This window comes from Nannobrachium achirus (assembly GCF_963921795.1).
Source record: "Nannobrachium achirus genome assembly, chromosome: 17".
In the NCBI taxonomy this organism is placed as follows: domain Eukaryota; kingdom Metazoa; phylum Chordata; class Actinopteri; order Myctophiformes; family Myctophidae; genus Nannobrachium; species Nannobrachium achirus.
In genome coordinates, this window is record NC_137824.1 from 59,887,179 (window position 1) to 59,959,267 (window position 72,089).

At 42.6% G+C, this 72,089-nt stretch overlaps 2 protein-coding genes across 2 annotated transcripts in view; both read right to left on the bottom strand.

Annotated features, from left to right (window-relative positions):
- Window positions 1-12,049, bottom strand: part of LOC308302580 (NACHT, LRR and PYD domains-containing protein 3-like) — a gene marked incomplete at its 3' end in the record, with an annotated part of 35,603 nt that extends 23,554 nt beyond the window's left edge. The window contains exon 1 of the mRNA XM_080746836.1: window positions 11,865-12,049. Within this exon, the coding sequence (XP_080602962.1) occupies window positions 11,865-12,045 (181 nt within the window). The 5' untranslated portion in view covers window positions 12,046-12,049. The remainder of the gene's footprint in view (window positions 1-11,864) is intronic.
- Window positions 12,050-16,134: 4,085 nt separating this feature from the next.
- LOC308302581 (butyrophilin subfamily 3 member A2-like) lies at window positions 16,135-41,859 on the bottom strand (the record flags this gene model as incomplete). Its single annotated transcript, XM_080746837.1, has 9 exons — window positions 41,736-41,859; window positions 34,257-34,601; window positions 20,958-21,233; window positions 19,865-19,984; window positions 19,681-19,707; window positions 19,434-19,481; window positions 17,805-17,911; window positions 17,282-17,378; window positions 16,135-16,193 (listed from the first exon to the last, which is right to left on the bottom strand). Exons 1-9 carry the CDS (start codon window positions 41,851-41,853, stop codon window positions 16,135-16,137), a joined length of 1,197 nt encoding a protein of 398 aa, XP_080602963.1. The 5' UTR covers window positions 41,854-41,859.
- Between the last annotated feature and the right edge of the window lie 30,230 nt (window positions 41,860-72,089).

Consider the following 72,089-nt stretch of genomic DNA (forward strand, 5'->3'; position numbering starts at 1 on the left):
AGTAGTTATAAATATATATTTTATATTATTGGTCCATAATACAGTTTAATACAGGTTTTAGCCTAAACAACCAGGATATTGAAATTTCATGTTCTGTCCATCTCTAATTCCAAGCCTTTTCAGGTGCAATACCAAAATGCCCTTTGTTGGCAATGGGCCGCTGTCTTTGGGCTAAATTGGAATTGGAGCACCACTTTACGCCCACCCCATAGTCTAAATAGAATCAACCCCAAAAGTACCGCGCCCTTCTCTTCAGTTGCCAGGAAACTGAAGTGGAGGGGCGGTACTATGGAAATGGGCCCTGGTGTGACATCACACCAGTCCCCTTTTCAGGAGAGAACCATTCGGACACAGAAAATCACAGAAAAGAAAACCAAGGCTTAGAGTTAATGAATTGTATTTTTTGGGTGGAAAAATACACTGGGAATAATAAAATACATGAAAAAATAGACATTTTGAATTCTATGGTGTGGCCCCTCTAAGTGCTGCACGGTAACACCAAATGGATGTGGCGCATCCATTTCCGTGGTAAAAAAACGCCTAGAAATAGTACAGCAGCGTATCGGAGCGGCGGGTGAGGCGGCAAAGCCTCACCTGCGCGCGTCTGACGCCGCCGCTGTGGGTCAGTTCATTGAAAATAAACTAATTATTAATAATAATTATTATTAGGATGCCTAAGGATGACAAGCCATGTCTTGGCCATCTGGCCAGTGATGTATATCGAACCAATTAACCATATATGGAGACCCCTGGTACCGGAGATCCATGAACTGTATATGGAGATATGCTGTGCGACCCCTAACATGCTTACTCAGTTACTGGTATTCGTTATGTGAAAGTCCTATGATGTCTATGACATCATACATCCCTTTTATGCACATACATGGCACATACATTTCTCATACTAAACTAGACCTTCGTGATCCTGAAGGTGAGTGTGTTCTCAAACACACTCACATTCAGGATCACGCTCACGCTTGGATGTAAACATCTTCCTTATGGGATCTGAGAAGAAATTCAAACACAGTGACAACATGACATGACGGTTCTTACAAAGACATTTCTTAGACCCACTTAGGACGTTTTTAAGAAGATTTTGGCACACACCAATGTTTTCGTATTTGTTCTCAAGTAAGAACACAATCTACGCACACTGAAGAGCACTCTTGGGATGCCCTTTTAATTCTTAAAGGCCCGCTGACACGCCCCGGAATTATAATAGTACAGTATATGATCAGACCCATTGATAGAGAGTTCTGACACTTACGTCGACTCCCATTGTAAGCGTGGAAAGCAGACGTGACGTCACCATTTAGCGTACTGGAGTCTGGTGATATTCCTGCTGCTCTTCAGCCCCGTCCACCTCCATTGTAACCGAGGCATTTTCACTCGCTGGTAAGCAGACTAAATCACGTATTTTCCCCCTTTTAACAAATTCATAGGCCTCTCCAAGTTAATTTAAGTCCATTTTAAAGTCAATAAAGTAAATAATTTAAAAGTAAATTTTCTTACATTAAACATTAATACATGAAATAATAATGTTGCCTAAGTTGGAGAGGCCTGTGAATGCGTTAAAAGGGTGGCAAAGACGTGATTTGGTGGAGTGAAAATGTCTTGGTTACAATGGAGGTGGACGGGTCTGAAGAGCTGTAGGAATGTCACCAGGCTCCATTTAAGTTACAATAATGTATTTGTGTGTGAATGTAAGTGTGAGTGTGCCTGGCCTGAACAACAGCGCCCCTCCCTTTACATGTGTGGTCAGAAAAGGTATTGCAGACTCAGGCTACATACAGACAGACACGCACACATGCATGCACGCATACCCACACACACGGCCACGTATAGGAGACGGTGTGACCACCGCTCAAAAACGGCTTTATCTCGAAATAAGGTGCAAATAACGCAGAGGAGGTCGAGATCCACTTGTTTTCACGGCGACACTATGCCGTGATGATCGGCCCCGGTTAGGATTTTAGTTTTCGCGACCGTTTGTAAACAAACTGATCTCCTTCCTGTATCGTCAGTGTACACCCACGTTCACACGCACGGAGCTTCCGGGGCTCTTCGAAATAAAGCATAAGTGAATGGCAGCAGCCATTGTGTTAAGGTGAAGGACTCTTAATCAAGTCAATTGACACCACCCACAAGTTTTTACGACAAACGGTTGATGAGTAAGCCAAATAAAGTTTTGGCCAATGAGGGGAGGGGGCGGGGCAAAGTTAAACCAATGAAGGTGAAGGACTGTTGGAGCAGCAGGAGTCGGTGGTCCCCGGGAATTCCCCGTGAGCAGCCCAGTTGGGGTGTTGATTTGGTCATTTTTGCACTATTTGGCGGCGGTGGCAGGGGGTCTGTGGAGGTCCGGGGGTCCTGAAGGTTGTGGTTTGGCAGGCAAGGAGTGTGTGTGGAAAACTTCACATGGATAGGGGCAACGATGGCGGAGATATGAGTTGGGCAAAAGTGTGACGTGACGTGACGTGACATGACATGACAGACAGACTGACTGACGGACAGACAGCCGGTGGAGGTTTTGATAGTAACTGCGACCTGACGGTCGCAATGACTTATTTAAACATTTTATTGACTGGTATTCATTTTTCCGAACATCATCCCTTTAACTCACTTAGCGCCGATCGACTCCTAGATCGACATTGTTATTATGGACGTCCCTGCCGATCGACTCTCAGATCGACTTTTATATAAAAGCAATTTTTTAGCATTTTTTTCGATGTATTAGCGGCCCAAACGGTTTCCCCTACCTTGTACTGGCTGTGACGATAGACCGTGGAAAAAAAAGGATAGGCTGATGACGTCACTGGTATTCAGTCCTTGTCTGTGTAAGATGGCAGCTCCCAGCCGTTAGCCTGCTAACATACTAACAACATCCATAACGCCGCTTCAGTAGGTCGGATTTTCATTCCGATTTTTTTGTGTGGCGTCTGCATCCGACCATTTGCCCGGACGATAGGTCAGTGTGAACGATCTGCCACGAATCGTTTAGATCCACGTGTTGTGTGTACTCATGTGCGCCGCCATTTTAAAACCCATAGAGGGGCTCTTTACACAGCTTCAAACAGAGACCTGTACAGTGTTACGATGGCGCACTCTAGTGGTGTTTTTGGGGATAGTTTATCATCTCTCTGTTCAAACTCATACAATTGATCACATTAAAATATTAATATTTCCTGGCGTTATTAGCGCACATCCATATTTTAAGTTGGCTGGGAATGGGTTTAATTAATTTAAAAGAAAAAACACAAGTAGAAAGGTGGACTAAACCCATAGTACAGTACTGTAGCACTCGCCTACCCTCGATGACCATACATGAAAGCTAGATAGCATTTTTAGGTTTTACAAAAAGTTTGTACTGATTAGGTGTGTGGTCTATATAGATATTGTTTTCTAGATTGATATTCCTATCCATTTGTTGTATTGTTGTTGATGTACTGACATATTATCTTGCTTATTATATTTATGTATTACCAGTCGCTCTGGATTAAGAGCGTCTGCTAAATGCCTAAATTGTAAATTATAATTATGGGGAATTGCAAGTGTGGTTGCCCTGACGCGAGTCACAAGGAATCCGCTGGGAAATAAATGTATTTTGTCTTACCATTTGTTCCTTTCATGCCCATATACGGATATCTTTGTATCTGTCAGTCCTTGTCCCTATTTGAGCGGTGCTTGACCCTTTTATGCCCATATATGGAGATCCCTGATGTGTTGAGTCCATATCTTAGAATGCCCTTATATGGACATACTGTATCAGTCTATGACGTGATGTCAGTCATCTCCATATTTGGGGAAAGTGAAATGTTTGCAATTTCCCATTCAAGTCAAAGGAGAAAATTAATGAATGAATAAATTAATACTAGTAAGATACCTCAGGGTGACATGCGACGCGCCAATTCTTGGCCATCTGGCCAGTGAAGCACAGTATATGGAACCAGTTACTCACGATATGGAGACCCCTGCATAATAGTCAACAATGTTATGTCAAAACATGCCCATATAAGGGCATTACCAAATATGGGCATTCCCAGATATGTCCTTAATATTGATAACATAAATCTTACAATAAATGCGAGAAGTCTCTGTGTGTGTGTGTGTTAGAGCGTAGCATGGGTCCTCCAGGACCCGATAACCCGAGACCCGAGCCTTGTCCCTCGGGTTAGGGTAGGGTAGGGTCTAATTCCCTCGGGTCCGTTCGGGGCTGTCCAAAATGCAGGATCCGAAAAGGATCCGAGAGGACCCGAGATTTAAACATATATATCCTTCAACTTTAAAATATATATTGTTTTTAATGAGACATGCATTGTAATTACGCTCCCAAATCCATATTATCGTCTGTTCTGGCTTATTGAGTGAGTCCCGTTCAGCGCATCCAATCTCAAGCGTTGCGCTGCTGCTGCAGTGAAAATCACGGAGGGCTTTCTTTTGCGAGGTGAAATACAAACAAAGGCCACCTGGCTGGAAGATGCAGGTTGGAACGTCATTTAGCCTATATGGAACATGTTTCTGGACATCATCTGCGGGGACGGGCGACATTAAGTCGGCGAAAATCTGTCTATCTGCAACACAAACGCACCGACGCACGCAAGCCGGCTGAGTCTCGTCTCTGTGATCAGCCACTTGCACACATAGACATAAAAGGGGGCATGATCCCCTGCCCTTTATCCGTCTGTAAAAAGTGCCCTCTTCAGACCATGAATGATTTTTTTTTTTACATTGGTAAAATAAATTCAAATGTCCCCGGGCACTTTCCATATCATAACTGAAGGCTGCATTCAAGAGAATGCAGCATTCAGTTATATTTCTAAAAGGCCCTTTTAGAAATGTCTGCCCCTGCCTCTCTAATATTCTCTGCACGTCCCTGTCTGTGATTATTCTGACGGGCAGCCGAGAGCGCAGGAGGAGGAAACCTTTGTGATGTGAGCTGTGGTGTCGTGCATGGACACTACTGGACAGTAACATACTCACTGCCTGGACAGGTTTGTGTTTGTTGTGTGATGTCATGTCACGGTGATTGTTGAGCTAGGGACTGAGTTCAAGATTTTCTGCATAATGCACAGCTTTGCACGCACGGCATGCGTCGCAACTCTCCGCTGATGGCTCGCTCGCCTATTCTGAGAGGCGGGCGAGGTGCGCTCAGCGCCGCTCACTGCGCTGTCAAGCGTCTGCTACTCTCAAAGTAGCCTAATATTGAAAAATAAGCATAATATAGCATCGGACAAAGACGCTGCAAGATCGGGTCCGTTTTCCCCGGGTCCATTTTAGGGTCGGGGCCAATTTAATTCGGCCTGGGTCCAATTTAATTTACCTCCGGTTCAGATCGGATCCAACCACTATCGGATCCATTTCGGGCCGGGGCTAGAAAATCTGTAGTTGTCTCGGGGCCGGTTCGGCTCGGTCCAAATTTCCTCGGTTCCATTTCGGCTCGGATTAAATTTTTTGGACCCGTGCTACCCTCTAGTGTGTGTGTGTGTGTGTGTGTGTGTGTGTGTGTGTGTGTGTGTATGTAATCCGCGTATCTCGAGAACCGTTCGCCACCACCGGCTTCAGATTCGGCACACATGTTCCCCACCGCGGCGCGGAGTGCAGTGTCGGGCCTCAACCCGACCTGATTTTTGCGGTTTTCCCGAACTAGCGCGAAACGTTCGGAATCTCCTTATGCAGAGATGATTGTTGACATCAGGCTGTTTCTGAGGAAATCGGCGCAATCGCTGACTCATTGTGACATCACATCATAAAAGGCTCTGACATCACGTATGCCACGAGTCAACAAAAAATGCCATGGTTACGTATTGAATGTCATCAGTATGACGTGTTTTGATGTTCATATGGGCATAAATGGACACAGGCAACAGGTTTAATGGGGTTTGCATTAAAGGGTAGGGAATTCACAGAGATCTCCATATACTGTATGGGCATAAAATGGACGCCCGTATGCGGAGCTGATGTCTGACATCAGAGTTTTCCGGAACCGGCACTGTATCTGCAGAGATCTCCATATATGGGCATAAGTGTACAAGGGCAAAGAGATGGTCAAAACGGGTCCTATGACAACAGGTATAATGGGGTTTGCATTAATTGGTTTCACTTAGCCACGCCCCCTCCTCTGATTGGCCCAAACTTTATTTGGCTTTACTCATCAACCGTTTGTCGTACACACTTGTGGGTGGTGTCAATTGGCTTGATTAAGAGTACTTCACCTTAATTGGTTTCACTTAGCCACGCCCCCTCCTCTGATTGGCCCAAACTTTATTTAGCTTTACTCATCAACCGTTTGTCGTACACACTTGTGGGTGGTGTCAATTAACTTCATTAACTGGTTTAATGCCAGGGGCCACTAGAGTGCCAGACATTTCTACATAGGCCTTCGCTTTAACTTCCGTCTACACAGGCAGCAGCGGCTTGGGATTTCACTGCAAACACTGTTATGAAGGAAGACCGGAGGAAGTTAGCTAACAGTTAGCTATTAGCCTCTTTATTTTTTAGAAGCCCGATCTGAAGCTATTTTTGCTGCAAAAAAACATTGTTGCTGCCCTGGGAACACAGTTCAGAGAAAAAGGTCTCTAAAGATGTGAGTTTGTATTGGAGTCGGCGGCGCGGGGCGGCGGCGTTGCCCGATTACGGGCCGATGTAAACAGAATCGCGGCCCGGGGCATGGATGGAAAATTAGACCGGGGCTTCGTTGAGGCCTCCGATTAATTAATTCATTTTATTAAATATCCCGGACTAGATCGGGATAGGCACCCCGGAATATGTTGCGCCGCCGACAGTATAGATTGAGGTTTTTTTTTTTTGGGGGGGGGGGGTTCTAAACTTTATTCTAAACCATTTTCAATGGAATAAATCGTCGGACCATCTAGAATCACTCGTTGGAAAGCGTAGGACGAACCAGGACCACCCACATCTCTACAAGCAGCTCAGGGTAAGTAAAATAGCAAAAAAAACATTGTATTGGATTGAAAAAATCCCGAACTTGTTCGGGATAGGCACAAAAAGGGTTAAGAGTCCTTCACCTTAATTGGTTTAACTTTGCCCCGCCCCCTCCTCTGATTGGCCGACACTTTATTTGGCTTTACTCATCAACCATTTGTCGTACAAACTTGTGGGTGGAACCAATGCCACTTACAGGCCTCTTTGTGTATACTGTGACCTGACGGTCGCTTATCTCCCGATTAGGGAGTCTTACTGGTATTTTTAAGTATTCTTTTGTTCTGTTGTTGGCCTATTGAGGGTAAGTCCAATGTGTCAAGAAATGATTTAATGTCTTCTTCACTGGAGGTGGATGTACGAGTATACAGTTCCTTGTAATATTCACTAAATATATTTTCAATCTATCCAGGTTTATACTTTAATTGATTCGTATTGGCATCAATTAGTTTATGAACTGCTCTGTCTGCCTGTTGTTTACGTAAGCGTCTCGCCAATAGCCTTGCAGCTCTTGCTGTAGAAGATCACCAATTTGCTTTCTTACTTAAGTCATATGTTGTTGGGTTTTATTATTAGCTTTGACTCATGTTTTTGTTCCAGAAGTTTTAATTCATTAGTTAACTGTTTATTAAGTGTGCCTGCCATGCAATGGCAAAACACTTATTGTAATCCGCCATACTTAATTCAGTCATCTTCTTGCAAATATCTGCACATAATAACTGCCGCACAATTCATGCAACCCCCGCAATATATACATCAAAACGTGCGGCTCGGCCGGGAATAGGTTGCTATTACTTTTCTTTCCGATCCGCGTTACCATGGCGACGTAATTTGCAAAAAACGACGCCCAAAAACCCCATTGACTTTGAATGGGGGACTCCATAAAAACACCAGAAAATTTGGCACCACATTACTCTGGCATACTTTTGCCTAGCAACGTGATTTAAACTTTAAAACACTCACATGACTTTGGACTTTTTCCGGCCAATAGGGACGAGCTGTAATTGATTAAGCCTCGCCCCCTCTGTAGCCATAACTCCAGTTCACAGCATGGTACCGTCTTGAAACTTGGTGTCTGGACTTAAACGGCCAATAGGTACTTATTACTTAAGCCCCGCCCTATCTTCCTATTGGCTGAGCTTTAAACAGCTCTAACTCCAGTTGGCAGCATGGTACCGCCTCGAAACTCGCTGTGTGTACTTAACTCATTGAGTGCCTATCCCGAATTAGTTCGGGATATATGATCGTATCACAGGGTGCCTATCCCGAACAAGTTCGGGATATAAAAAAAAAAAAAAAAAAAAAAAAAAAAAAAAAATTTTTTTTTTTTGAAAAAAATTTTTTTGAATTTTTTTTTTTTTTTTTGGGACCCCATCAAATCTGGTGAACATGATTTCAATCGCGATTTTGCATGTTCCACCCCCATACAACCCCATCTAACATACAGGGCAGCCATTTTTGTTTACATTACATGTAAAACATAAGGGCGATTATCTCAAGAATGCCTGAACGGATTTCCAATCGGATTTTTTTGTTTGAAAGCTGTGAACAAACTGCACAAATCCACTCTGGATTGCATTGGATTTTTCAGAGCTCATTCTTCTCTGTTTTTTCCCCATGCATGAGGTGTGCAAGGTTTAATCATGGCTAAGTTGACGAAAATAAGGCTTCTAAAATGCTTGGTAGCCAATAGCTAACTTCAAGCTAACTTCATCCTCTTCCTGTACATGCAGTCATGCACAAAGGAAAGTGTTCAGGCAAGTCATGGCTGCAGGGCTTCTGCATATACCAGCATATCTCTATGGGATTTTCTCTGGCCACTGGGCGCCCTCTAGTGGTGAAAGGGGTGGCACTAAATGAGTTAAACAGCCAATAGGAATGAGCTGTAATTATTTAAGCCCGCCCCCTCTCTTCCTATTGGCTGAGCTTTAAACAACCATAACTCCAGTTTGCAGCATTGTACTGTCTCGGAATTTGGTGTGTGTACTGTACTTACACGGCCAATAGGAATGATCTGTAATTGCTTGAAGGGGCAGTTCAGGGAATTAAGCTATTTGTTTATAGACGTATTGAACATGTAGAATAGTCATTTCTGAACCCGTTAAAAAAATTGGAACTGTATCTTACAGCATTGTAGAATAAGACCACTTTACGTTTTTTTATCATGTCTGGGGTGGCATATTTTCAACCTCGTACGTATCACGGTAATACTGTAATATGTAATGAGCCTACTGTACTTTTAATTAACAGCTGCGCCAACCTTCATAGTAGCCCGGTCGCTAAAGCTAACGTGTGCTGTACAGCCTGTGTTCTGTGACTGTTCTTCCCTGTCATTTTACACACACACACACACACACACACACACACACACACACACACACACACACACACACACACACACACACACACACACACACACACACACACACACACACACACACACACACACACACACACACACACACACACACACACACACACACACACACTGTGCGTGCGTGTGCGTGCGTGCATTAATCCACGGACTGGGAGCTTGGTTGAATGGTTGCTAGCAGTTAGCATAGCCTAGCTAGTAGCTATCCGTCTCGTCTCCCTCTCTCTCTTTTTCTCTCCGTTTCTGTGTGTGTGTGTGTGTGTGTGTGTGTGTGTGTGTGTGTGTGTGTGTGTGTGTGTGTGTGTGTGTGTGTGTGTGTGTGTGTGTGTGTGTGTGCGCGCGCGTGCGTGCGCGTGTGCAAGCAACTGCTGCGTGACGAGAGCACTCAGCCAATCACAACGTGTGTGTGTGTGTGTGTGTGTGTGTGTGTGTGTGTGTGTGGTGGAAAAAGTACTCAAATGTTTACTTGAGTAAAAGTGTCACTACTGCAATGTAGAAGTACTCTGTTACAAGTAAAAATCTGGTATTCAATTCAATTTAATTGAGGGAAAGTAAAGAAGTATTGGTATCATGAAACATTTTGGAATAAAATTACTCATTATGCTATGCAGTATGTCCCATTTCAAGTTTTCAAATGCATACAAATATTTTGAAAATATCAGATCTACAAGTTCGACACATTGTGATCTTTTTTCTTTTCTTTTTAATTTGAAAAAAATAAATAAAAAACAAATAAATAATAATAATAATTATTATTATAATGATAAAAATACTCAAATAAAGTCAAAGTACTTGAGAACAAAGTACTTGAATAAATGTACTTAGTTAATTTATTTTTTGAGTAAATGTACTTCAATGCCTTTTTTTTCGTTTCTTTTTTTACATCACTGAAAACCAAAGCAGACACCTCTATGAGTGGGCGTGGCTTCATAAGGTGCATAGGCCACACCCCTACAGCCCTTACTTAGTAGAGGCCAGAAAAATATGTATTGGATTTGACACATTTTGAAACATAATTTTTCAAACTTTTCGATTTTTTTCATCATTCAAATTGTGTCTGTTGGTTAATAATACATTACTCTGTTGTGTGACACCCCCTCTGCCTTCCTATTGGCTGGGCTTTAAACATGATAACTCCACTTCCCAACCTGTTACTGGTCAAAAACTTGTGGGTGGTCCCACAGTCCCAATGGCTAACCACTAATTCTGCTAATGCTATAAATGCTAATGGTAACAAATGCTAATGCAAAAAAATGCTAATGTTAATGCTAACAAATGTTAATGCTAATGTTAAAAAATGCTAATGCTAAAAATGGTAATGTTAGAAATGCTAATGTTAATGCTAGCTAATGTTAATGCTAATACTAAAAAATGCTAATGCTAAAACATTCTTTTCTAGTTAGTGGGCTCGCCTGAAAGGCGAGCACACTTTAGATATTGTCATTATTTCTTTCTATACTATACTAGTCATATCAAGTTCTCCTCAAAACTTCGGTATCTTACTACTCCTACATACTTAGACAGAAAATGAAAATAAAAACATCAATGTGTTCAGCTTACTGTGGTGACGTGTGCTATTACTTTTTACAGCAATCGGCCAAATGGTGGCGCTGTAGGAAGCCTTCGAAAGTGCGAACTTTGAACAGATAGAGCTCATGCTGTGTTTGAGGTACAGCCATGAAACCTGTATACACGTATGCGTCTCCTCATGCCGCACAACTTTTACCCTCTGAACATGGGCTAAAAGGGTCAAGCACCACTGAAATAGGGACAAGGACTGACAGATACAGAGATATCCATATATGGGCATGAAAAAGACAGATGATATGACGGAATACATTTCCCAGCGGATTCCTTGTGACTCAACCACACTTGCTATTTCCCAGGATTACAGTTTAGGCATTTAGCAGATACTCTTAATCCAGAGCGATTTACAATAAGCACGTAATAAAAAAAATCAGGTCCCGCTCACGCACGCGCACTCAGCAAATTTCTCAGCAACTTCCTGGTGCTTATGTCAGCTTTGAAGGGTAAAATAACACAGAAATTGCTGGACTTAAAGCCAACAAATCATTATTTCGAACGGTAAAGTAAATTATAATGCTTTGTGCCTTTTACTATCTTGTGTTCTTGATCATGCTAGCAGTATTTTATACTTTACTATTCGGAAATTGCATTAAATTTGCGTGTTAGCTTTTAGTAGGTTTTCCCCTTCAACCGTGACGTCCGCACCAGGAAGTTGCGTAACGTGAATTCGGTCAATACATCAATACAATAAGCAAGATAATATGTCAATACATCAACAACAATATAACAAATGGATAGGAATATCAATCTAGAAAATAATATCGTAGGTAGACCACTACCTAATCAGTAGCTTTCATGTATGGTCATCGAGGGTAGGCGAGTGCTACAGTAAAAGTGCTATGGGTTTAGGTTAGAATTGCACCTTTCTAGTTGTGTTTTTTCTTTTAAATTAAAGTGATGATTTTTGGAAAAATAAATACCAGTCAATAAAATGTTTTAATAAGTCCTTTAGTAATGTGGATCTTACCAGGCGTCTCAGAGAGGAGGTGTTTCAGAGCATGGTAAAAGGCTGCTCTAACAGATGTTCCTCCTGGTTCTAGCAGGGATGTGTACAGGGTCTTCATTTGGTCCTCGCTCCTCTCTGCAGCTTGGATCTCATCATGGAGCTCAGGAGAGACTTGGTCTCCTAGACGGTCTACTAGAGACATGACTGTGGAAGGTGGAACCTGTTGAATCAACTGGTCCTTGTGCTGCATCACAGCATGTGCTGAGAAAAAGAAGAGTGGTTGAGATAAATAGTAAATACATCACAGAACATAAAGCTCCTGCATCTCTACATCCACACATTAATACTAGTGTAACAACTGGTACATTTATGGGTTTGAACAAGATATAGAGGATGTACATCCTGGTAAACTAAAGGTAGCACTGGTTACCTCTAGGGATTCATTCATGTACTTTAATGCATTAAATGTTACCTCTAGTATTGAACTATACTCAGGACAGAAAAGCTCACCTTTTTCTTCATCTGTTTCAGGAAAGATGTTGTTGGGTCATCATGTGATGATATGAAATATATAACAAAACACAAATGCATATAAGAATTATTAAATGTGCTGACACGTCCCAGACTCCCTAAAACACTCTGGACGACGCTCCACACGTCCCAGACTCTTCTCCCTTCCCTAAAACGCCCTGGACGACGCTCCACGCGTCCCAGACTCTTCTCCCTTCCCTAAAACGCCCTGGACGACGCTCCACGCGTCCCAGACTCTTCTCCCTTCCCTAAAACGCCCTGGACGACGCTCCACGCGTCCCAGACTCTTCTCCCTTCCCTAAAACGCCCTGGACGACGCTCCACGCGTCCCAGACTCTTCTCCCTTCCCTAAAACACCCTGGACGACGCTCCACGCGTCCCAGACTATTCTCCCTCCCCTAAAACACCCTGGACGACGCTCCACGCGTCCCAGACTCTTCTCCCTTTCTCTAAAAAACCCTGGACAACTCTACACAACTACACACATCAACAGACCAACACAAATACACAATCCCATCCCATCAACACAACAGCAACAAAACTACACAATACCATCACAATATCAATGTGGGTTGGGGTTGGGCCTGCACTAGCTCTGGTCCATCGCTTTCACCTCCCGCATTGCTCCCGGTGAAGCTCTGACAGACCCGTCGGGAAAGGCATGGACTCGAGATTGTCGGCCCCGCCGAGCGCTCAATACTAGTGAAAATAAACAAAACTGTTTCACTACTCACCAAACCAAAGGTCGTTTTGCGCTGTTGAAAGTCTATTCTCCGCGGTGGTGAACCCCTCAGCACCCCACCTACTCTGTAAAATACATTATTTTTGGCATGAAATAAAGTGCATCCAACTCGACCGCCGCTTATTTCCGGGTTGTTAACCATTGTATCTGCGGTGGCCGCTAGGTGGCCTGAGGTGTGTGCGTTTTATTTTATGACAAAAATAATGTATTTTACAGAGTAGGTGGGGTGCTGAGAGGTTTACCACCGCGGAGAATAGACTTTCAACAGCGCAAAACGACCTTTGGTTTGGTGAGTAGTGAAACGGTTTTGTTTATTTTCACTAGTATTGAGCGCTCGGCGGGCCGACAATCTCGAGTCCATGTGTTTCCCGACGGGTCTGTCAGAGCTTCACCGGGAGCAATGCGGGAGGTGAAAGCGATGGACCAGAGCTAGGCCTGCACTAGTAAACAGTAAAGTTTATTTTAAGTCTATCTGAATATCAATTAATTCAATAAACTAAGGACTCACATGAAGATGCTGCAGTCAGGTTCAATGAATCCATCAATGTCTTCAGCTCTGAAACATGAGAGACAACAGAAGATTTTTATATGGTATATTATATGATATATTTATTATCATTGCTTTAAGCACTTTGTACGACAAATAACAAAAAGATCTGCTTTATAAGCTCACAACATGTCACGTTTGAGCTTGTCATCAGCTATTTTCACTCATTTAAAGAATGTTGCACAGTTTGAAATAATTAGATTTGTGTATATTGTGACGGCCCTGTCCCTCTCTGCCTCACTGTAGGCTAGGCGCCTGGCTCGGTGTCATAGCAGGGAGGAGCAGGCCGTCAGCTCATTTGCGCACACCTTGGAGGGGGTGTGGTCTGGGGAGTATAAAAGGAAGGCCTCCTGCCCAGCTCACACTCTCTCTCTCTCTCTCTCTTCCCAGGAGCAGGTCATGCTCAGGGAGCCACATGGCCTGTTTGTGGCCTAAGCCTTTTGTTTAGTTCTCTTTTACACACCTTACTACAACACACACCCGGCACACTACACACATGCATACACTGCAGACACCACTGACTACTGACTTGCTCACACCTCACTTGCCTTTATGTTTGACCATTGCTTTAGTTCATTTAATTTAAGTAATAAATAATAATTTAAACGTTTTTGACTTGTGTGGACTCCCTCTTTTGTGGTGCATTGTTCCTGGTGCATGACAAAATGGGGGCTCGTCAAAAAGTCTAACCTGGTTAATTGAAAATGTAAAGTTAGTTTTCAGTTTGACATTTGTTGATTGTTGGGAGTTTCACACAAGTTTGTTTTGTTGTTAGGAGCCGGAGAGAGGGAGCATTTGGCCCCACAGCATTTTGTGCAGTTACAGTTTCAGGTAAGTGTTGGGATTGTTAATACAGGGGGGTAGTAGTTTTTTTTTTTTTTTGTGGAACAAGTCCCTCAGTCGCCAGTGCCAGTAGGGTACTGGTTGTTTTGTTAAGTTTTTATTTCCCCTTAGTGGTGATTTTGTTAGCGACAGATCTTGGGTTTCACAATATGTGATGTAGGGGACCATTCCTCATACCCGGGTGTCGGCCGTAGGAAAAGGTAGGTAGATAAGGTTATAAGTTAGTTAGGGTGGGATTTGTTTCAGTGTTGTTAAGTTAAACTACACCCTTGTATGCAGCCCCAACACTTCCTTATTTTTTGGTCAGTTTTTTTCTGCACAATGTCTTCAGTGGTAGAAGACTTTGTTAAAGCTCCATCAGTGGAATTGCTTAATAAATGCACTGTTGATCAACTGTTGATAATTGGGGAAAAATTTGGGATCACAGTGACTGGAACGCTTAAGGATGCAAAAAGGGCTTGTTTACTGGGAAAGTTGGTGGAGAATGGTATTCTGCAGCCTGAGGAAGTTCAGGGGCAACTTGAGGAAGATGATGATGAGGAAGAAGAGGCTCAGGCAAGCTTGATTGGTTTTCAACAGAAAAAAGAACTCTTATTGTTAAAACAACAGCATTTGTTGGAATTGGAGAAAATTAAACCGCAGGTTGAGATGGCAAAATTGGATGTTGAATACAAAAAGCTAGAGATGATACAGCAGGGGGTTTTAACACCAGACGCACTGTTCCCTGGTAATGCTGAAAGGGGTGGCACAAAATCTTCTGACATTGGCATTAACATGAGGCTTCTGCCCAAGTTCAATGAACAAGATCCTGATACATTCTTTTTGCTGTTTGAGAGAGTAGCCGATGCAAGGAAATGGCCAGACGCAGATCGCACTTTGATGTTGCAATCGGTGCTTACAGGCAAAGCACAGGAGGCTTTTGCAGCTTTAAGTCCTGCAGATGGCAGGAGTTATGCAAAGGTTAAAGCAGCAGTGTTAAAAATCTACGAGTTGGTGCCAGAGGCATACAGGCAGCGGTTTCGGAGCTGGAGGAAACGGGACAATCAGTCTCATGTGGAGTTTGTGCGAGAGCTGACAACACAGTGTTCTCGCTGGTGTTCATCCTCAGAGGTTGAGACAGTTGAACAAATGTTTAACCTAGTGGTCATGGAACAATTCAAAAATACTGTACCTTGTAGTGTTGCCACGTACATCACAGAGAGTAAGGTAAAAACTCCAGCAGAGGCAGCAGTTTTGGCTGATGAGTACGTCTTGATTCACAAAAATAACTTCAGCAGTCAAGGTACAGAGAAGGTTTACAGGGACGCAGTTTCCCATGTTGCACGTGGTTCAGAGTTCCATAGACAGAAGGTCGGCCATGGGGTGACACCAAGTACACATGACAACTCAATGGGAGTATGTCATTACTGTAAGGGTGACGGACACTGGAAAAGGGAGTGTCCAGTCCGTAAATCCAAAGAAGAGTTCACCAGCTCACAAGTTAGACCAGCTGCACTGGCCAACACACTCAGATCAGTTGCTTTGCGACCGTTGCCTCAGCAGGATTCGTTCTTGCGGCCGTGGGTGGATGGGTATGTGACGGCCCTGTCCCTCTCTGCCTCACTGTAGGCTAGGCGCCTGGCTCGGTGTCATAGCAGGGAGGAGCAGGCCGTCAGCTCATTTGCGCACACCTTGGAGGGGGTGTGGTCTGGGGAGTATAAAAGGAAGGCCTCCTGCCCAGCTCACACTCTCTCTCTCTCTCTCTCTTCCCAGGAACAGGTCATGCTCAGGGAGCCACATGGCCTGTTTGTGGCCTAAGCCTTTTGTTTAGTTCTCTTTTACACACCTTACTACAACACACACCCGGCACACTACACACATGCATACACTGCAGACACCACTGACTACTGACTTGCTCACACCTCACTTGCCTTTATGTTTGACCATTGCTTTAGTTCATTTAATTTAAGTAATAAATAATAATTTAAACGTTTTTGACTTGTGTGGACTCCCTCTTTTGTGGTGCATTGTTCCTGGTGCATGACAATATTGTTTTGTTTTTGTTTGAGGGTGGTGGGTACAATTCTGGTAAAAATAAATAAAAACACATGAGAGCGATCAGGGTGCTAATGATTTTCCGTCTCTCTCCGCACGCACGCGCGCACGTACACACACACACACACACACACACACACACACACACACACACACACACACACACACACACACACACACACACACAGAGAGAGAGAGAGCACACGTTTTCAATGTTTTCACAATAACACCTGCATCGCTGCTGCATGGTTTTATCAACATATTGAATGAGATGTTTTATATTACTATGAAACAGCATTTATATTATGGAACAGACTATCATTTAACAGCAATATTACTACCAATAAGACACCTGAATTTACCCTCAGAATAAAGGTCTGTATCTATGTATCTATCCATACAGACAGACAGACAGACAGACAGACATTCTGTCTGTGAGCACAGCTGTCTTGTGCTCTCATTGGCTGTAACACGGATCCTCTCGGGCTGCACTGTGACAGAGCCATCAAATACTGTATCAAACCTGCTAGATATCTAGAAACGCTCGGGAAGACATCGCCGAGTGCTATTATCACGGCCAGATCTTCTCGCAGTCCCTTTCACACACAACGAGCAAAACCTCGGTGAGCAAAGCCCGATCTTGCGGCAGATCGGCGGTTTTGTCGGCGAACGCCAAAAATGGTCAGCGACAGTCATGCAGTGTGTACGAGCCCTTAAAGAGGAATGACTTGTTTCTCTCACCTTGTCTCCTTGCTTCTTCTTGGAACATCTGGTTGGTGTAGTGGCTTCCACCGTTCTCCTTCACCATCTGGTTGATTTTCTCTATCAGCTCAGTGACCTGAGAGGGATCCTTGCATTTGTTGTTAAAGACATGATAACCACTATATTTGCTGATTAATTCTAGTAGTTCTGGAGAATCATTCAAAAATTCCTCAATTGTTTGACCTTTAAGTTTGTCACCATGAGTGAAGAGAATCATGGTGTATTTGTCTGAACTTTTTCCAAATGCTTTCTGGATCTTTGCCACAACGTTCCTCTCCTCGTCTGTGAATCTCCCCAGATGGATCACAGCCAGGAACACATGAGGACCAGGAGCAGCACAAGTAATACACTTGCTGACCTCTTTAATGGTTTTAGTATTACTGAACCCAGTGTCAAACAGGCCTGGAGTGTCAATAACAGAAACCTTTCTACCAGCCACTACAGCACTGGCCGTATTACAGCTCAACGTCACAGAATCAGGTGAAAAGTTTGATTCAAATACTTCAGGAGCCATTGGGTCGAACAGGATGGTGTTTCCACTGGCACTCTTCCCAGCTCCAGTCTTCCCCACCATCACAATACGAATTTCTTCATCATTTGTTACGAGATCTGGTAAAAGAAGAAAGAAAGACAGACACAGACAGACAGACAGACAGACAGACAGACAGACAGACAAAAAGAATGGTCAAGGATTACAGTGGTTACTGTTTTACAGTAAAAAAGAGGTTCTCAAACTATGGTTCAGGAGTCAGTCCTCCTAGTGATCATAAAACCACTTTCACTGTCGTGTTGCACTGTGATTGTAATGATGGTGATTCTACCTCTATTTGATGGCCAAGGATTACAGTGATATGTGGATATGAGGTTCTCAAACTATGGGTCAGGACTCCTAGTGATCATAAAACCACTGACACTGTCGTGTTGCACTGCACAGCATCCAAACTGCTGCACATGTACGCACACACACACAAAAATGCACACACAAACGCACAAATGCATGCACGCCGCCTTTAGATATGTTTCATCCATACACATACAGTATATGCATCACGCACAAACACTTAAATATGAGTGTACTTAAACACTGTGGTATCACATGTTTGACTGTAATACAGCCTACATAGCCTAAATGAAGTGAGGGTCACACTCACTGTATGCAAAGATAAATAACAGAACATATCTACTCAGAATGTACACTGCATTTGAAAATAAGTAAGTAAGTAAGTATATAAATACATAAATACACAAATAAAAGGTTGTTCCACTGACATTATTCTGTTGTTTGTATTCATATGATGTCCTAGAACTATTTCGTCTTGGTTGCCCAAAGTTGTCATTGGGGCAATTTGTGTAATCCAAGATGGCCTCTTTGTTAGGGGTTCCATGTGTGTAGAATCCATTTCTGATGTTATATTTTAAATAGCAGGTCAATCTCATCTGGCAAGCAGGTGTCCATTTGACGTTTCTATCTGTTCAATACTAAACGTAAAAATTATCTCTCCGATTACTTTTTGTGGATTTGCATTCATATGGGAACCTAGAATGATTTTTGCTTGCAATTTGTATAACCAGCCTGTTACTGTTACTTTTTGACCTGCTTACCCATAGACCATAACAAATATATATATATATATATATATATATATATATATATATATTGGTTTCTAAATGAAGCATATTTTTAGCAATTTAAAATCTGCCATCTTTATATACGATCTGTTTCAGGACAGAAATGCGAATGGAAATGAATGCCGTAGCGAGGGCGCGTTTTCACTTGGAATAACCAGTAGAAAGCCTAGAAACATATCGACTGCTTTATCATTCAATTAAAAATGAATGTGACCATAATGTACTTAACACATATCATGATGATTTAATATGTATATGGAAAAATATTAATCCAGACAGACAGTCTATATTGTTTATACAATCACCCGCTCTGATTGGCTGTAGCACGTCTTTTCTCTCAGTGCTGGTCACAACCCCGGGTCATACTGTATGATTTCAGCATGAAGGGGAGTTGGTTTTTAAAGAGATTTAAGAGGTTTTAAGAGACTCTGTCACCTTTAGGAACAACCAGTAGAAGTGAATCACCTCAGAACACACAGAGATAATAAAATAAAGGATCTACCTGAATACGTTATAGGCTGGTCTGCTGGATTCACCAATGGAGCCATCTCTGAAACACATTAAAAACATGTGTTGATCTGCATTCTGCACTGGAGAAACTCTTAATCTGTGGATTGGAGCTTACACTATGTGTGAATGAATGCAGTATTAAATAAATCAATAAATGGATACTTTATTTTATGTAATCATAGTGAAATAACAGATGCAGTACAGCAGTTGATTTCATGCAGTGGAACTTTTTATCTTACCAACATCACGCTGAGGCAGTGTCAAACCTATAGAAGAGAAAGATTACAGATATAATAATACACATGTCAACTCTTAGAAACACTGTAGAATTACTATGATGATCAATATATAGTCAAGTCTTTGACATATCATTATAGAAACATAGATGGATGATTTATCAATCACATAATGGAAAAGACTCACCAGTTTGCTTCTTCCTCCAGTATAAATATCCCAGTCCTGCTGACACTAAGATGATGATCAGTGTAAAAATCACTGCAATCACTGCTCCTGTTGATCCTCCCTCTGTGGGAATGTCACTCTCTGAAACACACAGTTATGACACAACTGTAAACATTATACAATGAAATCCATCAAATCAACAGTGGAGTTAAAGTGGTTACAGTCCTGTGGTCCTGTGGTCACAGGTTTGATTCCTACCTTGTCTCCATATAAATGTACTGTAATGTGTGTTCTGAGTTCATTTAAAAGCGGCTTCACACATGGATGAAGACTAGACTTTATGGAAGGGATAATTATTGACCTTGAGGAATAACCCTGACAGGATGATTAAATCCTGAGGCGAGGCAGAGAGGTGTAATGCTTTACATGGTTAACTAATACATTTGTTCATAAATTGATCCAAAAGTAACAACAACACTAAGTATTCCCTTGCTCGTTACTCTGACTATGTGTCTAAATGTTTATTCTGATCCCACTTTAAAAGCAGCTTCACACATGGATGAAGACTAGACTTTATAGAAGGGATAATTGACCTTGAGAAATAACCCCTGGCTGCTCATTACACGGCTACTTAATACATGTATTCATAAATTGATCCCAAAGTAACAACAAAACAAAGTATTTCCCTGCTTATGGTTCATCCATAACTAAATTATAACATATATATCTTACAAGGTAACTTGTCAAGTATGTAACTGTTATTTTGCATTTGTTTAAAAACTGACTAGACTGTTGGATTTCTTTTTACTTTCATTTGTATTTTTAGTTGAATACCTGTATTGTATTAGCTTTGTTCAGGGGCCCAGGAAGAAAAGAGGCTTGTTAAATAATGTGTCTCTAGTGGATCATTAATAAACATTCATTAATGTGTCTCTACTCTCTAATGGATCATTAATAAACATTCATTACCTTTGATGACACGTTGTGTCTCAACAGTGTGGTTGAAGAGTGGCAGTATTTATAGTATTGTTTAACAGTGTTACAGTAGAGTAGAGGTGTTTACAGAGGTTCTAGAAGGTGTTAAATAATAAACAGTGATGTAAACATTCATTACCTGAGATGTAATGTTGTTCGTCAGCAGTGTGGTTGAAGAGTGGCAGGTAGACTCTACAGGTCACATGACCTGCTGTCCTCACTGTCACATTCCTCTGGACAATGTAACAGTGTTGAGAAGGTCTGTCCATCACTGGGGGTTCAGCAGGCATGTTGTTTCCATCAGCGTCCAGCCAAGACATCTCAGGTTCAGGATACCAGCAGCCAGAACCACAGCTCAACGATACGCCATCATCTGTTGGTCCATTTGAAGAGATCTCTGGCTGAGACCCTGAGCCTGCGAAAACACATGGATATAAACAGAGATGCACATAAGTGGTACGCAGGTGCGCATGCATCATCGAAATGCATGCTGCGCTGCTGATCAGAGGCAGGGAGGCGCACTTGCGTACCAACAGCTGAGACCGGGTGAGAGCGGTGAGTGAGGAATTCACTTCCTGAAAATCCTGACACATTCTCTGCTGACTGCTTTATTACAGCCACTTGTCAAACATGTCAAAGAAGCAAGCCCCGTTAAGCAACTATTTTGGTGTTCCACCACCTCCTCCTAAGAGACACCAGACTGAACCGCCAGCTGAGCCACACAAAAAACGCGTGTTTGCGGAGAAGTGGCTGGAGGATGTCGGCTGGCTCCAAACTAATGATGAACGCTCCGAGATGTGGTGCAAAATATGCCGTGAACATCCCAATCTGGCCGATAAAAGCAGCGCCTTTTATATAGGAACAAAGAATTTCAGTCATCCTCATTGTGACAAGCATGAGAAAAGCAAAGAGCACGTCAACATCGTGCAAACCATTGATAACCAGAGCGCCCAGGATCGGAGTCGCCCGCTTGACAGGTGGCAGGACAAAATTAATGATGACCAGCGTGAAGCACTATGTAATATTTTTCTGTTGGCCTTCCATAAAGCCAAACATGCACGCCCAATGACTTATTTTGAAGAGGACATTCCTCTACTTATAAGGCTTGGTGTTAATGTCGGGAGTGCATATCATTCAAGAGAAGGGGGGGCCCGCATCATGCAGACTATTGCACAGACTATCACCTCAGAACTGCGTGAAAAATTAAAAGCAGCTGAATTTTGGGGTCTGCTCTTTGACGGGTCAGAGGACATCAACAAATCAGAGCAGGAAATCGTCAATCGTGTACATTGTGTCAGTGTCCAGCTACGGAGAGTTTAGCTCAGATTTCCTTGGATTAATTAATCTGGGGGCGGCGCTATCAGCACAGGACATTGTGGATGGACTTGTGCAACTATTCCAAGAATGTGGATTAACAGACGAGTGGAAGACGAAATTGGTCTCCGTGTGCACCGATGGAGCAGCTGTCAACGTGGGTGTATACAACGGCGTCATTCCTAAACTACGTGAGAAGGTGCTCATCGGGGATTCCCTTGTGCACATTCTGTGTACGGCCCACACACTGGAGAACTGCGCAAAATCAGCTGATCGCATGGTACCGTACTGTGAGTCTTTTAATCGTTCCATTGTCAAGATGCTTAGCTATTATTTGCAGAAGGGGGGTTAAAAAAAATGTGCACAACTACAGAAACTGTGTGTTGAGAATGGCATTGCCTATGTTAAGCTAGGAAGGTTCCACAATATTAGATGGTCTGCATGGAGACATGAGACTATTGAAAATATGGAGACTGTTACCAGCCATTAAAATTCAATTGGCTACAAGTGATGACAGTGACCTGAAACATGTCTGCACACAGCGTTTTCAATGTTTCCTAGCCAACATGCTTGACACTGGAAAAATCCTTCAGTTTCTCTCCCTCAAGTTCCAGCAAGATAAGCTGACTATTTATTGGTGAATGCAAAGATGAGCTCATGGTAGCTATTGGACAGTTGACACTTCTGCTTGACAGTGATGACACGTACAGGAAAGAGACTGTTGCACATGTGGATGCTGACAGGGACAAAATTGATGTGCTCAGAGGTCTAATTCAGGAGTTTGAAACCAGATATGAATCCCTCAAGTCATGTGATCAGTTTCTCATTTTTGATCCTTCAACTTGGCCTCGTGAAAAAAAAAAGACGTCCACAGTTTTGGCAACACCACACTTGGTGACATCCTCCAGAATTATGAGGCCAGCATGTCTGTTGACAGAGACTCCACTCTAAGAGAATGGATGCATTTAAAGCAATCAGCAAAGTGTTTAGCAGCCTCCTCTGTGTCTGACTTGGTCAACATAGTGAGGACAAGCAACCCAGAGACTTACTCCAACATTTGGAAAGTCATTCTGTTGTCCCTTACACTGCCTTTGAGCAGTGCTGCATGTGAGAGGATTTTCACACCTAAATATAATGAAAAAAAATCAAACCTCGGTTCGAAGTGGAGCGGTGAATTTGAGCAGCTGTACCCTATGTGAGTGAGTGAGTGAGTGAGTGAGTATAAACTGTGCCTGTGAGTGAGTGGTGAGTGTGCCTGGCCTGCACAAAACAGCGCCCCTCCTTTAACTAGTGTGTTGTGTGTGGCCACTCAAGGTATTGCCAGACTACGGACACGGCCAGCCAGCCACCCAGCCAGCCAGCCACCCAGCCAGCCACCCAGCCACATACCCACGGATATACCTGTTCATTGGGAACGCTTTCACCGCTCCAACAAGTACAGATCCCACCTGTCAGACACTCGCCTCTCAGCCCTGATGCACATCCACCTGTCTAAAATGACAACAGAGACCTTTAACCCAAAGCCAGCTGTTGAACTTTGGATGAAAACAGCTGATCGCAGGCTCAACCAGGGGGGGAGGAGTAGGCCTACATCCTCTGCCATGGTTGAAAGACAGGATGAGGACAGCAGTGACAGCAGTCAGGAGAACAGTGATGAGGACATCCAGCTAGTAGAATAATTTATGCTACAGTATCAATATCACTGCTGCATAAATGCTTCAGTGTTTACAGACAGTGCTTGAGATGCATAAATGGTTCAATGATACAGACAGTGCTTTAAGAGATTGTCTTTGTAGTTTACAGAACAGACATACAGTCACTGTGTTTTAACTCATTGATGCCCTTTACAAGATGGCCGCCAAGTACCAGGATGCCACGTTCCTAAATTTCTAGTGCACGGATACATTTTTAGTGCACGGATCGTGCACGCCCATGCCTAGGTCATGCACCATATGTGTAGTACTTTTTAACAGCTTTCAAACAAAACAATCCGCTTGGAAATCCGTTCAGGCATTCATGAGATAAAAGCCTTCAAAGTCAGACAAAACAAACACTGCCACCTTCCTAAATTTCTAGTGCACGGATCAATGTTTAGTGCACGGGTCGTGCACGCCCATGCCTAGATCATGCACCATTATGTGTAGTACTTTTTAACAGCTTTCAAACAAAAAAATCCGCTTGGAAATCCGTTCAGGCATTCATGAGAAAGAAGCCTTCAAAGTCAGACAAAACAAACATTTTGCCATTTTGAAAGATGTGTTTGTTATGGGGCTAAACATGCAATTTCGCTATTGCGATCATGCCTAATACATTTTAGGCATTTTTGATTTTTTTTTTATAAAAAAAAAAAGAAAAAAGAAAAAGAAAAATGGCTGCCAACTCGGGCTGTGGCAGCATGGTACTACTGTAATAACTCGGGAAACTCTCGGGCCTTGGCAATCAATGAGTTAAGAGATGTCAGTTCTTGTTGTTTTCAAAACAGAGATGTAGTGTTTTAAGAGATGTCAGTTAATATTTTGGTTGTTTACAGAACAGAAAGTTTTGTTGTTTACAGAACAGACATACAGTTGTGTTGTTTACAGAACAGACATAAAGTTTTGTTGTTTACAGAACAGACATACAGTGTTTAAGCTCCCTACTTTCATGCTTAGAGAGCAGTCATTTGATTTTGCATTGGTTTCTTTTGTTTTGCATCCAACACCCCCACACCATACTTGCACACATCCACTCACCTACACTACTGATTCTACAGACTAACACACACCATAATTTGTTAATTCATCTTTATTTATGAATACATGTCGTTTTGCTGTAAGTTATCCATGATGTATCCCTCTTTTATCCATCCTGTGGGACGGGTCGCGACTCGCAAGCTTGATGAGGACCAAGTAACAGCTCCAGGGTCTCCCCTGAGTACTAGGCCAAAACAATTATGTGCACCCCTGGTTATAAATATGATTATCTATCAATATATCCATCCATCTACACTACTGACAATATTTACAAATCTAAGGCAGAGATAAAGTGATGCTATGAGTGATACAGGTATTTAAGGACTACTGAAGAAAACCTGGAGACTGACAATCAGTAATTGGGATCAAACTAAAAACATTGTAATGTTGGTGTGTAAAAGCAGAATTTGCCACGGAAACAACTGTCCGTGTACTAGTGATGCGCGGGCCGACCCGGTGCCCCCACCCGCCCGCCAACCCGCTAACCCGATGCACAAACAATTCAGTGCGTGTCGCTGATCAGGATTTCACTTAAATGTCTCTGTCATCCACACAAGTCCGTTTATAAATACTTTGTGTCGGTTAAGTTATATAACCAGCCAGTCAACCAACGGATACGATTGGTAGATGATTTTTACCGTATTAGCCCGAATTTAGTACGACTCTGATTATAAGACGACCCCTATTTTTCAATTATCATTTTGGGAAAAAATATGTTGAAGTTATTTATAAAGAAAAACGTTATTATTGTAAAATTATTATAGAAAAGCTTATACAGAGATAACATTCTGCTGTATTGTTTTGCAATTAACCATCAAAGTCAACTTCTATTCAAAAACAACATTCACAATTCAGACTGTGAAAAGCCCAATAACAAACACTACATTTCCCATTAAGCTTTGCGGCCCGTTTCATCATTCAGATGCGACGGTCCATCGTAAACAGGAACCATTGCAGCCAGCGTTATAGCCTAGGGCTAGGCTATTCAGTTGCTGTTGGGATTAAACTTCCACGCTAAAGATCACATGTGCGCCCGTCATCCACGCCGATGTTCGCGAGAACAACGCACATGCACGCGGCCCGGTAAGTCCAATGCCAAAGCACTCCGACTTTGCCAAAAGGGAGGTGAAATGAGCCGAGGTCCAAAGTTCGCATGCGCATCAATCATGTAGTGTACGGTAATTACTGTAGGAGCTCGCGGGGGCTGTGAGAGAGCAGGGAAAGGTCCTGAAAGATACATAACGTATTTCCCCGGTGAAAAGTCTAATCCCCAATTATAGGATGACTCCCTATTTTGAGGGTATGTTTATTAGAATAAAATATCGTCCTATATTCGGTATTATACAGTATATTGTATATTGTTCAGGCGGGTTACGTTCCGTGCGGGCTGTGGGCTGTGGCCGTGCGGGTTATGAAAAAAAACCTGACCCGCGCATCACTACCGTGTACGGACTAGGGGTGCAACATATCGAAACGAATATCGAATACCGAACAGAAAGAATCTGTACCGAACAATACAATACCACTCCACATCCCCCTGGAACCCCCTCAAGGTGATATGTGTATTTAAGGGCTTTCTAAACAGGCAGCTAGGAAGGTACCAATCTTTTGGTCCTGACTAGGGATGGAGACCGAAAAAAGGGTCCATTACAAACCCGGTTCTGAATTTATTAAGACGCGAGTATCAAAAAGCTTTTGGCTTGTCGAGCCTGTTATCGGGTAAGCGACTAAGCGTCACGAGGTACATTGCGTCATTGATAGTTGTGTGCTTTGGAAGTGCGTGCCGCGGAACTATGGTGGAACGCGTGAAACACTAGTTTGGTTACCTTTTTGAAAAGACAAGAGGAGAGCTAAATGCAATGGTCTATATGCAGCACGGTTGTTACATCATGCACGGGAGGGAACACTTAGGCTGGCAAATACACTACAAGATAATCGGGCCCGACTGAATCGGGTAGAATTAAACACTACAGGATAATTTTTTCAGATTATTTTACCAGATAATCTAAACGGGCTCAGACTAGCCGTTTTGAACAGTCGGGCGCTCCGCACGCTACAGGATTCGGGCCTGAACAAAGCAATAATACATAATATAATTAATACAAAATGTCACGGGGGCTGTTCTTCGCCTTGCAACACACACACGCACGCACACGCACACACACAACAACACATAAACGTTATCCACACAACACACCATCGCTTCGCGCAATGGAGGAAAAAAAACAAACAAAAAAAAACGCTTCAATTGTGTCCCATTTTGATGATCATATGAGTTCACTTTGACACGTTTCAGGTCATGTCCATCCATTCCTCTGTTCAACTCTCTGACTTTTACCCTCTCTGTCTCTATCACTGCAGCGTGCTGCGTGTTGTCTGCTTCTCATGGTGCCTGATTTATGATTAGTCGTATGACTGTGTGGCGCACAGAACATTAGATTTCCAAGATCAAACTGTGTCCCTCCGCGCCACATAGTAGGGTTTGTAGATCAGGCAGGGGGCGTGTACTTCAAGAGCAAAGTAGAGATGGGATTTATGGCTCTTTGAAGTGAGCCGGATCTCTGGGATCCGTTCCTTTCAAAGAGCCGTTCAAAAGACTGGCTCATTCGAGTTACTAGTTACTTTGTAGATTTTGATTATAATTACAAATAACTTCAACCCTATACATTTATTTATGACATACATAGGTTACATAAATGCCATTTGAAAATAGCCGATCTACAAGCTCACAATGTGTCACGTTGCGACCCATTGTGAGCTTGTAGATCGGCTACTTTCAAATGATTTTTCTACATTTTACTCAGGACATTTACACAGGACATTCTGCACAATGAGTACGTTCTAATATTGGTACTTTAAGTACATTTTGATACCAATACTTTTTTACTTTACTTTTATTCCAGTACATTAACATTCGAAACTTCAACTTGATTGCAGTATTGATATTTTTACTTAAGAAATTGAGTACTTGTCTTTTTCCACCACTGTTCATTAGAAAGGAACGGCTCCCTACTGCGAACCGGATCCCATCGTTCATTTCAAAGAGCCGTTCAAAATACTTGATTCGTTCGCGAACGTCCCACCTACTTTCAAGGGATGTGTGCTGGTCGCAGTCTTTCTTCTGTTTGTTTGATATGCGCTGCCGTTGAGTTTTAATTTAAATCCCAATCATTCATGATACAACCTGATGGACGGACGGACGCTATGAAAAGTGTGTCTGTGTGCGGGCGCGCGCGCGCGCGTGTGTGTGTGTGTGTGTGTGTGTGTGAGTGAGTGAGAGGCAGAGGGAGAGGTGGAGAGAAAAAAAAAGAGATGGATCTGTCACTCAGTCAGATGTATGCTCAGAGACTTGCGTCTATCAGCGGCTGCTGTACCTATTTTCTCTCAGTCCCCTTGCTGTTCCAGTCTTCAAGACCAGTACTGATCCAGGAAAATATCAAACATGTTTGAAAAGAGTCGGGCTACCCCCGATCGTCCTCCGAGCCACTCGGCTGGGCTCCGAGTGGATCTGTGAGACCTCACGCTAGACGACGTTCATGCCCGATAGTCGGGCACGTTTCAGTCGGAGGCAGCCCGATTGTCGGGGGGGTAATTAAATAGCCCGATTATCGGCTAGTGTATGGCCAGCTTTAGACAATGCAGACGGAGGCACTTGTCCACAGTGCATCACATAAGACCCAAGTGCAATCAATAACTTTGCGTGTCTGCGACGAGTTGAAACAAAGCCAGTGTCCGCTGTTGCAGCAGCACGACAACCGTTCTCTTCCACCCAAAGTATGTGGTGCTTGAAAATATGAATGATTCCACTGATAATAATCGGTTTGGGATACTCAAAAAGAAAGAAAAGATTGTAAATCCGTTGATCCAAATGAAGACTGTACAGCAGCAGCTCTGCAATGAAGCGCAAAGTAGGCTACGCTGTAAAAGAATAGGGTGAAGTCGGGTAATTTGGGCTGCTTTTTGGAAGCGCAAAGTAGGCTACACTGTAAAAGAATAGGGTGAAGTCAGATAATTTGGGCCGCTTTTTGGTAATTGGCCTAGGAAACTAAGAAAAAGCAATATGTGATACTGAATTTGGTTTCATGATTAATAAGGACTGTTGTCAATATGTTTAAGTTAAATTCATGTAATAAAATAAATTAGTTTTATTTTATTGCTTTTGAAACATCAGCTGTCACACATTTTCTTGATTAGCAATTTTCAGGTAATTTGGGCCACCTTATCAGCTGAAATGACGGGCACTGTTACGCTGTTAATATTATGGGCTCATTGGGTTGTATGCAGACAAAAACATTTACTGCACTCATCATTTAGCTTGTCAGAGTGGTCGTGTTGGAGGGCCTCAGTGCGGCTGCAGAAGTCATGTGCAACTTCTTCCAGAGAGGATTGAAGACTATTGCATAGGAAAGAAATTAGTCAACTGTAACTCCATCAGGTGCATTTATTTTGTTTTACATGCTGCTAGGAATACACCATGGAACAGTGGTTCTGTTCATATCAGGAACCCTCAAATTAATATGCATTTGGCAATGGACTAACGTCTGGAAATATCTTGGGCTGATACATACAAGATTTGTGTTAGAATGTTACAAAAATATTTAAACATTTTCACATTGTTAGATTTATTTTTGAAAATAGAAGATCTACAAGCTAGATTGGTTATAAGGGTTAAAGTGGTTAAGCTGATTTAGATACTATATAAAGTAATTTAGCTGGGGACCCCCTGGAAGCCCCTCAAGGATCCCCTGCCCTAGCATAGGCCTATAGAGCCTTGCAGCCAGGGTATCTGCACATTTCCCAAGTACAAATTCAATACTTTTTAAGGCTTTTTAATACCTCTAAAAACACAAATTTAATACCATTACCGCGGCAACATTTTTAAAAACGTTTACTATTATTACATTGTTCATTGAATTGTATTGGATAAATACATGTAAACAAGTAATATGATGCCATTCGGCATAACAACAGTAAGTAAACATGTACAGTGATGTTGCTAGATTTTCAATGTAATGTGTCCTGCACTACAGGTGGTCATTCAAATGGGTCCCAGAAAAAAAGTATTGGTCCCCAATTTTTTTTTAGCATTGTGAGCTTTTAGATCGGCTATTTATAAAATGTTTGCCTCTTTCTTATATTATTTTATAATTTGGCTAAAGTTTGAACATGTTTTATAGTATAGTTTTAGTTTGTTGATTACTTTGGTGCAATAATGATATTTTTTTTATTTTCTTGGGGTAATAAAAATGTAATTTACTCAAGTGCTGTACTTATAAGTACAATTTACTTTACTGGAGTATTTCCTAAATGTGTAATTGTGAGCTTTTAGATCGGCTATTTATAAAATGTTTGCCTCTTTCTTATATTATTTTATAATTTGGCTAAAGTTTGAACATGTTTTATAGTATAGTTTTAGTTTGTTGATTACTTTGGTGCAATAATGATATTTTTTTTATTTTCTTGAGGTAATAAAAATGTAATTTACTCAAGTGCTGTACTTATAAGTACAATTTACTTTACTGGAGTATTTCCAATGTTCATAACTTTTACTTCTACTCCACTACATCTCAGAGGCTTTTAACCACTACAATTATTTGAAAACTTTAGTTACTAGTTACTTTGAAAAGTAGGCCTGTAGCCTACATAACCACTTCAGCCATGGCTATTTTCAAAGGATATTATTTGGGTAACATGGGAAACAGAATAAGAGAATAGAATGGGTACTTTTACTTTTAGTCCTAAGTGTATACTTTTACTCAAGTACATTTTGAATTCCGAACTTTTACTTGCAGTATAGATACTTTTACATTTGAGTATGCTTTTCTCACAACTGTGTATATGGGGGCTCTCGGAAGAGGGGAGAGACCACTCTATGGGAGAGACGCAATACTATGAGAACGTGCAGAGCGCTCGGGTCGGGAGAACGGCTGTTGTAAATCACAGATAATTAGTTTCTCCGCTTTGAAAATCAGACGTCTTTTTATGACTTATGAGTTTATGACTCTCTGCCAGCCTCACTTTGTGCCGAGACGAGAAGCCAGAAACGGGAGTAGCTTTAGCATGTAGCTAAACGTAGCATCACATCACAGTGACAGAGCACGTTCATGTACGCGGGAGCGAGCGAGCAATGACCAGTCCGTTCACTGCGTTGAAGTTCAGTGGAGGCTGGAGCGGAGCGCTGTGGCTCCGCTGCATGCAGAAAGAGACAGGCGGCAGGCACTTTCTGGCGAGGATATTAATGAAACGAAATTCTGTTCGCGACAAGTTTATTCATTCTGCCCCAGATCAAATTCAATACCCCCACTCACACTATTCCATACTTTTTAAGACATTTTAAGGCCTTGAATTTCCAAAACTAAATTCAATACCTTTCAAGGCTTTTCAAGATCCGCGGACACCCTGCTTGCAGCAGAAGTGGTTTACTGGTACCACTTAAAATCTCCCATTAATTTTCCCCATAGACTTTTACAAAGATATTTGTGACAATTGTGTTAAGCCTAGAACCAAGCTAAATCGCTAAAAACAAAGGGTAGTTATTAAATGTGATATATCAAATAATGTAATATTAACTCATACAGTGCCAAACGACTTCAAGCGTCAGACTCTATCACACACTTCGTTTTGGGAAGAGAGTCTGAGATTTCGGGCAGACATTCCACTTCTGGGGGGGCGGGCAGGGGGTGGTTTAAAAAAATGTTAAGTTGACTTGCTCTTAATTGCTCCCTCTGAACTTCAAAGGGCATGTGAGCTGCTGTAATTATACAGGTTGATACAAGTGTCAATAGCTCGTTAGTCACTGAAAGCATCAAATACTACAATCTGTTTGATGTCTGTAATAAGAGTGGAGGGGGGAATGTGTTTGAATACACACAGACTTGCCTGATTGGCTGAATGGTTTTGAACCAGGCCACCACCCACCACGTGCCCCAAGCCTACAGCCCTGATTGGCTCGCCCTCTCTGAGGGCTGGTGGAAAAAGCTTATTTAATGTGAAGGGCCAGACTACACAACACCACCACTACCAACAGGGGTGTTGTGCAGTCTGGTTTATTAACCAGGCTATTTCAGATCAACTATCTTACTATGGACTTCCCTGCCAGACGACTTAAATCGACTTTTACTTAGAAAAAAAAAAAAAAAAAAAGACAGACACATTTCCATCTATATAAGCCAGGCCAAACCTCATTGAACCAAAAGATTGGCATGGATGGAATGATGACATTATCAAATTTTATCAAATTAGGCTTTATTCACAAAATGTGAAGTGAAAATTAACAGATCTGGTTCAATCTTTTTGTAACCGCCCCTTGGAAATAAATAACTGTTCAATTCAATGACTCAAATGATATCCTAGAAATGAAATTAAGTCTTTCTTCTTTGTAACAAATAAAATAAATTATAAAATAAAATACAAATCTTGTTTTAAAACTCAAAAAGTGTTTTAAAGTCTCTTAGGGGTTTTGGTAAAAATAATCTGACTTCAGCTGTAGCCATGGCCTGACAGGCTGTTATTGATCCAGACCTGTAAATAAACGTTTATACTTATTATTCAATCACTCAAACCCCAGCATCCCAGGCCTATTCTTGGGGGACATTCACCAAAAATACCAAAAATAACTCAAGCACAGTTCAACTGAGCCTCAGTTGCACTGTACTTGTAAAACAGTTTCATGCTTTGAGCTTTGTAAAACACAACAGCTCGTTGGAGGAGAGTTGTGGTACAATAAGCATAGTTCCCTGGCTGATGATATCTGTTGGAATGCGGTGCTGACTTTTTTCCAATGACGGGGGAGGAGACAAGGGTAAGGCTGGCTCGGTATCGACATTTTGTTATCGCGGTTACCGTCTTCCCATTTACCGCCGGTATTGCGGTAATTACAGCACCCCCGTATCTATCAATTAAAGTTCGGCGATACGCCAAAATATTTCAATCATCTGCCCAGAATATGCCGCTCCACAGCCCCGAGTTATACATCCCCGTACAGCACAGCGGGTTTGGCTTTGAAAGGAGCAGATCTACAAGCTCACAATACGTTGCATCCACAACGCGTTCTGAGCTTGTAGATCTCTGCACTGTCGGGTTACTATAGTAACGTAGGCTACAGGGGCTTTTCAGCAGTAGCGTCAGTTCAGAAAAGGCTAAGGTATGGCAACATGACTGGTGTCACCAGTCATGTTGCCATACCTTAGCAACAGGCACAATGAAAAGTACATTTTATTATTTCCCCCTGTAGCCAAGGTATGGCAGCTGCCATAGCTTGCCATACCCAATTGACGCCTCTGCTTTTCAGACACAGTACGCTGAATGAATGTGAACAACCAGATGAGAGACGGCCCGGGTAGATTGTGTACATTGATTCTGTAAAGTCACGTCTCAAATTGCATTGATTGAGTGACATGTTTTAGTTACAAGACTTGACACAAAAAGTTGTAAAATCGCCGACGGAGTCAGCGACGTGTTGGAAAAAGTAGAAGCTGGTTTCATTTTCGGTTTTAGTCCTCGCGGCTCGCGCTCTGTCTGTATGAATAAAAAGAATCTGCAAGGTATGTATAAACATACTTGTGTCTTGTGGATAATGGAGAAAGTTTAACGCTGCTGCCTGCTACGAGACAGCTGCTCCAGTTAGTGTCCAGTGTGGATTTCTCTGTCTCCGCGTGACGGCAATACCTAGGGTCGTTAGTTTCATTTTCGATGAAAAGGAAACTGATGGCCCATTTAGGTTCCAAACATGTGGTACGCGGCCCAGAGCAGAGCGGCATGGAGCGCATGCGGTCCTTGCTTCTCCCCCGTTTTAAAACTCGCTCGTTCTCAATAAAAAAAAATATTTTTTGACCGCGGTAAGGACCCTGACACCGCGGTAGGCCGCGGTATATCGCGGTACGGCGGTTACCGTCCCCAACCCTAGACAAGGGCTACGTGCCTACGGGCAGTCGCCTCTTCATTAGCCTGAAACATGGTGGTCGCGAACGGTTCATATCGCATGACCGCCATGCGTCCAGTCTCCAGGGAGCCCGACTGTGGTTGTCTGCTGAAAGATCTCCGCAGATTTGTCTGTCTGACTGTCTCATTGTACTAGCTCTAGTGCAGCCGCATCTCGCACTGCTGTCAGTGCTGTGCTCTGTGCGTTGACTGCATTCGCTTCCTGACTCCTATCCCTAACCTACAGAGTGCACCGAGGCTCAAACATCACCGCCTTTGAAAGGCTTAGAAAATTAATTTGTATTTGTATGATCATGACGGGACGCACAGACATGCGGAAAGGGCTGCATGCAGCCCGAGGGTTGAGTAGCGCGGCTCTATGCAGTGCAGTGTTGGTTACAGTGTTGTCTTTGTACGATGTTGTATTGAAGTTGGACTCTTTGGTCACAGCATCACTAGGACAATAAACTTACCAACAAGGAGCTGGATCAAAGTGTAGCTGTACAGTTGTAGAGCAAAACACTTGTACTTCCCCTCGTCTGAGAGCCTCACGCTGGACAGTTTCAGAGACATGTTACCAGAAGGAAGCTCAGGAGGAAACAGAGACGTCCTGTCTTTGTACAGCGGGTTCAGGTCTTCCCTATGTTTGTAATGTCCATCTTGGAGGAGATAAATGATGTTGGGCTTCAGGTCAGGTCTGGACCACTCCACTGTCTTCCTGCCCATGTTGACTGGTGGTTCAACACGACATGGAAGGATCACCTCACCCCCCACTTTGACCAGGATGTCCTGAGAAGAGCCGATCACCTGATGTTGTCCTTAAAACAAAAGCACATGAAACACTGAGTTAAAACAACATGAAACACTGAGTTAAAACAACATGAAACACTGAGTTAAAACAACATGAAGCACTGAGTTAAAACAACATGAAACACTGAGTTAAAACAACATGAAACACTGAGTTAAAACAACATGAAACACTGAGTTAGTTGATGATGAACACTGGAGTCATTCTGTAATCAGATGGCAGTCAGCTGACACTTTTCTACATGTCAATCACAGCTCGTGGTGTGTGGTGTACTGTACAACAACACCTATCACAACACTGGAGCAACAGAGTTGCTACTGCTGACACAGAAACACCTGCTACCAGTATAAGATCTACAGATCTACCTGTAAGGGTCTATGGGCTCTATTATAAAGGCACAAACTACCGGGCACGCTGAGGAGATACCGGCAATCGACTATCGTGTTTGTCGCATGAATAACGATCAGCAAATTATTTAAGATCTCAGTAATGGTATTGTCTGCCTCTCATTATTGTCAAGGTCAGGAAGAAAGTACTGTATGTCGCTGCCTTGCTTTCATCAAGGCAAAAAATTCACCCTAAAGCCCCTATCATAGTCGGCACTGCGGTGGAAAGCTATCCACCACGGTGTAGTCTTTTCAAGTCATAAAACTACAACATTAATTCATTACTTGCGGTGAAGAGCTTTCCACCGCGGGTCCCGACACATCTCTCTGTTTTTACTTTCAGACAGGTCGACCCAACACCCCGTTCACTGATTGGTCGATCTAGACCAGTCAGTCACGGTGAATAGGACTCCACCGTGACGGACTATGATGGCCTCCACTTATTTTCTGACTTGAGCTGGAAATCTTTCCACCTAAAATTTGCGGTGGATACCTCTTCACCCTGGACTCTGATAGAGGCTCAAGACACACCATAAGTTTCACATGTGTGCAGGGGACTGAGGAGGGGAGCCACCGTCACATCACTTTTGCGATTATGCACCTTTGCGATTTGCTAATTGCGTGGTTCCAAATCGCGATTTCGGTTTAAAAACGGTTAATTGTGCAGCCCTAGTGGATATACATAGTGTAGTCGGGGATCCACATGCCCAAAAGCTCAAGGAATAGGGTTGAACCTGTGATGCTCTGCCGCACTTTTTATTTCTCTTATCTCTTTTATCTATTAGTTTGAGAGGCCTGCTCTGCTGGAAACATCACGAAAGAAAGTTATGGCCATTTGTATATTCACTTTCCCATTGACTCCACTAGAAATATAAAAAAAAGAAATGAAAAAGCTGCTTAAGTAGCATGTGAGGGGTCAAACTAGGTGTTCTTCATCATTCTGAATCCATTGCAAGAATTTGTTTAGCATGAAAAACATTCCTTTGGCAAAATATTGGCCCCCAAAAACTGTGAAAAGTGATGAGTCATCACCGTTTTTCAACTTTTCACAGTTTTTGGGGGCCAAAATTTTGCCAAAGGAATGTTTTTCATGCAAAACAAATGGTGGATCCCCGGCTAACAGGTTTTGTAGCAGTAAGGTGGCCAGTGTTGTCAGGGGTTGACTGTCTTTCAGCAAAGCTATACAGTAGGCTATACATGAGACATGTCACACACTGATTGATCTCTGATGAAACCCACATTTTATAGAGAGAGCGATTATTCAACGCTGTAGTAATAAAATAGGCTAATCAACCGGATTCTTTTGATGGCTGGTAGAACTGCTGCTGGCCGAAACGAGCGTTTTTGGATTTTCTTTTTCGTCCCTCCAGGATTTTAAATGGATGTACAGTCCTGTAGCAGAGTTTCCGTTGCAATTCGGTGCGACGACAAAACGCAGCGTCCATCACTGTTGTGTGTTGGGTTGTGGGTTATGAATGAAAGGACGTGCATATTATTTAGGAGGCCATTTCAATTGTGGAGCGGGTGCGTTCGCGTGCGTGTGGCAACTTTTATAGCGCTGCGTCTCTCTCTCTCTCTCTCTCTCTCTCTCTCAGGTAGTTATAAAGTCCTTTTTTTCCGAGGCTTGCAAAGGACACCCCCTATCTCTATGATCGCAATTTGCGGTCATTTCCTCTATTGTTCACAGCAGAGAAGCGCTCGAGACTCGGCCATGACAACGCACCGACGCACCACACCGCCAAACCCCATCTTCTGAGTAGGGTTGTTCAGTGCGTGCACTCAACACACCGGTGCGCCGCACACTGGATTTCCGAACGACAACGCACCAAGTGCAACGAATAAACAAACGACAACATGGCACACCAGTGCGTTGAGTGCGCATTTCCGAATGCACCCGAAAGGCGGGACTACTAAAAAGAAACTAGAGCCCCCCAAAACAGCAGGAATTCATCTCCTTTGCAACGCCGACGGCACCGTTCAATCAAAACGAATGTGCAGTGAGCCTAGCTCCGCCTTCTGTCTCATTTTTCGAGCGCTCTGTGATGATGTCGACCTGGTTATTGGATCTTTGGGTGCATTCGGAAATGCGCACTCAACGCACTGGTGTGCCATGTTGTTGTTCGTTTATTCGGAGCACTTGGTGCGTTGTCGCTCGGAAATCCAGTGGGCGGCGCACCAGTTTGTTGAGTGCACGCACTGAACAGCCCTACTCAGAAGATGGGGTTTGACGATGTGGTGTGTTAGTGCTGTGTTTTGATTGGTTGGTTTTCATGGCCGTGTCTCGAGCGCTTCTCAGCTGTGAACAATGGCGGAAATGACCACAAAATGCAGCATTTGCAGCTTTGTTGGTCGTTTGGGCTTGATGGTTTCACACACATCAACATGTAAACTAACAGCAGGTATGCCAAAGTTAGGAATGTTACATATCCTTTCAATATCAACGTTACGTTAGCAACGGCTACTTTTCAGAAAGTTCAGAGTTCAGAGTGAAAAAGCGCACAGCTACCTCTTAACTGGTCGTTCGCAAATAAGCCACACTGAACGCACTTTACAACGTCACGCCCACTGCACTCACTACACTGAGCACACACCCGGTGCAGGTTTTCGAACGCACCCTGTGTCTCACAACACAGATCAAAAATAAACCTTAGAAACTAAGGGTGCCGGAAAAAGTTTATATGAATCGATTATCGGTTTCAACACTAGCGATACGGCTGCATCGATGCGCGTTTACCTGGATCGGTCCAAATCGTGGCCTTATTGGTCGATGTATCGGTCTTAAAGTTATTAATCATTGAATGCCCTTTTCAAGATGGCCGCCAAGTACCAGGATGCCACGTTCCTAGATTTCTAGTGCACGGATAATTTTTTAGTGCACGGATCGTGCACGCCCATGCACCATATACTGTATGCATCATATGTGTAGTACTTTTTAACAGCTTTCAAACAAAAAAATCCGCTTGGAAATCCGTTCAGGCATTCATGAGATAGAAGCCTTCAAAGTCAGACATAACAGCCATTTTTGCCATTTTGAAAGATGTGTTTGTTATGGGGCTAACCATGCAATTTCGCGATTGCGATCATGCCTAATACATTTCAGGCATTTTTAGATTTTTTTTTATAAAAAAAATATATATTTTTCTTTTTTTTCCAAAATGGCTTCCAACTCGGGAAACTCGGGCTGTGGCAGCCTGGGACTACTGTAATAACTCGGGAAACTCGGGCCTTGGCAGTCAATGAGTTAATCGGATTCACTGGATTTTAGCAATAAATAATTAACCTGCTGTGAAAGGTGCTCTACACACTACAGGCGGTTGACACTGTTATGCAGCGGGGAGGGGGAGCAGGGGGGCTATGACATCATCGCACTCTCCCTCGCCGGCGATTTCCTTTATTACACCGTTGCGAAAATGATGCGAAACCGCACTAATCCACTTTCAGAGCCGAATTCCGAAAAGTATCGGATTGGGTCATAAAAACGCGTCTCCGTGTGTCAAAATGGCCGAAACGGGCACGACGACCCACATTTGGGTCTGGCCAGTGCCGAACCGAAATTAGTTAGGCTCACTATTAGAGTGTGAATCGACCCTTACCCTCACCCAAAGACCTCTGTGAAGTTGGCACCCCATATGATGAAAAGATAATAAAAATGGTGTCATTCTTTTTGTGCCGTAAATGTTATAATTTGTGCTGGCATCACTTTTTAGTTATTGTACATAACACCACTGTTCTGCTCCTATGTTCTACCATTATCTCCATCGCCCCCTGCTGGCCACAGCCACACCCATGTAATGCGGCTCGCTCGATGCTTCAGCACCTCGCGGCATGGACAAAACCCGGCGCCTCTGTGCAGTAGTGCTCTGATTAACTGTACATTGAGAGCCTTACAACCCGTTGTATAATAGGCTAATACATTCAAAGACGTTTCGGACGGTTTTTGCCTAACAGCTTAGATTAAGGGGGTCTTTATACCAGTTCGCTTGGAAACGCTGCCGGTCTCGTTTTGGATTTATTACCCAAAAAACGTCGCGTTTACACCTCGTTGTTGGTTCGTTTTTCTGTGTTTACACGAGAAGTTGACCACGCATGAATTCAAGCTAAATGTGTCAGCCTACATATAGACCTAGGCTACTGTGTATTTACCCTTCAACTATAAAATATATATTGTTTTTAATGAGACATGATGCATTGTAATTAGGCTCCCAAATCCATATTATTATCGTCTGTTCGCGGTGCAGCCAGTTGGCTGAAGTTAAATCATAAAAGTTTTTTAGCGAGGTGAAACGCCAACAAAACCACCTGGAAGATGAAGGTTAATTGGAACGTCATTTATATGGAGCATATTTCTGGCTAAATATTTCATATTTAGCCAGCTGCGCTAAATACTAAATTGATCTGACCTACATAATCTTTACGTCTTTTGCTGGCAGTTGTAATTGATTGGTTTGGAGAAGGATTCCAATTGTAGGCTATAAACATTTTTAAAAGGCTTTCATATAGGCTAGCCTACTCCTGATATTTTCCAAGTGAGGTTTGGGCTAATAGATCACTATGTGTTCAGTTTTGGCTATTTTCTGGGTTTTAATTAGGCCTACAACAACACAAATAATAATAATACATTTTCGGTTAGTATGACAGACTGACACTGTTATGCAGCGGGGAGGGGGAGCAGGGGGGCTATGACATCATCGCACTCTCCCTCGCCGGCGATTTCCTTTATTACACCGTTGCGAAAATGATGCGAAACCGCACTAATCCACTTTCAGAGCCGAATTCCGAAAAGTATCGGATTGGGTCATAAAAACGCGTCTCCGTGTGTCAAAATGGCCGAATCAATAGTAAAAGCTATCGTACTTAAAGAAATCGTCCTCATGTAACAGGGGCCTAAGGGGGTCTTTATACCAGTTCGCTTGTAAACGCTGCCGGTCTCGTTTTTGATTTATTACCCAAAAAACGTCGCGTTTACACCTGGTTGTTGGTTCGTTTTTCTGCGTTTAAACGACAAGTTGACAACGCATGAATCAAGCAAAATGTGTCATGTTCCCACTCCAGCCTACATAGGCCTATACTGTGTATTTACCCTTCAACTATAAAATATAGGCTATATTGTTTTTAATGAGACATGCTTTGTAATTAGGCTATGCTCCCAAATCCATATTATTATCGTCTGTTCGCATATTCAATGAGTCCCGCAAAAGGAGGTTTTTTAGCGAGGTGAAGTGAAACACCAACAAAAGTCACCTTTTGTTGGTGTTTCACAAGATGAAGGTCGGAACATTTATAGCCTATGGAGCATATTTCTGGACATTATCTACAGGGATGGGCAATGTAAAGTGAGTTCTGTCTTCTATCTGCAACACAGAAGTATAACGCCATGCGAGGCAGCGAACGAACGGAGTAGTTTACAGAGGCACATATGGGTATGGTAGTCTACCATACCTTGATTACAAGGGGAAATAATAAAATGTACCTATTAAAATAAATTCATCATGCCTGTTGCTAAGTATTGGCAACATGACTGTCTTGCAGCGTGCCTTCACACGTGCAAGACCAGACAACAGTCATGTTGCCATACCTTAGCTCTTACTGAACTGACGCACTGGTGCACTGGGATGCGGAATTTGTTTAATTTCGCTGTTTTAATATTTAAATGGTATGATGATGATGAAAGCAACATGCGTGCCTTAAGAGGAGGCTGGACGCACTGAGAGAAAAAGCGAAATAGCCGATCTGCAAGCTCATAATGGACATGATTTCTTTGCCTAGAGGAGAGGGAGCGAGGATATACGTTTTTGTGATTATGATGTGGAGTCGTGGTCTCTGACTGACTGGACAGTTAGGTCTAACAGTGGACTGACACTGGACTGTTTATTCTGTCTGTCTGTCTGTCAGCAAGACTCAGCATATTACAATATTACTCACTCATTAGTCCGCTCGCTGCTTCTGTGATGAGATGCGGTCGCGGTGCGTGAAGAATTAATCCAGTATTTGTTGGTGAGAAGTTGAAAAGGGGGAACGCAAAATAGTCATTAATCATTAGTTTGCTTAGAATTGAATACCAATCCATAGCCTAATGGTTTAATTTAACTTTGCGGAGAGGAGAGCTGTTGCAGCTCCGTCAGGCTAGGCTTCCAGGTGCGACTCGTAATTATTGATCATCATCTGACCTACTTCTGCTGGCAGTTGTAATTGATTATTTTGTCTATAAACCAATAAATGTTTTATAGCCAATAGGCTATAGACATTTTTAAAAGGCTTTCATAAACTCCTGACATTTTTCAAATGAGGTTTGGGCTAATAGATCACTATGTGTTCAGTTTAGGCTATTTTCTGGGTTTTAATTAGGCCTACAACAACACAAATAATAATAATAATATTTTCGGTTAGTCTGACAGACTGTGACACTGTTATGCAGCATGCAGGGGAGGGGAGCAGGGGAGGGGGTGCTATGACATCATCGCATTTTCACTCGCGGCCGATTTCCTATATTACATCGGTGCGAAAACGATGCGAAACCACAGAAATGCACTTTCAGAGCCGAATTCCGAAAAGTATCGGATTGGGTCATAAAAACGCGTCTCCGTGTGTCAAAATGGCCGAATCAATAGTAAAAACTATCGTCTACTAAAAAATCGACCTCATGTAAAGACCACCTAAGTAGCAGAAGTTGAACCTCTCCCTCCGCTGAAGGCTATGTTTCAACTCTGAGCTATATATGAGGGAGGTTCTGAAAGGAGCTAAAAGGTAACTTTACCAACCTGTAACAGAAGCAGTGTAACAGTTGATCCATAACAAGTAGAGATAAATCACCATCCATGACTTCAGAGTCCACAGAGTGACTTGGAAGAAACGATGAGAGACAGAGCGAGCCGCCATCTTATCTCTTCCTGCTCCTCCGTGGAGAGTAGCGATTAAACTTTGTCGTTACTGGTATAAAACTGACGGTTCTTAGTTTCGGTTTCATCCAGGATTTCTACAGGCTATGTTCCGTGAACAAATTTAGTGTCAGCAAATATAAGACTTCCGGTGTCGATCTCTTCAGAATAAGAGTACCCCTAACGCCATTGAAAAACGATTAATTTGTATATGATATACACATTAAAAATATAGATTAAGCATTTAATTGAAGCTATTCAACGAAAATTATGTTTCTGTGTAAAAATAACGTTTTAATGACAACAAATATATATACAACTAGATAATTGCTCTTCAATGGAGTGCATAGCCTTTACAAATTGGACACTGGAGAGCAGACGGCTCTTCGTGTCGGCACTTTTGACACACGCACACGTTCACAGAGACCTCCTCTATCACACCACACTCTCCGCTAAGCGGGAGAGGCGGCATTGCAAATTTTGATGGCCGTCCAGTGGGGCCAGGTGCCAAAAAAAGTCCTCAAATGGCACCATTTTCCGACTCTAGTGGGCGCTGGAGAGGAGACGGCTTTTCGTGTCGGCACTTTTGACACATGCACGCGTTCACAGAGATCTCCTCTACCACACCACACTCTCCGCTAAGCGGGTGAGGCGGCATTGCAAAATTTGATGGCCGTCCAGTGGGGCCAGGTGCCAAAAAAAGTCCTCAAATGGCGCCGTTTTCCGACTCTAGTGGGCGCTGGAGAGGAGACGGCTTTTCGTGTCGGCACTTTTGACACACGCACGCGTTCACAGAGACCTCCTCTATCACACCACACTCTCTGCTAAGCGGAAGAGGCGGCATTGCAAAAACGCAAATCATGCAAAACTGTTCTAGGAAGTTCAATTAAAAGGTGCAACATGCAATGCACCAAACATCACTCAAATTTAAAAAAGGTACATGCTTTGTACCAAAGTGCAAATGTCACGCAAAAGTAGCACACAAAAAACATAATTGCAAACATTATTCAAACATAATCATGCAAAACTGTTCTAGGAAGTGCAAAAAAGGTGCAACATGCAATGCACCAAACATCACAGAAATGTAAAAAGGTACAACATGCTTTGTACCAAAGTGCAAACGTCACGCAAAAGTAGCACACACAAATTATTTGCAATGCCGCCTCTCCCGTTCTGTGAACGCGTGCGTGTGTCAAAAGTGCCGACACGAAAAGCCGTCTCCTCTCCAGCGCCCACTAGAGTCGGAAAACGGTGCCATTTGAGGACTTTTTTTGGCACCTGGCCCCACTGGACGGCCATCAAATTTTGCAATGCCGCCTCTCCCGCTTAGCGGAGAGTGTGGTGTGGTAGAGGAGGTCTCTGTGAATGCGTGCGTGTGTCAAAAGTGCCGACACGAAAAGCCGTCTCCTCTCCAGCGCCCACTAGAGTCGGAAAACGGTGCCATTTGAGGACTTTTTTTGGCACCTGGCCCCACTGGACGGCCATCAAATTTTGCAATGCCGCCTCTCCCGCTTAGCGGAGAGTGTGGTGTGGTAGAGGAGGTCTCTGTGAACGCGTGCGTGTGTCAAAAGTGCCGACACGAAAAGCCGTCTCCTCTCCAGCGCCCACTAGAGTCGGAAAACGGTGCCATTTGAGGACTTTTTTTGGAACCTGGCCCCACTGGACGGCCATCAAATTTTGCAATGCCGCCTCTCCCGCTTAGCGGAGAGTGTGGTGTGGTAGAGGAGGTCTCTGTGAACGCGTGCATGTGTCAAAAGTTCTGACACGAAGAGCTGTCTGTTCTCCAGTGTCCAATTTGTAAAGGCTATGCACTCCAGTGAACAGCATTTATCTATTTTGATATATTTTTTGTTATTAAAACTTTTTTTTTACACATAAACATATTTTTTGTCATATGGCTTTGTTCAAATGCCTAATTTATATTTTTAATGAGCATATAATTTGCAAATTCAACGTTTTTCAATGGAATTAATTATTAGCATTTTATTCTGAAGGCGAAAGCTTCAAACCGGAAGTCTTATATTTGCTAGCTCTGACACCGGAAGTTCTATATTTGCTCAGTTCACGGACCTGAAGACATCCAGACCGGGATCAGTTTATTCTGCAGGTTGTTGATCCGGTCTGCGTCTACAACCGGATACGGAAACGGTGCGTAGATGTAAATGAAGTACAAACTGGCAGATACTGAAGGCGGGCTCTAAAACCGGATCACACTGTTCAGGTTGGAATGGAAACCTCCGCTGTTGGAACAATGTCTGAATGCAGACCACAGCTTTGTCGCGTCACAGCGATATCTACTGGCAGAACCTTGTAATGTAAATGTTACTTCAATAAATTGATGAGTCCTTTTTATTGATTGCTGTACCAATACAATCAGAGACACATACTTCCCACAGATCATAACCACCCAAGGAGAGTTTGAAAATATGACCAATGATGAAAAACTCCCATATACCTGCTGGGTGAAGTAAAACAATGTGCAAACACAACAGCAAGATTCGTGAGCTGCTGTGATAAGAGCTAGGATTAATAAGAGAAGGATATCAAACTGGGCACATGCGCAGTGTTAACAGGAACTGCCATGGTGGAGTGTTCCAGCCGCGTCCAGCAGATTACCAAGCATGTCTATGAAGGGAGCGCTCGTTTTATGGTTAGATGTCACAGTTATTGTCCACGACATTAAGTTATTGTCCACGACATTGCAAGCGGCGCGAAGGCCAGCGGACCTTGGTCCTGCTCTTCGCCCCCGAGCGCCGCGCAGAAATAGATGTTGAAATAGATCTCAACATCTATTTCACCTCCATGGCCAAAAATCTGGTCAATAAACTGCCCGCTCCATCTGGGCTAACCCTACCACAGTGACAACTGATGAAGTGTTTAAAAAACTTCGCACCCTACCTCAATTCAAGGCCGCTGGCCATGATAAAATCGCCCCCAAATTTCTCATAGACTCAGCTGCCACCATTGCCCCAATCATTACCCATATTATTAATCTATCTATCAAGCAGGGTTATGTCCCCCAGGACTTCAAATTAGCTAAGGTAACCCCCCTGCACAAAAAAGGCAGTAAACTTGACCCTGGCAACTACAGGCCAATATCAATCCTTAGTTCCATCTCTAAGGTAATGGAAAAAATTGTCTATGAACAGGTGGCTAAATATCTTGAAGAGAATAAACTGATCTACGAGTTCCAGTCTGGCTTCAGAGAGTCCCATTCCACAGATACATGCCTCATCTATTTGAATGATTACATCAAACGTGAAATTCACGATGGCAAATATTGCGGCATGGTCATGCTGGACCTCCAGAAGGCATTTGACACCGTCGATCATTCTATTCTGATCGAAAAACTCAAAGCTATTGGTCTTGATAGCACAGCAGTGAGATGGATGCACTCTTACTTGGTGGGGAGGGAACAGATGGTGGAAGTCAACGGAACCCTGTCCCCCCCCCCCTCCCAGTAAACTGTGGAGTACCTCAAGGGAGTATACTAGGACCACTGTTGTTCTTAATATACGTAAACGACATGTCATCTGCTTGTGACTGCAATCTGTTTCTGTTCGCGGATGACTCGGCTCTCCTAGTCTCCGGCAGAGACTTATTGCAGGTTGAAAAGGCCCTTGTGATCTTAACAAGATCTGCACCTGGCTCAATGACAACATACTCTCAATTCACCTAGGTAAAACTGAATGTATCCTCTTTGGATCTAGTCAGAAACTTAGCCTAGCTGAGAACTTCACAATTAAAGTAGGTGACACTGTGATAGAAAGAAAAAACTACATCTGCTACCTGGGTTGCATCCTGGAGGCTAACCTATCCAGTGAAAAAATGACCACCAAGGTTATCAATAAAGTCAACCAACGAATTCGCTTCTTGCAAAGGGTTGCCCCGCTGATCAATACTAAATCCCGAAAGACACTAGGAGGAGCTCTTATTGGGCCCCTCATTGATTACGGAGTCCTTGTCTGGTATCGCGACGCCCCAGCCGCCTTAAAGTTAAAGCTTCAAACAGCCCAAAACAAACTAATTAGGGTTGTGCTCGGTCTCCCTCCTCTGACCCACCTTACCGATCATCACCACGAAAGCGTGGGATGGCTCAAAGTAGCTGACAGAGTACAGCATCTTGCAATGGGCCTGGTGTACAAGATACACTACACCTCCAAGATTCCCATGTACCTGACAAACTACTTCTTAAAGGTCAAGGATGTTCACGACCACAACACCAGAGGCAGCTCCACTAATCATCATCAACGTAGATTTAACACTAAACAAGGCTCCAACTCGTTCTCCTGCTACACCATCAACATGTGGAACGCCCTTCCTCAAGCCCTAAAGGAGAGCAAATCCCTAGCCTCCTTCAAAATTGGTATGAAAAGTCACCTTCAGACAGCTGCTACCCGTGACTTGTAAATAGACTAAGCCCCCATGCCCCCCCCCCCCTTTTTTTTATTATTCTTTTTTCTGCCTTTGTATTTGATGTTATGCTTTTGAAACTGATATTATCCTAGATAAAGTACTATGATCTATCCGTCTGTCTTTCAATGTTATATGAGATACTTAAAGTGTGGTTCCTGTGGAAATAAGCCTCGGCTTTCTAGGATCTCCTTTTAGTTGACCTTGTACCAGTGATTTGTACTGTCATGAAACTGTACTTTTTTCTATTGCAAACTTCTAATAAATTCTTCAATCAATCAATCAATCAATCAGTGGCCGCGAAGAGCGGGCCAGGGCCGCGCGGCCGGCGGAGCGCCGCGCGAGTTACGAAGCCGTGGTGATTGAATGCAATCTTTATATTTAAGCGCACGATAAACGCAATGATAATTGGGTTTTGGTGCACCTCACGCGGTCCAAGTGACTACAACCGAGCGCTCCCTACGTCCGGTTCAGCCAATCACAGGGGGCTTGGGGGAGACCGGAACAAGACCGGAACAGGGACAGCCTTGGGCATACGCCAGACGCGTTCCAGCCAGCGAGTTTAGAAACTCTAGGCTTGCTAAGGGAAACCACGCCCCACACTCATTTTTGAAGCTTGTGATTGGCTGAACCGGAGGTTGGGAGCGCTCCGTTGTAGTCACTTGGACCGCGCAAGGTGCACCAAAACCCAATTATCATTGCGTTTATCGTGCGCTTGCCCAGGCCTTACGGCCTGGGCATGAATAGAACGATTGCATTCACCACGGCTTCGTAACTCGCGCGGCCGGCCCGCTGGCCTTCGCGCCGCTTGCAATGTCGTAGACAATAACTGAAAACGAGCGCTCCTTCCCTTCCCTGCAAGCAAGCCTGCACTGGCCCTGTCCAGGCCCACTTAGGGCTGGCCAAACGGCCCCCTGTAGGCGGCCCACACTGGGCCCCAGAGGGTTTGAACATCGGCAAAGTGTTGGCCCCAAAGTGCTGGGCCTGCGTGGGCAGCCCTTATTTAGCCCTCACATTGTGAGGGCTAAGTAAGGGCTGCCCTCACAAGCCTACACTGGGCCGGCATAGGCCCACTTGGGGCCCTGAATAGGCAGCCCTCACTTGGCCCTCAGGAAGCCCTATTTACTGCCCTAACTAGGCCCTCACTATGCCCACAATGGTTTTGTAGTCTATTTCCTCTATTGCATCAATAATTATGTTTAAACCATTTCAACTACTGTAACTTAAATTCACTTTAGGAAAAAAAAATTACTATTATTCTATTCATCTAAAATGTATAAAAAATAAATAACACCAGTCAAAGGGATTAAAATCAATGTATTTATTAAATGCAAAACAAATATAAAACAACACAACATATACATTCAGTAGAACAACATTGGGGTTTCCAATTTTCAATACTTTTACTTCACTATCTTACAAGGCAGACATTATACTTTTATTCCACTACAATCATTTTAAAAATTGAGTTACTAGTTACTTTTTAGATTTTGATTATTATTAAAAACACACATTGACCACCACAGCCCTATATACATTCCGGCCATTTGGAAAAAAAAGAGCTCTACAAGCCTGTGATGTGACGCATAGTGAGCTAATAGATCTGCAATTTTCAAGATCTTACATTTGAAAACTTGTGAAATGGGACATCCAGCATAATGAGTACTTTCTACTTCTGGTACTTTAAGTAAATGTTGATACCAATACTTTTGTACTTTTACTTTGTTTGTTTTAGAGTATTCAGGGATTAGGATAACATTATTTACATTCATCATCTCTTAATTAAATCCCTTATAACTACTCATTATACCCCGACCTCAGCACTACCATGCAACTGTGGTTAATAAAAAAAAAAGAAAAAAGAAAAAGAGAAAATACAATGTCAGGAACTGAATAGCACAGTCTAACTTTGCAGCTTATTGTCAAGTGTTGATCTGGGTGGGGTGGATTGTGATTAAGGTCAACCAATAAACTGGAACGAAGGACCCAGAATATTAAGATTGTGTGATTGATTTCAAACAACAACAAAAGCACACACATTTTTAACAAATCGTTTTTTTTTTTAAACAAACTATAAACAACAACAAAACAACCAACCTCCAGTCAGCCGTCAACGGCGAGTCCCCTATACCACCAGCCCACCTTGTGACTTGAGCCATGAGTCAATTTTCCAGGATGTTTCTTCTCGTACTGCTCACAACCATTACCCAGGCTTGTCCTTTCTCATGGCTGAATTAATCTGGAAATATATAAAACATAATTATTATATTATCTGCATTTGAATTATTATATTATCTGCATTTGTGTGTGTGTGTGTGTGTGTGTGTGTGTGTGTGTGTGTGTGTGTGTGTGTGTGTGTGTGTGTGTGTGTGTGTGTGCGCGCGTGTGTGTGTGTGTGTGTGTGTGTGTGTGTGTGTGTGTGTGAGCACATAGTGCTAACATGTTTATACTTCATTCCCATTGAAAAGCTTTGACAGAATCCACAGGTAGAATTACACTTTGGTTGACCATGCCCTAAGGAACAAACTAATATCAATTTAATTCAAAAGCTCACCGTGCCTGGAGTGTCCTTGGAACTGTGACGCAGGAACTCTTCAACTATGGCTTGGATTGGCTTTGTCCCATTTTCTTGTATCCACTGTACCCTATAGATGGAGGTCTGCAAAATGTATCGGCCGAACTTAGTATGTTGTTTTTCGGCCACTCTGACATTTGCAGGACTTGCTCTGCAGTTACATCTGATTCTGTAATGAGCAGAGAAAAGAATACATTCTCACTTAGATCATCCGAGTTTACAATGTAGAGTTCTTTGTTGCAAAGAGCATACAGTCATCCACTTCGAAATGCAAGTGAGTTTACACCTTGATCTTGCTGTACCTGGCAGGATGACTCGGGTCTGTTCCCTCTTGTGGTGAATTCAACTGCCTGCCCTAGCGCTGTCGGCACCTTTTCCAGACATTGTGGAGGTGCTCCTCCGGATACCCTGATGCTGGTTTATGACTCCTCCCCGGGGTGAACCATTCATCTTAAAGTAAAGGAAATAAGCAGAAAGGAACACACACATGTTAGGAAACAACAGGCAGCAACACCAAGTTGACAATGTGTGTTCATAATTTGCTTTGTGCATTATATAGGATATAGTGTATAGTAGTTAGTCTAGACAATCCACCCATGTTAAAACAAGGTGATATATACTGCAGTTAGCGGCATTAGTATATAATCTGGCTAAGTCAGGCTATATAGTAGTAGCTTTACTTACATAGCATGTGCCCTGGCAGTCCCTCAGGCATGGAAATTGATCCACTATCGATAATGCCAGGGTTGCCTTCATAGCTGAAGTTGGACTTACTGTAGACAATAGATATATAAATGCTACTAAGCAACCTAAACTATTAATTGAATACAGTCCTTACAAAATATTTTATGTAAAAGCTTTTTGAAATGGATTGCTTGGATGGAACCCTACAGTATGTGGTTCACATAAGTGGAAATGTATCTACCACTAGTTAAAAATTTGCTTAATCTTGATTGATACTCACTTCTCTCCGAAGCGCTCCTCCATCAGGTGGGCATACAGTATGGACCATTGATATAGAGATTGATCAGGAGAGCTTCTTCTGAAGACCACAAAACAAACATTTCCGATCATCTATTTTGCTGAAGATCTAACAGATATTTTTAATAAAAAAAGAGAAGGCAAAATAAATTAAAACTACAGAACATTAATTTCAAAATGTAGACTAGACCACCCTCCCCTCCCTACAGTCAATGAAGCAAGGCTGCAAAGCTGCTCGCACAGACAAAGTGAACTTACAAATGTTGCTCCATCTTCCACCAAAGCTCTTTGCTGGTCTGTAGGCAATACTGGTTGTGGTTCTGGTGCAAAATAGTAGGCTCTGGTGTGGGGCTAGAATAATAGAAAAGTATAAAAGTATGAAAAGAAAATTATTAGTACCAGGGTCAGAGCTACATTGTTAAAATGATAATAAAAAATAAAACATTTACACAAAACACTGCATACACTTACTATACAGTATAGTTCACCCTGTAATCCAGTGGTTCTCAATGTGTGGGTCAGGACCCTTCAGGGGATCTACAAGCTCACAACACCAGTTTGCGGTTGAACTTCTGAGCTTGTAGATCTGCCACTTTCACAATAATTACCAATGGAACCGAATCAAACAGTCCATGTGCTTGTCAGGGTTTGGGGGTCCCCAATTCAAATATAATATTTTTAGGGGGTCATCAATTCAAATGTGATTATTTTGTTGGGGTCCCCAGTTCAAAGTGGGGTCACAGTTGCCTGAAAAGGTTGAGAACCACTGCTGTGATCCATGTTTAAAATGCATGTCACATGTCTTAGACCAGAAGTTAACTACAGGCCCCAGCTTCCTGATAAGTAATGAAAGGAGCAATTCCCAGTTTTGATGAAAAAAAAAAAGAAAAATATCCTTTATCCCCAAATACCTTAACTAATAACTACACTTTGAAACACACATAACACATTTTGTCTCTTTAGACCTACTCTGGTGTACCTCAAGCAGGTGTCGTTGAAATTTCAGCCGTGGCCCAAGGAGATATACAGTATGAGGGATGCCGGATGCCAAGCTTTCCCCATCCAGGAGAAAGAAGCACTCTGTGTCAATCCATTGCTCTGCAAAATATTGTTTTAACAGAGACACAAACTGTTTTTACAAGCTGTTTTTAAAGGCTGTCTGTTTCAAAGGCATAACGTGGTTATCTAATATGAGATAAATGCCAACAACAGTCATGTGTACTATTGTACATTCAGTAAAATGCATTCAGTAAAATGCCTATTACAGTACGTACCATCAAAACACGTGACCCACTCAGTCAGATTCCATGTATGCTATATGGTTATCTTTGACAAACTCATCCAACTTTAGGAAAAGAAGTAAGGAACAGAAAAATATTTAGGGCAACATATGATGGTGTGTGAGTGTGCACAAATTGTCAGCCATTTCTCACTAGTTTTGACACAAACCAAACTATAGCTAGGTAACAAATAATTCACTTGTTGCCACACTGTTTTATAACTTGCTAATTTAGCTAGATATGTATTTGACACACCAAGGTTAAGCTTTATTTAAGCTCCATTGCACAATGTATTTGGTACCCGAAAATAGCAGATCTACAAGCTCACAAGGTTTACAATAATAACTTGGTGTAACACTGGGTCAACAGCTGGCCAGCTATGGCCAAAGTTAGCAAGTTGAGTTAGCTAAGTTAGCGAATGCCAATATCCACCCTTTGTGGTTTGTGTGAACAATGCTAAGAGAAATGAAAGAACAGAAAATTATTTATCTTATTATCTTATTGGCTATTGTCTTATATTAATGTCAAAAGCAGGTCCTTACTGTACCATTTCACCATTAAATAGCAGCCATGTCCAAATGTCCAAATCACTGGTTCATCTCCTCCTGTCATTAGCTGCTGTCCAGTGGTAGTGAATGAAAAGGCGGGAACAATAAATGAATACATAAAGAAAGGTTAAAAGAGCGGCAAATTTTGAGGGCTGCCCTCAGTACGCCCGTTTAGGCCCATAGCATAGTTCTACCTTTGGGCCCAATGCAGTTTTTGTGTGGGCAGCCCACATCATTTGCCGCTCTTTTCACACGTATGGGCTGCCCACAGTACGCCCATGGTTAGCCCATGATGAATCAACAGCTGTGGGCCTAATTTGGGCAATCCCTCTATGGGCCTATGTTGGTGAAGTGCAGGCTGGCATTGCCCTCACTGCCCACACATAGCCTGCAGAGGCCCACCCGGGGCTTGCTTGCAGGGTTAGCAAGCCTAGAGTTTCTAAAGCGTGTATGTGCCTACAGGAGAGGTTGAGGCCGATCGCCCCCCGCTACCCCCGCCTCCCCGTTTTTTGCTCCCAGACCACGCCCCCGACCGTCGCGATTGGCCGGCTGTACTCTGCTGTACTTCCTGGCCATGTCCAAGGAAATTAAAAACAAGGTAGGGACATATACGTCATTTTCGCTATCACGCAATTCCAGACGGCAGATTCGTCTCACCATGGGAGCCAGACCTGCGGCCGGAAGTTTGGTGGCCTGCATTGGATTCCATGGAAGTCCGTGGCGAAGCTCATGAACAAACCAACAACAAACAATTATTCTGACTGTCTTAGACCTTTGTCAAATAATCACTTCTGGAAAATAAAAGACATCATATAAAACTTTTTTTTCTGCTATGTTACTTTTCAATGTGCACACTGCAATTTTATAGAGGTATCTAAAGAGTACAAAGTACGTTCTGAACGTGCCAAGGATTTAGTGTTGCCATGTGTGCTTATTATAAGCGACTTTGGACTTATTTGTCTGTGAAGTTGCTTGTAAATATTGGTTATTGCAGGTGGCGTCTTGGGAGTGTGTGTGTGTGTGTGTGTGTGTGTGTGTGGGGGGGGGGGGGGTCGACGACCCCCAGGGGGTCCGCGGAGGTACTGCAGGGGGTCCGTGAAATTATTGCTTGATTGATGAACATGAATAAATAAATACATTTCTTTTACTCTTTTCCCCAACATTTTCCACATATATGTTAAAAATAAAACATGCTTACTGTGCAATTGACATTGTTGATAGTATTATTGACATTATTGTTCTCAATAAGGTATGCCTATGTATTCATGTAAAAAAAAAAATACATATGAAACACAATGTTATACATGAATATAGCCTACCCGAATGTTCAATCTGCTCCATCTGATGGAGCAGATTGAAGACCTCTGTTCTAAAGTGAACAAGTTGCTTATTTATTTATTTTTTATTGATTGAAGAATGTATTAAAAGCCTGGAAAACATACAGTTTTATGACAGTAGGCCTACTTGTAGCCTAATCATTGGTACAAGGTCAACTAAAAGGAGATCCTAGTAAGCTTTTCATCTTATTTTAAGCCACTTTATGTATCTCATAACATTGAAAGAGACAGATGGAGCACAGTAGGCTACTTTGCATAGGATATGCAGTAACAAGGGAATGGGCTTTTTATTGTTTTAACCAGTGGTTCTAAGTGGTGGTGGTGGTACCAACGTTTTTTACTTGAGTAAAAGTATCATCAATATTATCAACGTTTCGATCAATTGAGTACAAAGGACCCCATGGAAACAAGCCATAGCCTACTTGTACTTTTTTGGAAAAATAATTTTAGCAGAACTTGTACTGTACTGTAGCCTACTTCTCTGTACCTGTCTCTGCAAACTGTAAGTAATCAATCAATACAGCAATTTAGAAATAATCTCACAAGTTAAACTCAGGAATTAAAAATGAATGATATTAAAATATAATTAAAGTACCAATATAGAAAGTGCTCATTATGCAGAAAGTTATCAAATTCTTAGCAGATCTATTAGCTTGTTGATGGTTATTTTCAATACAGCAGTAAGTGCTCATAAAAGCCTAGTACCTGCCAGGCCCTAGTTGGTTATTTTGGTCTTGTTTTCCTAGGCCTGGTTGCTTATTTCTCAGAACCTGGCAACACTACCAGAAACGATACATGACGGAGGATGACGCTGTTTAGATGCCTCAATAAAATTATACAGTGTGCACATAAAATAACAATTGATTGGAAAACAACCTGTGATATGCATTCTTTTATATTCCTGGACCGATTAACTGACAAAAGAGACAAACGTTCAGAAATATTTTATTCACAACCATGGTCCAGCTGGCTGTCATCCTTCTGCCATGGACTCCATTGCAGTTCACACAACTTCCGGTCCCAGTTTTGGCTCCCATGAGCGTCAATGGCGGATGCCCAGCCGTTTTGGCGACTCTACCTTCTTTATAGTTATCTTGGCCATGTCCTGTGTTTACTGTTGTTGTCGCGTCGCACTAGTGCTGTCACGCGTAGAAGGATGTTTGAGAGAGCTGAGATTCAATTTATTGTCAGTGTACAGTACAAGTACAGTACAGTACAGCGAAAAGTATTTTCACATCTCATACGCGGAGACGTTTGAATACGCGGAGACGTTTGGACTTTTGTCAAAATGAAAATGCGCGTGATTTACAACGCAGCCGACCGACCGATGACAATATTGTTGTTGGACCGTCGCTAAATACCATCTAATTATGTAAAATTAGCGTGGCATTACTGCCCACAGAAAAGCATGATATCGATGTTGCAGTATGCAGTTTATAGCTTCATGTTTGGGGTTTATTTTCAGACAACAGAGTGTGACTGCAGGTTTGGGAAGAGAGGGAGAGGGGGGAAAAACGTCTGGAGACTGATGCTCTAGTCTAAAGTAGCCAGCGTGGAATCAGACTATTTTGAGTTCATTTTATTATTGTTATTATTATTATTATGTTTGGGAAGAGAGGGGGGGGGGGGACGTCTGGAGACTGAAGTAGCCAGCGTGGAATCAGGCTATTTTGAGTTCATTTTATTATTGTTATTATTATTATTATTATTAAGGACCAACTGTGGGGGGGGAAAAAAATTACTGTACCACGTGAATGGCCTGGCATTACAGCCCACCACATAAATAGGTCTAATTGCACACCATAGCCTACCACAAGAGATAAAGCATTTACATTTTTTATTTGACAAGCTTGGGAGAGAAGACTTGTAATTGAACGTATGGGTCGGGGGCGTGGTCTGGGAGCAAAAAACGGGGAGGCGGGGGTAGCGGGGGGCGATCGGCCTCAACCTCTCCTGTAGACACATACACGCGTTTCTAAACTCGCCATGATCCGTTCTCAGTAGAGCGAGGTGTGTGTTTGTTTGTTTTGTTCTCTCTCCACTCATCACCTAAACAGCTGCAGGTTTTCTTATATTTTCAGCATAGTGCTGTGTGTTTTTTTTTAAAGGACCCCAATTGAAACAAGCCCAAGGCTCTTTGGAGGTGTTTATCCTTTTAGTTGACCTTGTACCAGCTGTTATGAAACTACCTTTTCCTATGCAAACTTCTAATAAAGTTTTAAATCAATCATTGTAGGAAATAATTGGTCTTCAGAGGGATGCTTTTATATAATCCTGTACTTTGAAGCATATGTCTGTAGGCCTACTGTGTGCCGTACTTGTATGGTGCAAAAAATTCAACAGACCGCACAATTTGATTTATTTATAAGCACTTACACAAAATATCAGTAAAACAGCAGTAGATGAGAATACGATGGATTTCTATAACTTATATTCATTCAGGATATGCAACACATAGTTGTGCCAATGTAGCCTAGCTCCAGACCAGAGACCCCGCCCACTCTCAGAGTGGACTCTTTCTCTGGTCTGGAGCTGAGTCCAGGAATCACTTTTTATTTTCGGCTGCTCCATTGAGCGCGGGGGGTGGGGGTGGGTCTAACGAATATCCAATCCGTGCAGCAGTTGAAACGATTCAAACGAAGTTCACACACAGGCAGGCTGAGTTCACCAAGCTGTTTATGTTGATTACATGTTTATGGTCGCAGTTCTGTCACTGGCACAGACAGACACAGACACAATCACACACACAGTCCGCGACCGTGCGTCGCGTCCACCGTGCGTCTCGATCACCGTGCATCGCGATCACGCTTGCAAAAAAGTCCCTCCCTGTAAATCGCTTAGAATAGAGCACAGTTTCAGACTAAAGCGTGAGCTGAGTCTGAAATCAGGCTAGTGCCAATGTGCCTATTATAGGGTGACCATATTTTCAGCCACTCAAACCGGGACGCAAAACACTGTTGCCTAAAACTGGGACCCTAAAAGTAATGCGCACGTTACCGCGCACGCGCGTGCCCATTCTCTACACTACCATTTAATGGTCACATGCCGCCATCTACTGAGCCAAAGTGTAGGAGCGGGCCAGATTGTACTGCGCATGTGCCATACCCCGGTACCACGGCTGGGACACGCCCAGTGTGATATCCTTCTCTTATTAATCCTAGGATAAGAGAAGGATATCAAATGGAACCCAACCAGAGGCGTAAACATAGGGGGCGCCTGAGGGCTCGAGCGTACAGTTATGAGAGCCCATTGATTTTTCGCCGACAATTCCTAGCACTCAGCCGTTTTCACAAGTTCCTCCCAAAACTGGCCAAACTGCATTCCTGGCACTCGGCCGATATCACACATTCGCTTTGTCCCTTTCAATATGAGCAGGGCATCACCCAGCGTCAAAGCCCGCCTCCACATCCTGGCTGTATGCAAAGGCCTGATTCCTAAACCCACCAGGCTTGAGATAAGACCCGCCTCGTGGAAACGCGAGGACTTCCAGGAGTGCAAAGGCTGTATGTCTGTGTATGTCTGTGTATGTCTGTGTATGTCGCTCTTCGTGAGGATTTCCAAACGTTTTGGAAAACCACTACTGCAGAAGCTGAAACACTGGGTTTGCAGAGCCCACAAGTGCCCAGACTAAGGAAGGTTCCCAGCCGCTTTGACGATGGAGGCGCTCCTCCACACATCCAAACCAAGCCCCCAGAACCCTGGGGGCGCCGTGAAACCAAATGGACATGTTGGCCGTTTTGAGGTACTGCAGTTGGGTCTACTCACATGAACGCGCGTCTAGGCTTCTTTGTATTGACGCGCGTACATACCGGAAGGGCTCGTTCATGAAGCGCGTCCATGAACACAAACTATGACGCAAAACGCGTCACAGTAGACCCACTACGTCACGGTTTTACTAGCCGGAAGGAGGGGTGAAAACGCCTCATGCGCTGGGTGACCAACTCAATGCAAGTGGACGGGCGGGGATATCTGTGTCCTCTCTATTCTTATTATAACTCTATGATCCAAACGCCAGAAGAAATGCACCGACAGCAATACTTTGAGGTGATGGACACATCATCATCATCATGTTTCTGCTCGTAGCATGTTAATGTAGGTGCAATATCATGCATTAATTACTTTGTTAAGATGTTGAAACACACTGATTGCTGAAAAGTCATGATTGCTCATCATCAAAAACGAGCACCCAGCTTAATATTGAAAATGCAACGCCCCTGAACCCAACCACCTTAAAAAACCATTGTAGGCCTATTCTGTACATCCCTGCTCTGCCTGCATGTAACCGTGATGCATGAAAACTGTTTGAATACCAGTAGAGTCGCCGAAATGAAGCTCGCCGAGAAACGGGGGGGTGCGTTCGGAAATGCACACCGGGTGGGGCAACGGTGCGCATTTTCAGTCTGAACTCTGAAGGTAAACTTTCTGAAAAGCAGCAGTTGCTAACCTAACGTTGCTATTGATGTTTATAAACAATTATAATAGAATATTAGAATATTAATTCATGTTGATACTTAAGAAGGCATACTGTGATTGAGTGTCCTACTTTACATGTTTGTTGTTGCTAGCATTAACATTGATGATACTGTGAGATTAAGACTATAACCATAATTTACCCTAGTTTATAAACATTAATAGCAACATAAGGTTAGCAACTGCTGCTTTTCAGAAAGTTTACCTTCAGAGTTCAGGCTGAAAAAGCGCACCATTGCCACACCCGGTGTGCATTTCCGAACGCACCCCCCGTTTCTCAGCGAGCTTCATTTCGGCGACTCTACCTGTTACCAACTGTTTTCACCTGTACATATTTTGTTCTGGTTGTATTGTATTGTGTACACTTCTGCTTTGGCAATGTAAACGTATGTTTTCTCATGCCAATAAAGCCCTTTGAATTGAATTGAATTGAATTGAATTGAATTGAAAATTGAATTGAAAATTGAATTGATTAATTGATTGAATACTTTATTAGAAGTTTGCGTAGGAAAATTACAGGACAGTACAGTTCAGATACAAGGTCTACTAACGGATTTAATTCACAAGAAAGCAAATGGCTTGTTTACATTGGGGTCCTTTGTACTCAATTCATAAAAACAAGAAATGACAGGCAGATAAAACACAGTAGGCTCTATGCAAAAATAACATAACCGTCAGAAAACAGAAAGTAAAAAATAAATGTATTGACACAGTATGTACAATAAAAAGGTCTGGGGGAGGTAAGGATAGGCTTTGTCTTTTTACCAGTTTCGAGTTGCAGCCTCCTGTAAGTGGCTTTTCAGAGCGGTTTAAAGGACGGCAGGGATTTACACTCCTTTAAGGCTGTCGGTAGGGCGTTCCACATTTTTGTGGCATAGCAGGAGAACAAATTTAACCCTTTGTTTGAGCAAAATCTGAGTTGGATGTTGTAACTGCTCCTAAACGGTTCCACACCGTGAAAAACTGTCAAAGAACATAGACATAATTGTACACCATGAATTTACAAACAAACCTTCAAGTCATTCAATTATCACACAAACAATGCAATAAACCAGTTGACAATAAAAGGTAATGCATTGCAATAAACCAGTTGACAATAAAAGGTAATGCAATCAGTTTGACAAAAATCAACCAGTAGAATAACTTCTACAACTAACAGTGAACCAACAATAAGATACAAACAAACAATGAAAGTGACATAAGGTGTGGCCTTCTGCACTGAATATGTTTTAGGAAAGATTTTGTTTTTCTTTCTTGTATAAGTTGTAGTCCTGTTTTGCTCTGTCTTCTAAATGTATTTTGCATTGAAGAGATTCGCACACAAAGAGCTCCTCTCTACACAACACTCAGTCTGTTCTCATCTTCTGATTACCTGAGCCTTAGTCTTGCGTGGCCAGTAGCGATAACAAGTCCTACTGGAAGCGTTATTTCGTCTTTCTCTGGTGTTACTTCCACAGTTTTCAAATGTTTTCTTAAACTATACACACATAACAAGATTATGCCTCTCAAATGACTCTGTGCTAGTGTGTTTCTGTTATGTTTCCAATGGGACTACAGTTCAGTGCAGCAGTGACTACTTCCGTACTCGGGAAGCAACAGATGGCACCATAAAAATACACACTGTCACCCACGTAAAAATACACCACCATTTACATATTTACAGATAAATAAACCGATAACATAAAATACTGTCCAAAACCCCATTTCTGGGACAGCTACAGACCTCTGGTGAGGTGATTGAGTCATTCGGATGAGGCTGATACGCACACAGAGATTTTAATTTAGTAAAACAGTAACGTATGGAATGTGACTATACTGTACAGTACAGTAGGCTACATCTCCTTCTTAAACATTCTCCTAGGCTCACTGCAGTCTATGCTGCCTGAAATTAATATTCAAAACGTGTTCCAATCATGATGGACATTTTGTTGTGATTCAAGCAGTCTCCTAGTTGACTGTATTTACTCTATGATAATTAACATTATTCACAGATTGCCTATGCTGCTCATGGACCTACCTGTACATTATACCAATTATTTCTGCCACTTGGATGAAGACAGCCAGCATCACCAACAAGTTGGATGTCTTCCACCGACGGTGCCTCAGATCCATCTTGAGGATCTCATGGAGATACCACACCTCCAATGAGGAGGTCATGAGAAGGGCAGGGGTGGCACCACTGTCTGACATGCTCTCTCTGACAGGAGAAGGAGAATGGCTGGGCACGTACTCCGACTGCCAAGACAGAGACTGGCAAGTGTGGCAATGGACTGGATGGCAGAGGGTGGAGAGAGGAAGAGAGGGAGGCCAAAGAAGACATGGAGACAGACAGCCAAGGAAGAAGACCTAATGGAGGAAGAAGGATTACGGATAGACGATTCCATCTCCACACTGGCCTGGGAACGCCTCAGGATCCCTCAGGAGAAGTGGATAATGTTGCTCTGGAGAGGGAAGTCTGGAGCTCTGTGCTGGAACTGCTGCCCCTGCGACCGGACTCCGGATAACTGGTTGAAGATAGATGGATTACAGGTGAATAAGTAAAAAAAAAAAAGTAGTAGTGTTGCTTTCCTTACAGGTGTATCTGAAGATGTTCTCAACACACGAGGACGGAAAGAGTTTTAAATGTTTATTGATTGACACTGAGTGGGGAAGTTAAATTATGTGTTGATTGGAATGGGCCAAGCTGTGAATGAATTGGCACTGGGAAACATGTTTATGAATTCAATACCTCGTTTTGTAATTGTGTACAATAACCCCTTGATTGAATTACCAGAGTTATGAGTTAGTGATCATGTGACGGTTTGAATTACCAGAGTTACCAGTTAGTGATCATGTGGTGGTTTTCCTCACCTGTGGTCAGGTTGTTTTGAGGCTAGCTGAGATAATATCCAGGAAAGAACTTCCACAGCCTGTGTAGATGGTTTTAAGCTGTTATCGTTTCTTGGACAGTTCCTGGTTTGTTTCATTCATTTAGCTGTCAAGTGTTTATTCAGAACGTTATTTGGAGTTTTGTTCTGGCCAGTGTTTAATTTTGAATTATTATTTCTGCCGAGCCTGCACTGTGAATTAACCTGCACATTGGGATGTCAATAAACTACAAACATGCATTTGCGGACCGATCAACTTTTTTGACAACTAGTGGACAATTCACAGCCTCAACAACACGTCACTAAGCTACACAAACAAAATGAGTCACCAAGGGGCGCCCGCTGGCCTAGCGATCCAGGCGCATACCACATATTCTCTGATGCCTGACAGCGTGTGACCTGTGCTGCATGTCTCTCTCCCTGTTTACTGTCAACCGACTGTACTATCAATAAGGGCTGAAAGGTCTGCTTGCATTTCAGAGAGAGATTTAACTTAATGTTTGAACTATTCAATTATAGACATGTTCAAGTGCAAGCCCTGTTGTCTCCACATTGGAGTAATGGATTCTAACCTTATTTACTGGTACTATTGTGTTATTAGTATTAACATTATAAACAGAACACAGCCAGTAAAGGTAAATGATAGACTTTTCTCTCTGATCAGGACTGATGTTGGAGCACCTCAAGGCTGCATCAAAGATCACCTGTATCCTTATATACAATTTAGAAGTTAGCCACTCCTTGAGAAGTTAATCACGCCCCGTGTACTGTATCCCGCTGCTACACTGCAGCTATGTTAGCACAGACCCACGGCCCAATTCCCAAAACCATTTAACCAACAGCACAATCATACCTCTCGCTTTTGGACCGTCGCTATTTATTGTCTCTTTATGCATTCTTTTACCTTCTTTGCCCCGCTTTTCTGCCTCAGCCGCGAACGGTGCTACGTCACATATCATTCTTCCTGAAAGGTCTGTCCTTCTTCCTGAGACGACAATCACTTATCCTTTACAGTCTCTCCTTCTTCCGTGTCTCTCAAGTAAACGTCCCTGACGTATGCGGATGCGACGTGCCTTTGCGCAAGTGGAACCTATACTTCTCTGCCGGAGCCGCCGCTACGTCACTGACTCCACCTTTGCCTTCAGAACCCATGTCGCCTCTCGCGACCGAGTTTTTCCCGGTGAACCTAAGCGCAACGGTGGGGGCTTGGGAGTGTGGGGAACACGCACCACTGACTACTATTGCTGATGATGGAGAGCTTATATAGCTTAGCCTTTGTATTGAAAATGAGAGGCACTCTTGCCGATTTATTAAAAGTCGAGACTCGTCGCCAATTGCAAGATATTTAAAAGTTATTTGGGGCCATGATGATGATGATATCCTTTTCTTCCCACAACTAGACTAAGGATTTATGTGCGAACACTAGGATTCGCCCGCCAAAGGCGGGCGATATTCTAGTTCTTCACATTATATGCTGCAGAATGCACCACCACTCCACCCGAATTGACCAGTCAGTGTCTTTTATATTAAAGTGATGTGATGATTCCATGTTACCTATCCTAGTTGTCTGACCACGACGACCTGTGTGTGTGTGTGTGTGTGTGTGTGTGTGTGTGTGTGTGTGTGTGTGTGTGTGTGTGTGTAAATGGAATCCAACCACCTTAATAACCATTGTATATCCCTGCTCTGCCTGCACGTAACCTTGATGCATGAAAACTGTTTCACTCTTTTCACATGTACATATTTTGTTCCTATTGTATTGTATTATGTTTTATGTACACTTCTGCTTTGGCAATGTAAACGTATGTTTTCTCATGCCAATAAAGCCCTTTGAATTGAATTGAAAATAGAATTGAAATTGTGTGTTACTATTTATACCTGCAGAGCGACACATTGTGGGCTTGTAGATCAGCTATTTTTTGCTGCTTTAGGCTTATGGTCAAAGTGTGTGTGTGTGTGTGTGTGTGTGTGTGTGTGTGTGTGTGTGTGTGTGTGTGTGTGTGTGTGTGTGTGTATATATCAATGTATCATGTCTCCTACTCTAACATGTTTATATTCACATACAAACCTGGCTGCTGTGCTGTTCCTCACAGCTGGTTGCCCATCGTTTGATATCTTGTGTTTCTGCAGGTCCAACTCATCCAGAACCTCCTCTGACATCAGCAGCGTGGAGGCCAGAGCTGAACACTGGGTCTTTGATCGGTCCTCTGACTCCAGGTACTGTTGGATCTCCTGATGCACTGAAGGACCACCCTTCATCTCCATCAGACAGTGGAAGATGTTGACACATCTGTCAGGAGAGATCTTGTGATCATTCATCTCCTTCAGGTTGTTGATGGCTTTCTGGATCTCTTCTGGACTGCTGTCTGTCTGACCTGCTGGGTCAGACATACCCAGCAGACCTAACAGACTTTGGTTGGACTGCAGTGAGAGACCATGAAGGAAGCGGACAAAGAGGTCCAGGTGTCCACTTTCACTCTGCTGGGATTTTTTCATAACAGCCTTCAGGAAGTCAGACAGGGAACTGTCGCTGTTGAAACGGACTGAAATGTCATTCTCTGAAATGTCACTGTTTCCCCTCAGGAATGTCTCCAGGACCTCCATGTTCCTCTGTGTGAAACAGTGGAACAGGTAGACTGCAGCCAGAAATTCCTGGATGCTCAGATGAACAAAGCAGTATACTGTTTGCTCGAAGAACACATCGTCTTCTTTGAAGAACGTTGTGCAAAAGCCTGAGTTCAGCGAGATGTCGTTCACATCAAGACCACTCTCTTCCAGGTCTTCCTGGTAGAAAATGATGTTGCCTTTATCCAGTTGGTCAAACGCCAGCCTGCCCAGCTTCAGAAGAACTTCTCCTGCATCCTTTATGATCTTCTCTTTGTCTGCCTCGTCTAGTGCAGGATTCTTCATCTGCTCTCTCTGGATCTCACCCATCAGGAAGTAGCACAACATCTCAGTCAGGGTTTTGGGCAGCTTTAATATCTCCCCCATGTTCTGCACAACGGTAGCAAGGATAAAACAAAAGTCTGGGATTTCACACATGATGCGGATTATGCTTGACTCCTTGATGTGTGACATGATTAAGTTGGCCTTTGAGCTGGCCTGGTCCTCGTCATCACTGAAGATCATGAACCTCTTCTTGAAGTACTCCAACTTCTGGTCATCTGTGATGAAGCCTCGCGCTTCTGTCATCCCGTTAACAAACGTCTTAGGGATCTGATTGGCTGCTGCAGGTCGTGAGGTTATCCAGATCTGAGCTGAGGGGAGCAGCTCTCCCTTGATGAGGTTTACAAGCAAGACTTCCACTGGGTAGGAATCTGTTACACTCATGGGACCAAAATCTGTTTTGAAATTGAGCTGGAAATTACTCTCATCCAAATCGCTCATCACAAACTGAACTTTGAAGGCGCTGTCTCCTGACTTCTGCAAGACGTTGAAGATTTCATCAAGAACTTCTTCCTCAATTAATCTGGTTTCCTTGATGCATTTGTGAATTAACTTTGCCAAACTAAAGTTTTGCCCTTTGAGCAGATTTAACTGGCGGAACTTGAGCTGGAACACGAGGTGTGGATCTTGAGGAAAACATTTCTTGGCCCAGTCAGAGATAAATTTGTATACAAGGAAAGTTTTGCCAATTCCTGCCCAGCCAACTGTCAGCACTGTTCTTTTGTTTCTTCCAGAAGAGTCTTTGAAGATTTCACTGACTTGGATTTCTTTTTCCTCTCCTGCCTTCTTCATCTCCATCTGTCTGACCTCATGAAGACTGTGAATGTCTGTGAATGTGTCTACATTGTAGAGCAGGGTGTTGATGTTTTCAAACATCTCAGGCTTTGTGCCCAATTTTACACTCAGATAAGTAGTGTCCATGTTGTGTTGAAGCTGCTCTTCATAGTCAGTAATGGGACGTCCTGATGTTTTCACCAACAGAGCTGTAGTGAACAAAACAATTCCATGTTTAACAGCTTTGTCCAGAGAGAGAGAGAAAGAGAGAGAGAGAGAGAGAGAGAGAGAGAGAGAGAAAGAAAGAAAGAGAGAGAGAGAGAGGGATCTCATTGATTACGGAGTCCTTGTCTGGTATCGCGACGCCCCAGCTGCCTTAAAGCTAAAGCTCCAAACAGCCCAAAACAAACTAATTAGGGTTGTGCTTGGTCTCCCTCCTCTGACCCACCTTACCGAGCATCACCACGAAAGCGTGGGGTGGCTCAAAGTAGCTGACAGAGTACAGCATCTTGCAATGGGCCTGGTGTACAAGATACACTACACCTCCAAGATTCCCATGTACCTGACAAACTACTTCTTAAAGGTCAAGGATGTTCACGATCATAACACCAGAGGCAGCTCCACTAATCATCATCAGCGTAGATTTAACACTAAACAAGGCGCTAACTCGTTCTCCTGCTATACCATCAACATGTGGAACGCCCTTCCACAAGCCCTAAAGGAGAGCAAATCCCTAGCCTCCTTCAAAATTGGTATGAAAAGTCACCTTCAGACAGCAGCTACCCGTGACTTGTAAATAGACTAAGCCCCCATGCTCCCCCCCCCCTTTTCTTTGTATTCTGCCTTTTGTATTTGATGTTATGCTTTTGAAACTGATATTATCCTAGATAAAGTACTATGTTCTATCCGTCTGTCTTTCAATGTTATATGAGATACTTAAAGTGTGGTTCCTGTGGAAATAAGCCTCAGCTTTCTAGGATCTCCTTTTAGTTGACCTTGTACCAGTGATTTGTACTGTCATGAAACTGTACTTTTTTCTATTGCAAACTTCTAATAAATTCTTCAATCAATCAATCAATCAATTCTCCATGTATGGGCATAACATATATTGTATGTAAATGGATACATATTATTATGAATAAAGGATCAAATTAAATACAAAGTCCATATATGGCCATTCTCTGATTTACACCTTACCTTACCCGGAAACGTTAATATTAAGTCCATATATGGATATATATTAATAAAGGATAAAATAAATAAAATGTCCATATACAGTATGGGCATTCCCAGATGATTCCCTGTTAAGCCTCTATCATAGTCCGCGGTGAAGAGCTATCCAACGCAAATTTTAAGTCAGAAGTGGAGGCCATCATAGTCAGTCACGGTGAAGTCCTATTCACCGTGACTGACTGGTCTAGATCGACCAATCAGTGAACGGGGTGATGGGTCGATCTGTCTGAAAGTAACTAGACCAGGTCAACCTGGTTGTGCCAGACCCCCTGTCTGTCATCATCATTTATGACATCATGCCTTTTGTAGGCATGTCATCATCATGTCATCATCATATATACCCTTTATATAGAAAACCCGGACAGACCGACATTTGCTTATGTAGGCCTACCCATTTCATGGGTCTGGCAAAAACAGAGAGATGTGTCGGGACTCGCGGTGGAAAGCTCTTCACCGCGAGTAATGACGTAATGTTGTAGTTTTATGACTAAAAAAGACTACACCACGGTGGATAGCTTTCCACCGCGGTGCCGACTATGATAGGGGCTTTAGGGTACCCCTTTATGCCCATATATGGAGATCCCCGGCATCAAACCCAGGCCATAACTCGCCATGGCCCTGCTTGGCTTTACTAGTTAACACACGTTTTATGCCCATATATGGAGATCCCTGTCCCAATGGTAATGCCCATATTTGGGCATGTTTTGACATAACATTGTTGACTATCATGCAGGGGTCTCCATATATGGGTAACTGGTCCCATATACGTCACTGGCCAGATGGCCAAGAATTGGCGCGATCTCGCCCTTTAGGGCGAGGTCGCATGGCACCCTGAGGTGTCTTACTAGTAACATGTAGGAATATAACATGTATTTATTTGGGTATTTTATTTTAGAAGATATATGTGATTATACACACATCACGATGAAGCACTTAGGTTATATATCTGACTGCTTGTATTAACTGTTGACAAATACATTGTGCAGTAATAGAAAGTTGAGATGCAAATTGTTAACAGATCGAATCTGGTGGCCTGCCCTGTATGACAAGACTCTCCCACCAGTTACTGCTCCATTGTCATCTCCATTAAAGAGGAATGACTTGTTTCTCTCACCTTGTCTCCTTGCTTCTTCTTGGAACATCTGGTTGGTGTAGTGGCTTCCACCGTTCTTCTCCACCATCTGCTTGATTTTCTCCAGCAGCTCAGTGATCTGAGAGGGATCCTTGCTTTCGTTGTCAAAGACATGATAACGACCACTATATTTACTGATTAATTGTTTTAGTTTGTCATTCACAAATTCATCAATTGAACCTTTAAGCTCGTCACCATGAGTGAAGAGAATCATGGTGTATTTGTCTGAACTTTGTCCAAATTCTTTCTGGATCTTTGCCACAACGTTTCTCTCCTCTTCTGTGAATCTGCCTAGTTTGATCACAGCCAGGAACACATGAGGACCAGGAGCAGCACAAGTAATACAGTTGCTGACCTCTTTAATGGTTTCAGTATTACTGAACCCAGTGTCAAACAGGCCTGGAGTGTCAATAACAGAAACCTTTCTACCATCCACTTTACCACGGGCCTTATTACAGGTCTTTGTCACTGATTTGGGTGAAAACTTAAATGTAAATGCTTCGTGTCCCAGAATGGTGTTTCCACTGGCACTCTTTCCAGCTCCAGTCTTCCCCACCATCACAATACGAATTTCTTCATCATTTGTTATGAGATCTGATTAATGTAGAAAGAAAGAAAGAAAGAAAGAAAGACATAAAGACATAAATGACAGCATCTTTAATGTATAAATTACACCAGCAGATGACTGATTAATTAATTATTGCATAATTTAATGTTTAGGTTTTATATAAGTTTAGCCAGCTAAGTTATAGAAGGTTATCACTCTAACTATATTTATCATTGTATTTTGTTAAAAGGTTAAAGCATTCAGAAAGTAATCATTGCTATAGATAAGAGTGTTTGTTCACTAACAGGTGTCTGTCTCTCCATCTCTTTAAAACACACATGTGGGAGCGCTCAGCCTGGTCCATTTTGAGATTTTTAAGTCAATTATCTTTGCTCACAATCCTGGTATCAGGGGAGCAGGGCTCATATTCACACCTCAGACCGCCTGGTCATTGTTATTATAGTTAACTCTCCTACTGCCAGATTATTTATTTATTTATTGGGTCTGGTGCCATCAAAAAGCGGCTTACCTTTGCGACGTTATAGTAGATAGACAGACAGACATTTATTTATTTATTTTTATTTTTTTGGGTTGTGCAATAGTGCACTTTGGTCTGCCAGGCAGCAGAGGGCGGCGTCATGCGAGAATGAATGTGAATTTGCCTGTTATGTGTTGAAGAAGAAGAAGACCAGTCACTGGCCACAGAGCCTTACAGCCAGAGGAAATCAACAAGGAAGTGAATTGTTCTCCGTTGATCTAACGCATAATGGATTTTTTACACCATCACCGCGGAAAATGTGTTTACAGTACACGGGCGCGCGACCCCTCATCAGCTTACAGTCATCAGACGAACGAACCGAACGAGCGCCGTATTGGCGGAGAGGTCTTGCGAAATCGGGCGAACGTGAACGTTCAAAGCGTTGGGAGAGTTAATGGGATCATTTGCATATCACTGTTTGCTCCAAAGCTGGCAAAGTCGGTCCCCTTGTGGCTTGCACGAAGTGAACTCTCTCTCTCTAAATACAAATGTTTAAAACTAGAAAAGAATAAGTTATTGTGAGCCAGCAATGTTTGGAATTCACCAAACAGGATCGAATATGAAAAATTGGACAGCTAAATCTTGATCACCAATTTGCGTGATGTTTAGACAAAGTTTTATAGGAGTAATATAAAACAAATCTGTTTGCGAATATGCATTTTGTTCACAACAGGCCACTCCAGCAAACTTTAGATGTCAATCTTAGCCTAGCTTCGGAAACCCAGGCTTTTATTTTAATCTTAGCCAATCAGGATGGAATATGAACAATCAAACAGATCCCTCTTGATCACATGACTATAGAGATTAGGTGTACCGATTTGCGTGAAATTTGGATGCAATCTGAAAGAGTAATATCAGAAAATATGTTTGACATAAGTCGGCTTCCTGGTGGCGCTATAAAAGGCAGATGTAAAAAATGCAGGGCAAAGGTTTTTCCTTGGCCTCTAGGGAGAGTGCATACAGAGTTTTACACTGATCTTGAGTAAAAACACTAATCAGCCTCTTAAAGCGCCACCATGAGGCTGATTTGAAAATATTCAAGTTGCATTTCTTCCTCGGCCTAGTGGGAATGTGCGTGCACAATGTCACAGAAATTGCACGCTGTGTTCATGATTTGAGGCATTTTGTCCAAAACGGAACACTCCTGTAAAACTTTGGAAGCCAATCTTAGCCAATCAGGATGGAATATGAAAAAATCTTAAAGACCCGTTTCGATTAATGACTATAGAGATACTGTGTACTGATTTGTACTGAGGTTTGGACACAATCTGTAGGAGTAATGTCCAAAAATGTTTTGCAAAAACCGGCCTCCTGGTGGCGCTATAACAGGCCCATGTGAAACATTTGGGTCAGAGGTTCTGCTCTGGCATCCAAGGAGTGTGAGTGTACAGTTTCACTGCGAATGGTGCCGGAGATTAGCTGATAACAGACGGACACACAGGGTGCAAAACAGAGTCTCGGTTGTATTTGGCAGCAAACAGCCCAGCCAACATGAGTGGCTCAAAGCCAAGCAGAGGCATAGCTGTCATAGAGGCAAGACTGGCTGCTGCCTGTCTAAGTGCGCCCTCAAGTGGTCTCAGGCAGAATCAGTTTCTCACATCTCTCTCTGGAAATTACTTTCCAGTATGTGGAAAGAAAGTTATTATTGTTATTAGTTTTCAAACTTATAATGCAAATAGTGAAGGGAGCTAGTGAATGGTTTTAGTGCTGAATTTTGTAACTGCAATGGATGAATTTTTTAAAATAGTAAATACAAATATTCTTAAAAAAAAGAAAAAGAAAAAAAAAATAATAGATGCACCAAGCTGCTGCCTGATCAGCTTAAAATGCTTTTGTGTAAACTTTTTTTTTTAAAGAGGTTAGTTTAGCTAGTTAGCATGAGGTCCTCTGACAGGTTGTTCCTCAGTCTAGAGACTTTGATAACAAACACTCACCCAGGTTACCAGCAGACTTAGAACAACCAGAAGAACTGAAAGAGATAATAAAACAGAAGACTTACCTGAATACGTCATAGGCTGGTCTGCTGGATTCACCAATGGAGCCATCTCTGAAACACATTAGAGTAAAACATGTTGATCTGCATTCTGCACTTGAGAAACTCAATCTGTTGACCTGAGCTGACACTCACATTACAGAGGAATAATAATAATAACACATCAGACTTAAGGCCCATCCCCCTGGGCCAGATAACAGATTAAAAAAATCTCTTTCTCCAGATATTTTTCCATTCAAGTGGATGGTAGATACAGATAGAAATAATATCTGTCACAGATAAAAAATAAAAAATAAATCTGTGACCAGATATACAGTATACTTTTTTATTTGTATCTACCATCCTCTTGAATGGAAAAATATCTGGAGAAAGATTTTTTGTATCTGTTATCTGGCCCAGTGGGAATGGGCCTTTATATACGCTAGCACTTTTCAGGTACCCAAAGTCGCTTTACAAAACAAAACAAAAAAGTAAATTAACAACTTCATTTGAGAGAGAAAACGTTAAAGGGATATAAAGCTAAAAATGTAGCAGGGACACAGAACAAGGCTAAAAGAGCAGACAGGGAGAGTAGAGTTAGGTGGGGAAGGCAAGTCTAAAGAGGTGGGTTTTGAGGGAAGCTTTGAACACGGCAAGGGTGGGGCGGCTTTTATGTGAGATGGGATTCAAAGGATTCAAAGGGGGGGGGGGGGGGGTGCATGGCGTTTTGACAAGGTCAGAGTGGTAGTGGGGAGTCTGGTTGTTGAGGGCCTTGTAGGTTGTAGGAGGTGATCAGTATTTTTAAATCAATTCTGTATTTTACTGGGAGTCATGGAGAACTGTGTGATGTGGTCTCTGGATCAGTTTTGGTGTATTTTAGAGTCTAAACACATCATGGATCTGATCTTACCTGCATCACCACGAGCCACTGTCACATCTACAGAGGAGAAAGGTATAACACACATGTGTTAACTCTTACAAAGACCATATATATTTACTACATCAACACAAGTTTGATCAATATATTGAAGAAGGTTTGACATGTCCTGTACAAGTAGAGACAATGATCAGTCAGTGTAGAGACATTAGAGACATTTATATTTTATCATTGATAGGACTATAGATATATAATGTATTTCTCATTGTTATGCTATAGATGGATGATTTATCAAATATAGATTTAAGATAATCAGTTCAAGTCTCACCAGCAGCTTGCTTCTTCTTCTTCCAGTATAAATATCCCAGTCCTGCTGCCACTAAGATGATGATCAGTGGAACAATCACTCCAATCACTGCTCCTGTTGATCCTCTCTCTGTGGGAATCATATCCTCTGAAACACACAGTTATGACACAACTGTAAACATACCTAAATGTATATAGAATGTTACAGTGAATACAGTGTAGTATTTATAGAATATAGATACTAATATGTGTAAAAAGTGTTACATGATGACAGAGCTGTGTACAGAGGTTCTACAAGGTGTTAAACAATGATGTAAACATTTATTATCCGAGATGTCATAGTGAATGTCAGCAGTGTGGTTGAAGAGTGGCAGGTGAACTCTACAGTATTTATAGTATTGTTTAACAGTGTTACAGTAGAGTAGAGGTGTTTACAGAGGTTCTAGAAGGTACTAGATAGTGATGTAAACATTCATTACCTGAGATGTAATGTTGTTCGTCAGCAGTGAGGTTGAAGAGTGGCTGGTGGACTCTACAGGTCACATGACCTGCTGTCCTCACTGTCACATTCCTCTGGACAATGTAACAGTGTTGAGAAGGTCTGTCCATCACTGAGGGTCCAGCAGTCATGTTGTTTCCATCAGCGTCCAGCCAAGACATCTCAGGTTCAGGATACCAGCAGCCAGAACCACAGGTCAACGATACACCATCGTCTGTTGGTCCATTTGAAGAGATCTCTGGCTGAGACCCTGACCCTGTGAAATCACATGAATATAAATATGATCATCTATCAATATATCCATCCATCCCAGATATCTACAATGACGACAATAAGTGAATATGTGTTATGAAGAATCTGTGGACGCTAGTACAAGCAAGAACAGACACAGGGCAAAGGAGTTCAGCAGATAATCTATAGCGTGTTGTAGGTGATGGCTTTAGAGACATGATAATCCACCGGCTTCAAATGCTATCAATCCATTCAAAGGGAATTTGTCATGTGTAATAATAATCACATTACAGCTAACTTACACGGTCCAGAATTGACCACAGTTCACATTTAATTACCAAATCTGACTTTTGTTTTCATCAATATTAATTAACCCATTGAATTCATGGAGATTTGTTTCTTTGTTTTTGTCACATTCCTAAGCTAATCATTTGATGACCGGACGGTAGGGCTGCAAGCGAACGTTTGGGGATTCGAGCGTTCATTCGTTACGTTGGCAATCGAAGTTTGATTGGTTCAGATTTTTTTCTTTTTTTGTCCTTTTTTTTACACGAAAAATAATTAGCAGAATGTGATAGGCCTATTCAGAATATCATAGTAGTAGAGATAGCCAAAAGTTAGGCCTATACCGGTAAACACTAACAGTTAATGGTGACCGTTAAAGTAGTTATAAAATGCGCCAGAACAGCTTGGAGCGATCAAGGACCGTCC